The sequence below is a fragment of the Gossypium hirsutum genome, chromosome D11, assembly GCF_007990345.1.
Source record: "Gossypium hirsutum isolate 1008001.06 chromosome D11, Gossypium_hirsutum_v2.1, whole genome shotgun sequence".
In the NCBI taxonomy this organism is placed as follows: Eukaryota; Viridiplantae; Streptophyta; class Magnoliopsida; order Malvales; family Malvaceae; genus Gossypium; species Gossypium hirsutum.
Window position 1 is genome coordinate 8,900,953 of NC_053447.1, and position 71,358 is coordinate 8,972,310.

Genomic DNA, 71,358 nt, shown 5'->3' on the forward strand with positions numbered 1-71,358 from the left:
TCAAATATATTATGCTAATAAATGCTAAATATATTATACTTATAAATACTAAATCTTCTAGAAAGAAGATATATTTTGTTTAACTTGACTTGCAAGTAATCTATTAGAATTTGAGTCACATAACTCTAAGAGTTTTATATTCTACCCCATAAGACCTTTATAATAGAATATCATATACTCAAAATGGGAGATTTTCGGTTAAAAGTGCACATCAAATGATCAAAGAAACTACGTGGAACACACGAGACATTGGGTAGAAAGGCGTTTGGGAGTATCAAGGACCGCGTCGTGTTCGGCTTTTTCTTTGGCTCGTTTATAAACAACGTTTATTCACTAACCTTGAACGTGTACGAAGAAGTCTTGGTCAAAATATGGCAAGCCCAGTCTGCCATCACGAAACATAAGATATTCTACATGTCCTAGGGAATTGTCCAAACGCTAAAGAAATCTAGAGTTATTTTTTTTCCAAGAAATAGCCGACATCAGTTCTTTTCTGGAAATCTGTTAAATTGGGTTAAGGCAAATCTAGAGAATAACGAGTGGTGATTGCAGATAGAAGTGCCTTGGTCAACTATTTTTGGATTGATTGCATGGCGCTTTAGGAAGAATAGAAACTTTTTTATTTTCCAAGGATCATCTTGGAGCTGGATGGAAATTATTAAGGTATCAATCAGTTGGGCAAAACAGTATAAAGATGTATATAGTTAGGACCCGTTTAGCAACCAAAATTTAATTTCTAAACTTTCTTTAGGAAACCAATTAAGATGGTAGGATTTTTTTACTGTTAGTTGTTCTTGCTTTTTCACTTTAATTCTTAATTTTTTTACTCCAACCATTACTTTAAAAAATATATTTTTTTGGATGACAAAAATGAAAGTAATCTAAAAGTTGAGTGACCAAAATGAGAATGAGAATATGATGTGGCGTATATAGTTAACCGGCATTAGAGATTTAACGGTTAAGTGATTAAAATAAAAACACCTTAAAAATTGAGACAAAACTGTAAAGATTAAGCCTACTAAAAATGAATAAATTAAAATATATTATGTATAATTTAAAAATGAATTAATGTAACTCTAAACTAAACCCTTGGATAGAATGGTGTAATTGATTGGTATTTCAGAGAATTAGCAGAGAAAAGATAGGCCACCATTAAGAAGTCACAAAATCAAAGTTACTGCAATCATTATCAAAGGATAATGATTGGAGAGCTAAAACCCATAATTTCCTTTAAGAAGATATCTCACATTTGTTCACAATCATTTCCTTACTTGTTAGGTAATCTAACACTCTCGAAGGTGAAATTTAGTTGTTTATAAATACAGTATTTGTATTACATTAAAGATATAATTTTTGTATCCCACAACCCATTTTGTTTTTAATCGTACTTGCATCAAGTATTAATTCAAGTGATGTGTTTATTCGTGATTAGTAAAAGGATAATGATAGCGATGAGATTAAATTTTATAATAACAATATAACATGAGACAAAAGAAAAATTAAACGCACCAAATTAAAAGTAATGAAACTGTTGGAAAATAATGTTAACCAATGAAATTGATTTAAATACTTCAGTGAAGCCAACTCTAAGTCCAACAAAAAAATCCTATACGGCCTAAATTTGGGGTTTTTGTTCAATTAGTCCAGATAAAGCTAAACTTCACTGTTATAGATGATCGTAAAAGGCCCAGGCTGTTGGCCTATTTGGTGAAGTGTTGGGTTTTCCTTTTATGGATAAAAGGCCCAGTCGTTTCTCGGTACTCAGTATTACCCCCTTACACCTGCTGTTAATAACAGAAATAATCGCATTGTATTTTTCTAACTGGTATAATGGCACATTTAGTCCTATCTATTTGATCCTCAAGCACATATTAATCATAAATAAAAATTATGAATATTAAAAATATATCATATTTGAATAGGAATTATAAATGTTTTAATGTTAAAGTAGCAAATGGTAATAAAGCAAGGTGCAACGCAATATTTATTAATTCGATCCTACTCTCGAAGCTTTGCTTAGAGATTGATTTTATTCAACAATTCATTTGAATAGCTATTGGCTGAAGCAAAAATTACGTTTACATCAACTAATATTTGCAATCCAATATTGAAACCAAATTGTTCCAAATTAATCTCCCAAAATAATCCTCACTTATATAATCAATTAAACTCTTGAAAAAAAAAATCTAAAAACGTATCACTAATAACCAAAAAAATAGAAAAATATAAATGCTAAAGGCACTAAAAAACTGTGGCCACCAAGATCGCTATCAAATTGCCAATATATAGGCTTGGTCATCACATTTTGCAACACCAAGATAATACCTTATACTGGTTTTTTTCACCAGAAATTATCAACAAACAAACTAATTTGAAGAATAATCTAAAGAAAACATGAGCCAACCATTCATAGCAACAAGAAAACAAGCTTTCCCCACATTAAAGAAAATTATGACTTTTTATTGTCAATAAAGTCAACCTAAAAGAACTTTGACCGTATTAGGCATTCATTTTAACATAAATTTTATCCGTTCATGAAATAATTGAAGATAATTAAGTTTCAAAGCTTGTTTGAACACATCATGGAACAATTAAAGGTTCCAACAATTTGTTTAAAAATGTTTCAGTTACAAAAAAATCAGTTATGATATCTTTAATACAACAATAATATTTCGATACGAAACCTATTATATAACAATAAGATATTAATTGTAAAATAAAATTTGTAAGAATATAAATTTAGATGTTAAATTCAATGTTTTTCTTTATTTGTTCAAAGAAAATGCCTCTATTTGAACATCTAAAAAAAGTTACATGCAGGAAAAATTAATTAAATATTAATAAAAAAATTATAAAAACTATGGTGTTCATCCTGTACCCGTGCTACAAGACAATGTTGCAGGAATTTATGTATCGAAATAAGGATCATAGTGTATGCGTGTGGCGTAGTGATTTGCTTCATAGTGTATAAGTTGTATCAAAATAAATAAATAAATATTTAAGAGATAATTGCATCAAACATTCCTAAATTATGATCCTTATTTTAACTTGATCTTTAAATTTTAAAATATTCTAGTTACATCCTCAAACTATCGATGTTATATTAATAATGTCATTTCCTTATTAAAATTGTTAATTTAAGTGTTAAAAGATATGTCAAATCTTATGTGTCTTTTTGTTTTACTTCATTTTTAGTTTTAAAACTTACGCAGCAACATTTAACATTTCTTTAAAATTTTCATTTTAAAATATATCATATAAGATTTTAGGTGTCATTCAATGGTTAAATTAACGGTTTCAATAATTAAAAGACCTGATTGATATAACATTGATAGTTTGAAGATGTAGTAGAACATTTTGTGGTTTGGGAACTAATTTAAAATAAGGGTCAGGTGCCTACAAGGCATCCTCCCCTCTTATTAACATATTACATTTTCCCCATATTTGTTCTTATTCATTGAAGATAATACCACGGAGAGCTCTGCATTGGATGGAGAGTAAGGTGTGCGTGACTGGTGCTGCCGGTTACCTAGGTTCTTCACTTGTCAAGAGGCTCCTGGAAAAGGGACACATCGTTCACGCAACTACGAGGAATTTGGGTTAGTTTTTCTTCTCTCTCTGCTGTCTTTTGTTCATCTGTCTGTTCTTGGTATCTAAGTTGTATGGTGCGAATTGCAGGAGATGCTTATAATGTAGGGCTTCTTAAAAGCCTCCCAAATGCAGAAACCAGGTTAAGATTGTATGAAGCTGATATTTACAATCCCAGTGAGTTTCAAGCAGCAATTGAAGGTTGTCAATTTGTAGTTCATATGGCCACCCCATTACAGCACCTGCCCCAGATTTCTCAGGTTTCACTTTCAACTCTATTAATATTATATTATTATATGTTTATAACAGATCTTAACTGGCGTTTATGGATCCACAATCCACATGATACTATGTCCATTTTCTCATATTTAATGCATCATTTTATCACATTAATTCATTTATCTATTTAACTAATTATATTTTTTATTTAAATAGTACCTTATAAAAGGATAAAAGATGAGAAGATTTGAGTAAAAATATAGGTTTGAAAAAATGTCCTTAGGCAAAAAAGAAGGCTTTTTTAGAAAACGGGTCAAACCTCAAATAAGGTTTTTTGGCCCGAGCTTAGCCCGAATTTGCAAAAAAAAAACTGTTGTTTTCCTATTATTTTGCTATTATTTCACTATTATGTGACTACTATTTTATTGTTATTGTTTGGATATTGTATAACTCTTGCTTTATTGTTAATTTTGCTACTATTTTAGAGGTATTTGCTTGTTAAATTGTACCTATCTTAATGTTATTTAAGTATAAATATTTTTTAATTTATTTTCAATTTGTTGAGAAATATTTATTTTAATATTTTTAGTGTTTTTGATGTATTATATTTTTAAATTTTTTATGTAAAAAAATAAAATAAAAAATTTTACTACGAGCGGGTTGGGCTCGGATTTTAGCATCTTATCCAAGTCGGGCTCAGGCAAAAATTTATGCTCATTTTCAAGCCCAACCCGAGCCTATCAATCAGGCCTAGAATTTGGTTAGGGCCCAACCTGACCCATGGACAACTCTACATGGAGGTCTTAGATTGCATTCTATCCCTCTACTAAAAAATAGACAAGTTAGTCCCTGTACGTTAATCAAAGAACAAACTGATCCTATTAAAAATTTTATCCATTTTTGTTGTTAACAATTGGTTCATCACATATCATTTTCTGGTTATTTCATCAACCACACCACTTTTTAACAATATAAATGGATGGAATTTTTAACAAAAAGATCAATTTGCCCTTTAATCTAATGTACTAGGACTAGCTTACTCATTTTTCGAATAAATAAAATAAAAAAAATACAATCTAACTCTTAATACATGAATCTCCATATTACTTTTACTAATATTACCTTAATCCATATGCATATTTATATATCCACGTAAATAAAGCCATATTTGATATTACTAAATATTTTAATCCTGTCACCAAGGAAAAAAATTAAAAAATAATTAATTTAATGCATTTAAGAATTATTTCATTATCGTCAATAATTTTTTTAATTCGGTGACAAAAATATTATGTTGTAGTGATAGAAAGTTTAAATTCGATTCTAGACAATGCTATAATGAGAATGTAATATTTAAACAATTTTACACATAAAACATTTACGCTTCCATTTTTACACTAAATTATCGCATTTACCCATAAAAAGTATTCATACATTAAATATTCATGTGTGATATAAATATAGTACCACTCGTCGGCATAAGTTTATTTCTATTTTTCTTTAAAAGTAATGGTAAACTATCAAAATAATTACTTTTGTTTCTGTCAAGTTACATTTTAGTCACTTATGTTTGAAATGTTACATTTTAGTTACTTACGTTATCGTGTCACTGAGTCGTTAATTGCCATTAACAGTATAACAATAAGCTGACGTAGCATGTTAAATCATCATTTTAAACGAAAATTTTAGGTTAAATTATACAATTGATCTTTATATTTTTTTCGTTTTGAGCAATTTAATCTTTTCTATTATTTTTTAAAAAAATTTTTCCTTATTTTTCATTCTTTTTTGTTTCTCCTTCTATTTTCCTTCCTTTTTCATTTTTTTAACATAGTTTTTCTATGTTTTTCATTTGTTAAAATTAGTCCCTATACTTTTATTTTTTTGAAAAATTTAATTTTTTTTCATTTTATTTTTATTCACAGTTGTCTATAATAAGCAAAAAAAGATTAAAAATTTTTTTGTTATGGATTTTCATTGAAGATCAATATAAAAAAAATTTAACTTTCTTTTTATTATTATTTATTTTTCATTTCTTTTAATTATTATTTATTTTTCATTCTCTTATGTTTTTCTCTCTGTTTTCCTCCCTCCTCCGTTTCTTTTAACATGATTTTTCTGTGTTTTCCGTTTGTTAAAACTAGTCTCTATACTTTTATTTTTGTATTGGGTTTTCTTGTACATTTGTTTAGTCTTTCTTTTGATTAGTTTTTAATATGTTTTTAACTTAGGGTAACAATTTTGTATTGATCTTCAATGAAAACCTAGAATAAGTGTTTTTTTAATCTTTTTTTTACTTATTGTAGACAATTGTGAATTGGGGTTTATGATATTTTACATTTATTGCTAATGCTATACATAAAATCTAAAAATGAATTATTGTGGTGATTTTATAGAATTGAATTATTGTGGTGATTTTATAGAATTGCTTGAACCTGATATTTCAATAAAGATTCTCATGATACTGGTTAACCTTTCAGATTCAAAAACAATATTGTGTATATATATATTAGATTAGTTGAATTTGTTGTCATTAGTCAAATAGCAGAGACTAGCTCGTAAAAGTACAACAAAACAAAATAAAATTATCAATTTAAATAAGAATAATCGTGTGTTCTAGCATTTTTTTTATTAAGAAAAAAACTAATCACTTAAAAATTTACGCATCTTGAACAAATTGGTCTTATCTCCTGTCACTTAATAATATGACATTCAGTTCAAAGATACAACAGAGGCAGCAGTTGCAGGGGTGGAGAGTATTGTGGAGTGTTGCATTACATCAGGGACTGTGAAGCGACTCATTTACACTGCTTCTGTGGTAGCCTCATGACCTTTAAAAGAAGATGGCGAAGGCTTCAAAGACCAGTTGGACGAATCTTGTTGGACTTCCCATGGATTTGCTTTCGCCTACAGCACCGACCATTTAATGGTAAAATCCTTGTATATCATGACCATCCACGGAGATAAACAGTATGCACTTAATCTTTACGGTTTGGTATAAAACTGGCAGGCATATGCAAGCTCGAAAACAGCTTCGGAGAAAGAACTGCTGAGGTACAACGGTAAGATAGAAATAGTGAGCCTGGCTCTTGGACTTGTGGGTGGAGGAACGCTTCTCTCCACCATGCCTGGAAGCGTGAACGTGCTGGTTTCTCAAGTCACAAATAACAAAGCAGTATACAACACCCTAAGGTTTTTGGAGGAACTGTTGGGGAAAGTTCCCATTTTGCACGTTGAAGATGTCTGCGACGCTCATATTTTTTGCCTCGAGAAGCCATCTATCAATGGCAGATTCCTTTGCGCTACCGCATATTTGAGCTCTGCTGAGATTGCGAGTCACTACCGAATGATATTTCCTGACATCCAGATACCTGATGAGTAAGTCATTAATGACCTATCATACTGAATTGTTTTACGTGTAAAGCAGTCCTAATTTACAAATCCTGCATGCTTTGCTTGGTTTCAGGTTTGTGGAGAAGCTGGATAGAAAAATAGTGTGGGGTTCAACTAAGCTGAAAGATGCTGGATTTGAGTTCAAATGTGATGTCAAAACAATCCTTGAAGATAGTATCAACTTGGGTCTCAAGTTAGGGGAACTTGAACTTCCAAATTTATGTATTGAACAATTCAATGAAATGCTGTAATCACTAAAACTGTTGTTTAGTTAGGCTACTTCACATATTTGAGTTACAGACAGAATTCGAAAAGGTCAAATCTTTGATGATTCCATTATACATGGTTGAATTGCGAAAACTTCTGGATAGGTATCCTACATCTGAACTGAATTCTTACTGGTTAAAGAATCTGACTACTTCACATATTTATGAACAAAAACATCGCTATCACATGTAAATTGAAGATTTAAGAAAATTTTACACGGATGGAAGGTTACAAATTACAACTTTCTTTTTTCTCGTTATATAAGAAACACCCTCAAGCCAATTTAGAAAGGCTTCAACCTGAGACAGATAAATTGCTGTCTATTGTCTCGTCACACTCATCAATGTCTTCTCTAATGCTGGCTGAGCTTTACCCTAACAAATTAGTGCACTACTTATGTGTGTCTCTTTTCTCCTTAGATCAATAGAAGAATTCAGGGTTGTCAAATGGGAAGCTTGGATCAAATTCCAATTTATCAAGTGATGAGATATCCAGGTCTCCGATTGGCGAATTAGTAACCGAAGTTGGTGCGGAGATTATATCCGTAAGATCAGATTCGAAGCTGCCCATGTGACACGGTGACATCGAAAAATAGTTAGATTCAGATGTTGCCGGCGATATAAACGCGGGAGAAAGATTTCCCATGATATCGTTTTCCATTAGGGCCTCAACGAACGAGCCATTTTTAACTTGTTCTGATTCAACAGGGAATGGAAATGAAGGGAAAATGTCCTCCCTATTGTCCAAGTCCTCTGTTTTAACCTTAATCCCCGATCCGAAACTCGAAAAGGCTTGTTGTGCTTGCTTTTGTTTCACTTCAAGCTGGTGCTGTCTTTTCGGAGAGTAGTTCCCTTCGTTTTCTGACTCTGTTGACACTGATACATAGGTAGCAGCAAAGTGAGAGGTTTGATTGCAAGTATGCCTTCCTTTATATTTCACCTCAAAGATGGTAGGGTCGTCGTTTGATTTTTGAACTTGCTTAATGGCTAAACAGCCCTGTGAGTGGCGATGAGTGCATCGATAATATCCCCTGAAAATTGTACGTGCAAAATTGAATGTTAGAAGCTATATAAAATACAAAACAAGAGATTATTCGTGCACTACACCAAGCTCCAAGCAGATAAAAAACAGGGTAATGCGTCTTTATCGACACATTACAGACATTTCAATAATGTCAGCCAAGAAAATTGGTATTCTAAGTGTTAAATATGACGATGTAACATTTGGACTAAGATAAAACAAAATTTGAAGTCCTTTTTTACTACCATGTACTCGGGTTTTACGTTTCTATTCGATGAAAAAAAGGACTAAGATATAATCCCCATTTCCCACCCAGCCAATCTCTCTCTAAAGCTGCCTCTTAGTTTAAAGTATGTTATCTTTTTTTTCTTTTTTCTTTTATCCCTTTGTTGTTGGCAATTCAATGCCTTTATACGCCCCTCCCCCTCCTACATGTGATGGCGTGACTAATGGTGTCCTTTGGATAAGCCATGAAATGTGATTCTTGTAATTTTAAAGCAACAGTCTTTATTTAAAAAAACAAAAAGAAAGGGTTATACATGAAATACTAAAACTTTGGTCACCTGGGAAAATTTGATCCAAGAATAGCTTTCTGCCCATACTTTCGCCAGCAAAATCCATCATCAACAGGATTGTCTAATGGGGTGCCAGAGCGAACCCTAAGTTGCTCGGTCCACCCGGACGACGTTTTCCTGAAAAAGGATCAAATGTTTCAAACATACATCAATTTCCTTCTCTTCACTTTTAAACAAAGCCGTAAAAAAGAAATGGCGGTGTAAGTCTTTTTTATTTATTTATATTTACCTCTTTTTAAACACATCTCTTTTATCAGGGCTGCTATGGTCAATGGAAGGAAGGGATTCCATCGTGCTAAGTGAGGGCTTAGTTTCAACCACAAGACCATTGCAGTTCAGAATTGAAAGTGCGTTCTCATAGGAACCGAGTATTTTCTCAATCAAGACTAGGCCTGTTTGGTGAGACGAAGGAAGATGAAGATGAAGATGCTTCATAAGCAAATTCGTCACCTCCCTCCCCTCTTTCAGCTCATTCAAAAGAGCCTCTTGCTCCATTAAAACAAATGTACCCAAATATGTGGTAAACTATAGGCGGCTCTCAACTCCCAACGGTGATAGTTTTACCTGGTTTGAGGTTTTACAACTACAAAAGGAAACAAAAAATGGAGCAACACTAGATCATGGAAGGGGTAATTGTAGTTTTGCACAAAGACGAAGAACCAAAAACTAACAACATAAAACAAGTTAAAAGTCCCAAATTACACTCAGAAACAAAAACTCCCTAATAGATATAAACAAGCAATGGAGAAATGGTGGGGAGAGAGAGATATAAATGAAGAAAAGGTGAAGAGAAAGAGGATCTGTAAGGCCGGAAGGGAAGAGGATATTGGAAAGAAATGAGGTGGAAAGAGGGGGGAATTTGAGTGAGAGGCGAAATTTGTATAGTCACAATGAGGGTGGGGAGACGTAGTAGTATTATAGTGTCGAGAAAAAGGAGTAAGAATAGAAAAGGTGAGTTGCTGACCAATTCAAACCCCACCAAACAACGTACCAATTACAATAAAAATTGAAGGGTTTAATTTGAAATCTCACCCCTTTTTTATTTTTTGAAAACATAGACTTCAATTTTGTTAGATTTTAATTTAATTCAATTCAATTTTTGATAATTTTGCTAATCCATTGCACATGAATTGTTTAATATTTTTAACGAGGAGGTTTAATAGTACCTAAATTTTAACAAATTAAAATGGAAGGACTAGATTCCTACTTTTTTATATAATTGAGGGATGAAATTTAGAATTAAACCCAAATTGGAGTGAGAAAGAAAAACTGTAGAGAAAGTCAAGATATATATTATGAGAAAAGAATCTTCAAAGTTCCTTCCGCGTTGTTGCTCAGTGTATTACCAGAGGAAGAATACAAGGTTTTAATCCCTTAGTTACGATGATGTTGATGGAGTGATCCACCCATGTGAGCCACTTACACCACACATTATTTTCGGGATTTGTTCTAATTTATCTCCAAAATAACAAGTAATGAAAGACTAATTAAGCGCGCTGGCCTTTTCTTTCACAAACATGAAAATGGCGTGTCTGCCATTCCATCAAAATGGGTCAGATTTTCAACATGAAAGAGAAAAAGAAAATCAATTGCGTAGATAAATTAAGTTAAATAGTGCGGGATCAAAATGATGAATGGATCATGGGGTTTGACAGATATTTAGGAAGTTGTACAGTGGCTGAGGTTCAATTTTGGAGCATTATGGGCAGTCTAAAACTTATTGTAGATAGAATATTTGAAGTGATCTTAATCCAAACTGATATTTTTAAGGTTGCTAATGTCATTCAGGAAAATATCTTTAGAATCTCGAGCTCAACTCTTCTTAAAAGAATCCATCAGATCCTATCTAACATATTCCTCGAGAGGAAAACACAATGACAGATAGTATTGTTAAGATGATTCACGATGGTATTGTTAGATAGTATTATTATTTATGGTAAGGTTACAAACCTTGATGTTTTAATAGAAAAAGAAATGGAACAGAAATGCGTTAGGTTTAAGGGACAAAAAGGGTTTAGGGTTTAAATAGTAAAGTAATCAAACATGGAGCCCCAAAGTCTAAAGCACGTGGTTACTCAATTAGGCTTTTTCTGATTTTTGAGTTGGAATAACAATTGCGTTCACACCTATTCAACATCTTTTTAATTTAGACAACGAATTTCCGAAAGCGTATTCTATAATTTCATGTTAAAATGTAATTTCATTAAATTTAGAATTTAATTTTTTTTAATTTTTTAATTTTAAATTTAATTGTTAATTTTGTTAAATTTATCAATACGACAATTTAAATTTACCAAAATAATTTTAATACTAATTAGCGATTAGAAATAGTTAATTTTGGTGGGATAAAAACAAGAAGTCCACCCAACAATCATCCAATCTATCATTGCTTTGCTCATTAAATAGAGCAGTGAATACAGGTTTTTCTGAATAAAGTTGGAACATAGTTTTATTGGGGAAGACAAATGATGATGATTAATGAAATTTTGAGAAAAAGCCAAAAGTCTCCAATTTCAAGCCCAACATGTTTACTACTTAAAAACTTCCAAGAAAATTCAAGGTAGCTGTGCAAGAAACTTTGCAGCTCATCTCTACTTATTGTTATTAATTATTAGAATGAACAAAAGCACTAAAGGGTAGGGACCAAGGTTTTGGTTTCTTTCCAAGTTTTCCTATTCTTTTCTCCTTATTGAATACTGATGGTAACCGTTTTCCTGTTCTTTCTAAGTGTTTTTTTTCATTTCCATCCTCGGCTGTTTGAATATTGATGGTACTGTTAGAATTTATGTCAGTTTTGCTGCAATCAGGGAATAGTGCGGGATCAAAATAGAGGGTGGATTTTCAACTACAACATATAGTTAGGAAGTTTAGATTATGAATTATGATAGTATGATAGTCTCAAGACAATTAAGGCTATTTAAGAAAGCGGCTTCAGTTCCGCTTGAATAGAAAAATTCATCAACTTTTGACAAAAGTAGGACATTGAAATTTATGACATATTTGTCGAAAGAATAATGATGGTGCTGACGGAAATGGTTCAAGAACTCCCCTTAAAAATGCCTGCCTAATCCAAAAGAAAAATAAGTAACTAAACGTGTGGAAGTAATATTTTGTATCAGTCTTATTTTTCCATCTCGTGTTTGCTATGGACTACGTCAAAGTACTCCAATTTTATATCATATTTTGTCATTATTCTATAGGCTAGATTTGCCTTTAATCAAATTCTTTGCACCATTATCTGATTTAATTTGCATCAGCTTTTTGGATAAAGTCTCGAAAGTTTAATTATTTATTTAATAAAAATATTTTATTTAGTTTTACATATATACATTATTATTATATAAAATATTAATTTTCTTACCCAACAGTGTATGGGCTATAAATTAATTTTAATCGATATAAAAATTTATAATTTGAGTTTAATCATAAATTTATGAAATAAATAAATTTAAATAAGGTAATTGCTGCATATAGTAGTATTGATTATAAATTATAATTATAAAATAATTTATTTACCTTTAATTAATAACGGTGTTGATTAGTATTATATATAGATATACAGGTTTATTGTATTTAAATTAAAAATACATTTAATTAACTTATATTTATATATAATATAAAATAATATTTGATACGCTGTCAGTGCAGGTTTTAGACTCTACAAGAAATGTTAGGGGTTGACAAGTGTCTTATGGATGTATGGTAAAATGTTAAAAGTTCAATGTTAAAAAACACATGACAATCTTTTAAGGTTGCTTGTAAAATAAAATAAAAAATATACGGTCACTGTACCAAACACTAACTCATAAAAAATTTACATATAATATAATTTAATGCATATATAAAGATTTAACTAATTCACATCTTCTATATATAAAATAATTCAGAACATATATAAAAGATTTACACCTAATATAATTTAGTGCACTGCAATAACATCGTTTTATTTTAAAACATTTGAAATAATTGACGTTTTGAAATAAACTTTTAATTTGTACTATATTGAAATCAAAACCATGAGCATAAGTGGATATGATAAAGGGTTACTGTAAGTTGTACTAACATTGAACTTAAAAAAAAAGATAATTTTCTACTAATAAGTGTTGGGGGTAATAGTAAGGCATATTGTATTCTCAAGAGGAGACATAGGTTCAAACTCTGGATATGACATTGTTACAAGGGGTAACCACGAATCCCGAACAATAATCGTAAAACAGACTTGAAGAATACAAAAAAAAGATGTTTTTTTAAAATAAATTGATAATTATACAACAAAAATATATGATAATGATATCTAATAATGATTATTATCCTCTTTTTTCTATTTGTAGAAAGGATATTTGACATCAAATCTTTAGGATATCTCAAATTTTATCGTCACTACTAAATAGGATAAAGGATTATTATAAGTTGCGCTAGCATTGAAATTAAAAGAAAGATAATTCTTTTAAATAAACTGATAATTATAAAATAATATTATATGATAATGATATCTAAAAATAATTATTATCCTCTTTTCCCATTATATAAAATTTCAAAATATCACGCTAATAAATTTAATAAAAAATTAATAAAATTTACAATTAAATTTGAATTTCCAAAAGGTGAAAAATAGAAAATGGTGCCTTGCCATTTAACTTGGCTTTGAATTCAAGGTAAGCTGGTGCTTGCAGTATAATGAAAGTAGGTGAAGTACAGCTTGGTTAACCCAAATCCATGAAAGCATAAGCCCAAGAGAGGCTTATAGGAAATAAAACAAATATTAAGCAAACATCATTCTTGGTGTTACAAAACCATGAGCATCAGCATATAGGAAATCAAAAATCACATTAGGTGGAGAGTAATAGACCAAACATTGCAACTGCTAACCCCCAAGCCACCGAAGCTAAGCCATCAGCAAGTTTATTATCTTCCTTGTAGACATGTTGTTTAATCACCTCTCATTCCTTTCTTCATGCAAGTACGAGCTTCCCGAACCATTTTATACTCCCCGATCTAAGCACTACTGGTCAACATACTAACAATGTCCATATTATCCACTCCACCAGGCAAGTCGAAGGCCTTCAACAACACCCTAAAGTTTCGCTTCCAATGTCGAACAGGAACCAACGAATCTAGAAGATTCAACAATCCATTTCGCATTCCAATCCTATATAACTCCCCCACAAGCAACCATACTCATAGTTGGTTTATACACACCATCAATGTTCAACTTGTACCATCCGAGAGAAGGGCTCCTCCAACTTATCAATTGCATACTTCTTGAACAAACACTTATAGTATTACCTTCAAGAGACTCCATCGCAAAAGTGTATTGTTGCTGCATTCTCAAACTTACCTCAAGAATAGATTCAAGCTCCACAAAATCTTCATAAAAAACTAACATGTTTCGGCACTTCCATAGGTTCCAACGCAGCAACCCAAAAAGAATGTCCCAATCAGCATTATCTCCAGCAAAATAACGGGGATTAGAGAGATTACAATGTACCCATTTAGGAAATTGCATGGTCACAAATTCAATGAACTTCTCCTTGCGTACCAGCCGTTTCCAGATTACAGGCGCTACAATACAACTTTGCAAAACATGATCCATATTTTCAACTTCTACCCCACACAAGCTAAATCGATCATCCATTGTCATGCGCCTTCTTTTTCTCTCATGGGTTGTTAAAAGTTTATCCGAGCACACTATCCATAGAAATACTCGAACACGTTGGGGTCCCCTAAAATTCCATATTGGCTTCCACCAATTCTGAGTTCTGACCATCTCCTCCCGTATTGTTAGAGGCCACCAAATAAACTGATCTGACCGAGAAGCGTCAATTAGTATCCCATCTCCAAGCCAATGAGTATGCAGTTTCATCTTTACTAGGCGGAAACGTTGCTGCAAACTTAAAAAGGATATTATGCGGTAAAAGATCCTCAAACAACCGTCAATCCCAACACCCATTTGGTGTAACCATCGAAGCCACCAACGTTTATTCCCACATGTCACCAATTGGAAACCCAGCTTCTTAAGTATTATTTATTAATAATGGAGCCCACATATTATATTAATATGTTTTATATATATAAATAAGTATTTTCAAATTACAAATTAATTTATCAATATTAAAATTTTAAAACAAAAATCTATTATTATCAATTATTTATTATTCTAATTAAATTTTATTTTTTTAGTTTTCAGACATCGAGTACTGAAATTCAAGCCGAATCAATATTCTAAATTAGTATAATTTTTTAGTCCAAAATTATTTTCCTCTTTAAGTTTGGATAAATAACTAAATTCTTAGTAAATTCGCCCATAGCTATTGATATCCCAATTCTTAAGAAGCTACTTCCGGAATTGTGAATATAGTTAGTGATGATTGTGATACCTTGTTTGAGTACTAACCATCATATGCTAACTAAATCTCTACCATGGGGTCCATTAAAGATATTACCTTTGGCCCTAGAGGCCCCTGCGGCAATTAAAATGTTCCCATCTATTATTCAAAAAGTTGGTGTGAACACCATCACCATGCAAGTGGGGAGTTTGGCAGAGCAATGCAATATACGTTGAAGGCCAGCTTGGGGATTCTTTAATAATAGATAGGATGCATTTGATTCGTCAAATCTAAAATCTGTAATATTTTTCCTCAATCAACATATAAAAAAGAAATATTTGATTGGGTGATTTAAATGAAAACGACTTAGAAGTTAGGTGATCGAAATGAAAGAGTAAACATGATGTGGCATATATAATCAACTCTTATTAGAGATTTAATGTTTGAGTGATTAAAATAAAAACATCCTAAAAGTTAAAAGATATAATTGTAGAAATTTCATTTAATGCGACCAAAATAGAAATACCCAAAAAAATTAGGTGACCTAACTTGATAGTTTACCAACGATTAAATATAGCATTTGGAGAAGTATTATAAAAAATTGGGTTTGGGCAAATGAAATGGGTAAGAAAAAGCCCAACATAACATTATTCAGTGGAGTCCAAAAGTAGGCCTGAAAACAGCTAAAAGAATATCCCATCCATATAATTGGACCTACCAATATCTAGGCGTAGCCATTCTCCACCGTTCATCCACCAAACTTTCATCTTCATCTAACCACGATCTTTCTTTTCCCCTCATTTCTTTCATTTATCCTTAGGACAACGACAATATAAGCAACAAACCTTTTCTCTTCTGTTCATTGGATTTAGAGAGAAAAAACCCTTCAATTATGTTTTTAAGAAAACAAAGCTAATTATTATATTTATTGGTGTGGATAATTTAGTTACGAAAAAAAATAATATTCATTTTAGTTATTTATTTAATTTTTCATCTCTAAAATCCAATATGGAAATGTTAATGTTTGTTAATTTTGATGATGGGGCATCCAGGTGAATGCTACTTTAATAAGTAATTAACTTTTTAAAATTTTAAAAATATTTAAATTATTACTTTTTAATTTTTTTAACAAATTTTATATTTTTTTATTTTTAAAACAATTAATTAAATGCTAACGTGGCATCCACGTGTATGTGTCACAGGGCTAAACATTTTGTCTCGCAAACCGCGCGACCTTAGGCAATTTCTTCGAATCTGCCTAAGTCGATCGAACTCTCGCGAAAGTGATAATTCTTGCAGAAATTCTGTAAGGTACTGAAAATATAGCAGAAGCACACTTGAAACGAAAAAAGTAACAAATAATATAAAAAGCCAAGGAAAACAGTGCGCCAACTGTGTGAGTAAATGCTATCAAACATATTCAAACTATGAATGAAGTGATTACAAACGAAGGGTAAATCTCTATTTATAGTTGAGCTCCTCATAACCAACTATACAAATTGAGTTACATCAACGGTCAAGATTAGAACCTATTTATAGTTTCTAAATTATTGTTAGTAAAGAATTGTTTAACAGCCTAATTATCAGATTTTATGATAAAATTTTCAGGTGCTAAATATATAAGTAAAGTTTTTATTCCTTTTTAATAGCTAGAAGTCATTTTTCATATATAACATAATTAACCTCATTTGGTTTGAATTTTCCAAAACTATAACCACATTAATTCTTCATTATCAGTGGTTTTAGCTTTTAAAATACATCCCCAATGATTTTGTGATGCATTAGTTTTTAGAATTAATTTATCACATTGTTTAGGTAGATAAACTTTAGGATTCTGAGTTATTTCAGATTTTAAATTTTTTATTATTTCTGAGTCTTGTTTAGACCAACTAAAAGATGTGCCCTTTTTTAATTTTTCATATAACTCACCTATTTTTTCAGATAAATTACGAAAGAAATTTTTTCCATAATTAATTATTCCTAAAAATTGTTGAAGTTGTTTTTTATCTTCAATTTTTTCAGGAAATTCTTTTATTTTTACAATAATATGATCTTGGAGTTTAAGACCATCCGCAGATAATTTTAATCCTAAAAATTCTATCTCAGTTTTTTCTAGCTCTATCTTTTTAGGGCTTAATATAATTATATGTTTTAGGAATTCCTGAGAAATAATATTTAGATGTTTTTATGATTTTCTAGAGTTTTTGAAAAAGGCTCTAATAGTGATCATGATTATACCTAAATGTATATATCTGACCTGAGGATATATTTTTTTTAATCCTCTTGATTTTATCTTTAGTAAAAAGAGGGATTTTTGTTAATCCTTCTCTTGTACCTTTAGCGACTGTATTACCGCTAATTTTTTCTATATGTCTCTGAGTCCATATTTTAAACTTAGAGATCTTATATATTTCTTCTTTAGAAATATGATTTTTATTAATCTTTTCTATCATTTTATCGAAAAAGTCATTTTCTTCTCCAATTAGATTATCTAATTTAATATTCTGTTTTTCAGAATTAGGAATTTCTTCTAATTGATTATTAGAACTATTTCCTATATTAAACATAAATATATATTATTCGTTATTATCAGAGTCTGTTTCTGATATTAACTCATATAATATTTATTCAGGATTTATTTCCTTTTTAAATCATATTTCTAAATATTGTTCTTCAAGACTTTTAATTCATTTTTTAGTTTCTTTTCTTTTGTTAGAAAAGTTTTTGACTATATATCCTATCTTAACACTTAAAATATCTTTAAGTTTTCTAGAAGTTTTTCTTCTAAAAGACGGACTATAACTAGAAAATTTTTTAATACGTGGTTTCCATTTCTTTTTATGTAGATCTTTACTAATTGATTTTCTTGAATTTTCAAGATTTAACTTATCTATAAATAAGTTTTCTATTTTATTAGTCAAAATAGTAGTTGTATTTTGGATCATTTCAGAGTCTTTTAAAATAATACAACCAGTATTTTGATATTTATCTAAATCTTTAATGTTAATAAAGATTTGAAAATCCAATAAAAGCATTTATTGGATGTATTCAGTCTAATTTACATACAGGTGTAATAGGATTTAAAGTTAAACCAAATTACTTTATTTTCATTACAGACCCTCTAATAGAAGAGTGTCTTTACCTTAGGATTCAGACAAAAAATTCTAATATTAATGATTTTGCAGAAGATCTAGCAATCGGTTGGACTTCTATTAATGAATATACAAATAAGGCAAAAGTAGAAATAAAAGAGATTAATAACAAAATTATTGAACTCTTTGAACCAAACAGGTTTACTACTGAAATACAGCCGAAATTATTAGATTTAAGAGATCTATCAATACCAAGAGATTGGATGATAGAAAGAATTAATAGTTCTAGTACTTCTAAACCAGTAAGTACTATTGAATATATATGGTCTGATAATAAATTGTATTTTAAAAACAATTGTATAATAAATACAAATGAAAATTTGTTTGCTTAACAATTTCTTACTATATTTTGATTAGAAAGAGGGGTCACTTTCTTCTATTTGCGTAAAAAAAGATATTCAAAAAAATGTTCCATAAAATTTGAAGTGTTTTTAATTGAATTAAATTAGTGTATAATTTACTTGCCACTTTCACCCAAACCTAAATGGTAACATACGCGTACATGGACATCATTTATTCCCCCCAATCCTCACTCACCTACTCAACACTCGAAACCACGAAGAAGAGTGAGTCAGCTGAAAAAGACCCTCAACCTACTTCAGTTGTAATTATCTTCTTCGATATTTATCCATTCCGAGTTTCAATTAGTTTAGTTAGGTTTAGAGTATAACATAGGAAATGCCTTTTTGTCTTGGACATGCATGAAGCCTCTCTCAATCCATTGACATGAAATAAGTGTGCCAACAAAAGCCAGGGAAGATACTTTTAATCGAATAAAACTGCAACTACCTTCTTCCATTTCCCATCTCGACAAAAAGACCTTGTGCCATACATCAACAAACGGCATGCACTGCAATTTGCAACCCTTACAGGGAAGGAAACAGAGCACCAAACAAAGACACAGATCATAAACAACACGAGACCCAAAAAAACATAACATTGTTCCATCCCTAATATAAAAGAAATGAATGCCGTTATTTTCAAGAAGAACCGTGTCTCTTCTTCAGCTCCCTTCGCCTCTTTGCAAATACTTCTCCATGTCTCATGATCCAAAACCTTTCTATTTCTTCAGCTTTCCGACCCGGTATCCTACCTGCAATTAACCCCCACCTGCATATATACTGCTTCTTAATCATTGCACCCTTTTGATTCTGTGCACCATGAACAGGTATGATGAAATAATGGACCGACTAAATCCAGGGAACATATAAATTAGGTGAATAGGGTTCTACCATATATGTGTGGTAGTAATGTCTGATTTGTTATAGCGATGTTTTTGAAAATGATTAAGAGAGATGGGAATTTTTTTCTATTTCATGGTACCTTTACCTGTCCCCAACCAGTTTATACATTCTATAAATGAGATCTTCTTCTTGTTCAGACATATTTATGAACTCCCACTCAATGCTGCTCACCTCTGTCATAATACATTAACACCACCAAACACAGAGCTAACTTTAAAACCAAACCAGGAAGCATAAAAACGGAAACTGGGAAAACAAGACGAAACATCCAAAGCAATCAAAGAGGAAACAAAAAGGGATCCAGGACTTAACATACCTTCAAAACAGCAACTACCAGTCTCGGCTTGCTTCCGGTGACGTTTGTCCATTTCTTTTAGGCCCTGGTCGGGAAAAAAAAATTTGGCAGAGGGTTTAAAGAAAATGAGAGAAACCCAATACTCAAAAGTGGAAATTGTTAACAATAGAGAATCAGGGAAATTAATAGTTTCCTACTCAAAGAGGCAAAGGCAATTTATATAATTTGTAGGGGATATGAATAATATATATAAAAATGGGTCCCCCCTCCTTCACTTGGGAACAAAAGCAAACGAACGACAATGCGGAAAAAAAAAAAGCAACGAACGACAGGTCCTACCAAACAATTTAATTTAAACTGGTTGACTTGTAGTTGTCCCTGTTGAAAGACATAAGCCACCAGATCCAGGTCAGATTTTTCGTAGCACTAAGCAACACAAATGGCTGCACCGCCGCCCCCTTTTTCTTAATCTTCCCTAAACATAAAATTGGAATTCATAATCTACGTCAATCAACTAGTACTAACAGGGATAAATATTGGAGTTATGATATGAGGATGTTATTGAGGAGTTGGTTCCTTTAGTAATTGAAGCATAATTAAAATGTAAATTATTGATGGGCATGCACAAAACAGCACCTGTAGCAGTAGGTGCTGGGAACTTGTAATTGGGTTAATTAGAAATATGGGAGTGGGGACAATTCAAGCTTAAACTAATACTCCTAATTGTCTGATTCCATACTGGGAAAAGTGAGATTGACATCGATACGATGTGACAATTAAATCACGACAAACTAAACCTACCGAATCTAGCTCAAACCAAATATACACTCGTAATTATTTTTATTCATATTATATGCAAGTTATAGTTATCTTAATTTATATATATTTTAGGAATAATGATTTATTTGACGTTTCAATTTTTTAAAAATTCAAAAAAATATAAAAATTATTTTTAAAAATTAAAATCATTAATGACTATAAAATTTGTTTTTGAATATTTTTAAAATTTTAAAAATTAATATAATATTGATATGTCATCCGCGTGGCAATCCACATATATGTCACGTTAGTAAAGTTAAACAACGTTAATTATTTTTCATCAATTTTAAAGTGATCTGATAAAAAATACAAATTGAAAAAAAAATAAATGAATTATTAAAAAAATTATAAAGATGAAGTGTCAAAATATTTATTATTTCCAATCATTTGATAAAACAAAGTGCAAACATATATTTGGTAAAGAATAATTATGAAAAGAGTTTCCTTTTTGTTTCAGAAAAGAGCAAAGTCCATATATTGGTACAACACCTAAAAGATAATTAAGTTTTGTTGTTTTCTTTCTCATTATTAAGAAAGGGCAGATTAGCTAAGCTTATTTAATTAATTTCTCATTATCTATTACATATTAGTGCTGAGTAATTGAAGGGATGAATGTTTGGTAGAGTGTGAACAAGAAAATGGTCAAAATTTAAATATTTTTTTTAAATATTATTTAATACTTATCCATAGTACAACCAAGAGAAGCAGTTAGTAAAAAAAATTTATTTAAAATTTTTAAAATTTTAAATTAATAAAGATAATATTGTACTTTGGCTCTTCTAAAAATAATAAAAATTTAATTTAATCCTTTAAAAGTTATGAGGATATAGATTATTAAAATAATAAAATTATATAATTTTTTATTATTGTAAAAATCACAATTTAATTTTGAACCCTGTAGATCAGGTGCGAAACCAAGGGGATGGATGGCAAGGGGTCTCGGCCCCCTAAAATAAAAAATTTTCAATTTAGGCCTTTTAAAATTTTAAATTAATAAAGATAAAATTATACTTTCACCCCTAAAAATAATAAAATATTAATTTAATCTTTTAAAAATTTATAAATATATAAGATATTAAAATAATAAAAATTATAATTTAATTTCAAATTCCTAAAAGAAATTTCTGACTCCATCGTTATGGTATATATTTTAAATGTTTTGAGTTGAGATGAAGAAGCAGCGTGAGGCGAGGAGGTGTTTTTACTTTTTATTGAGTGAGTTTTGGGGGGCAGCTTTTGCGAATATCCATAGTGCCTTTTTCTTATTATTTGAAAGATCTACTTTTTGAGATTTTGAGCATTACTTCAACATTCTCATGTGTATATATATATGCAGCAAGTCTTTGAAAGTTCATCAACTGCCACACATATCCAACCTTAGCTAACTGATACTACCCATATGTTACTAGTATTTCAACATTACTCCATAATTAGTAACTAACATCCATTACTTTTGTCTTGTTAAGATTAATCGAGTTCTCTTGACTTGGTACAACGAAAATTTAAATTTTAATTAATCTTAAAAAAGTAAATATTCGATTAATAAATCTTCATTTCAAATTTAAGCTCGAAGATATAATCAGAATTGGATAGTTGTATGTTGGCATTAAATAGATGTTGGGATCTTGTGTTACATGTTCCACTCCACTCAAATTAGTGAAGAAAAATGTAATTTGATATTTGGAGGCTCTAGCACATGTGAATTAATAAGAAGAAAGACCTTGAAAATTCCAGAGAAGAAGCCCAACTAACAGCACTCTTGGGTGCCAAACAAGGTGAAATATTTGATGATGAGATTCGGACTGATGCATCTGAAAATTGTTCAACACTGACCAAACTATTTCAACCAGCGCTTGCAGAATGCAGCAGAGCCATGGTGCTGAGAGAAAAATAAATTGTTGGTAATTTCTAAGAGGTGCATTGCTTCTCCTTTAACATTAACTAATATAGTAATATGCACACACAGAGTACTGGGTCTGGCTGTCAGAATCTTTAGTGACCTAAATAGTAGCAAATAAATAATTAATGAAAACACGTGCATTGCCCAAAACATCTTCACAGCAACTGAATGTTGGTTGAATTTTGTTAGGCAAATATACCTCTAAATGCAGGATCAGTTGGAACTCAATCAAGTAAGAATTGAAGGTAACTTTACGCCAATACTCTAATCTAGATTATTCCGCGTTAAAACTTTTCCGTTCTAAATCAACTGATTCACTTCTATTTACTAACATAAAGTTTCTGTAATTAGATTAAAGAGTAAATTAATTCTTTTTATTAAAAATTTCATTTATTTATACTATTAAAAACTAGCATAGTTGACGTACAGAAACCAATTTTTAACAGGATAAATAGGTGAATTTTTTAACCGAAAAACTAATTTACTCTTTAATCTAATGCATAAATACTAATTTACTCATTTTCTTAGTAGAGGGGTAATGTAACAGCCTAATTTTCAGTCGTGTTGGAAACAGTGATTCGAGATCACTAAATCTGACCAGTGAGTTTTAAAATTTAATAAACTAATAATTATGGGTCAAGTGTGAATTTAGAAGAATTTTTGAATTAGTGAATTTTGTGATTTATTAAATTTTGTGATTTAAAAAGAATTTAATAGGTAAATTGGGTCTAAAATGAGGTATCGAGACCTCGAGTTCATAAACCGAGCCATAAATATTTTTATAAATATTTATGGAGTGTCATTGAGTTAGTATAAAAGTTTCGTTAGAAAATTTTAACGTTTCGATAGTCAATTAATTAAAAAAGACTAAATTAAAAATAGTACAAAATTTATTAAATTATGATTAAATAGCTTAAGTGATAAATAAGGAGGGATTTAAGGCATAAATATGCCAATAAGGGATAGTTGAGACGGCATTAGAAAAGAAAAATCTGGAAAAGTGATGTAATAAGGGCAAAATTAGAAATTTTGTAAAAGTTAACAAATAAAAATCTTAATTAAAAGAGTTTCTAGGCAATTCTGCATATTTCTCAGCCAAAAACACCATTGAAGAATCCCTCCAAGCTGGTTGTTCATATATTTGAACCTTTTAAGTTTAATTCTTGATTATTTCTTGTAAATTTTGTGATTTTGATACTTTTACAATTACGTCCAACTAATTATTTCATTAGTTATTGATTTCATGGCTGATTTTGAAAGTTACTATTGATGAGTGCTGGATTTTTATGATGAATGAATATGGAATTAAAGCTTTAATTTTATTATATGATGATTTTATTAAGTAATTTTGATAGAAATTGATTGAGTAGGGACCAAATTATAAAAATTGTAAATTTTAGGGGTAAAAGTGTAAATTCATAAATTGAAAGGCGTAAATTGTGAAGTAAATTAGTATTGAATAAGATGCTAATGAATGGAAAAATTTATACTATAGATCGGGAATCCGAAGATAAACGCGGAAAAGAGAAAGTATCGAACTAGTTTCTAAACTTTTACAACTCCTACAAATTGGCCCAGGTAAGTTCATACAGCTGAACTTTTATGAGTAATTGTTAATGTGGGAATGATATATTGTATCAATTCGTATATTGTTGTTGAATTATGATTATGGTAAAAATGAGAAAAAAAATGAGATTGTTAATTCAAATTAAGGGATACGCAGGATTGAGTACATACGTTCGGTAATCAGTGAGGAATTGACGAATAAGTTCATGGTGAATCCATGGCAAATTGTGAAAAGTAGGTATGGTGTTTTAGTGAAGAAAACCATATTGAGTTGTGAAAAGTAGGTATGGTGTTTCAGTGAAGAAAACCATACTGAGTTATAGCATTGTAAAATATTCAAGCAAATCGTGGCACCGGGCAAACGATGTACTCAAATCCGTAAGACGATCCTTATTTTGGACAAGTATTTAAAAATGTAATTGAAGCTAAATGTTGGAATATAAGTTGACATCTGATATTGAGCTCGATTGAATAAATTCATTGTTTGAAATTGTGGTTGGCAGGAAATGTTGAATTTTTATTTGTTTATTAATATTGTTAGTGAAATTTTGGTAAGATTTTATTATAAGCCTATGAACTTACTAAGCTTTCTGCAAGCTTACTTGTGTGTGTTTATTGTTTCGTGTAGATTGATATATATATTAGGAGGATCAGATCTACATCAACGATAACACTATCCAGATTTATTCCGGTGGATTTTGTTAAACAACTTTTTGCTTTATATGGCATATATTGGGACTTGGTCGTTTTGTGTGTATTCTTATAATATGGCTAAGGAGTAGCAAGTAAATTTTCGATAATGAATTAACTATTGAATTGGTTATATAAGAACGTGATTTGGTGTTGTGTATGCTTAAATGATAGTTAATACAAATAAATTATAAAAGAGTAAAAATTTGCAATGGGACAGTTTTTGAACAGCAGCATTGACGTGAATTTGAAAAATCACCAAGAATGGTGGAAATTGAATTAGAGAGTGAATAAGATATAGAATTAAACCTGAATGAGCCTATTTACATATGAAAGAAATAGAGTAAGTAAAAGAGTTGTATATTTTTAGATATTTGAATTTTAGTGAGACAGGATCAGAATAGCTTTTGAAATCCTCTATTCTGAATTTAGAAAATCATTAAAAATTGTACAAAGATAATTTGAAGTTATAATTTATATGTTTAGATTCCTTAGTGAGTCTATTTTCAATAAAAATAAATGAGAATCTTATCCAAATTCTGTACATTGAGATAATTAATTTTTAGTGAAGAGGGGTCAGAGCTGTCGAACAGTGAAACAGGGGAAACTTTAAAGAATAAATTGTACTAATTGGCTAAACCAAAAATTCTGAAAATTTTATGGTAAGAAGATATATGAGTCTAGTTTCGTGAAAAATTTACAGATCTAAATTTTGAGTTTTGTAACTCGAGTTATAATTAAATTAGTGATTGTTACGCAGGTGAACAGTTTTATTGTGAATAGTAAAATAAATTGTTTTAATTTGATTAAGTATTCGGAAAATTTTTAATGTTTCCGGTTTGGACCCGAACCGTTTTTATAGCATGATTTAGGGTCTTGAGATTCCTTTTTAGGGAGATATTGAATGAAAGTGAGTGAATTAATTTTAAAAGCAAATTTTTATACTCCGAACTAGTAAGTTAAGTCAGGTAATGTAATATCCCGAAAATTACTACTGTAATACCCGAAAATTACTACAATAAGAAAGTAGGTATCCTTGATAGTAAAATAAGGAAATAAAGTGACAAAAAGGGAAATTTTGAGTTATGGCAACATTGAGAATTATATTATGACATTAATTCATGAAAGGATTAAATCGCAAAAGTGAGAAAAGTTTTGTTGCCCAAGAGTAAATACTCAAAATTTGAGGGGTTAAAGTGTAAATATGAAAAACTTAAAGGGCCAATAGTGTAAATCTTTTAAGGGTTGCATAATCTAGAAACTAAGGAAAATGGATGAATTAGGGCCAAATTGAAAAGGTGAAGAATTTTGAGAGACTAAATCACAATTTTACCAAATTAAGTGATGACTCAATGGTGGAATTTTTAAAGATTATGAAGGGCAAAATGGTCAATTAAAAGAGAGAGAAATCTAGAAGGCAATGATGATGCTGGTGATATTTTAGATTAATTAATTAAATAAATATTAGTTTATTAATATTTTAATTTAATTTTTAAATGATATTTTATTATTTTATTATTATTCTATTTAGTATATATATGGAATGAAAGATGAAGAATCTTCATATTCTTCGATGCAACCAACGTGAGAAGAGAGGAAAAGAAAGAAAATTTTGCTTTCTTTACAATTTGGCCCTTCCACCAAAAATTTACCATTTTCACTAAGAAATCAAAAGAATTTCCATAGCTTCCAAGAGAGAAAAATAACAAGGAGACAATGGGGAGCTAGAATATCAAGTTAGATTCAAGAAATAGAAGCTGGAGGAGAGAAAAAATCTAGTTAAAGATTGAAATCAATAGCACAAGGTAAGAACATCAAGATTTCAATATATTTTTAAGTTTGATATTATTGAAAAAACATGGAAATAATGTTATAGTGGAGTTTTCTTATATAATTTCTTATGTTCTTGATATATTAGTGAAGAAAAATAGGTGAAAGTGATGGGAAATATTATAGAGAAAGGGAATAAGGGAGTTATACACCTAGTAATCAACATTTTCCACTAAAACAGTTTTGGACAGCAGGAGTAGTCTAAATTTGAAAAATCACCATAAATCATGAAAATTTAATTAGAGGATGAAAAAAATATGGAATTAAATCTTATTGAGTCTAGTTTCTTATAGAATAAACGGTGTAAGCAATGGAACTGTAAATCATGAGTTATAATAAATATTGTGAGATAAGGTCAGAATGATTTCGGGTTCCCCTGTTCTGACTTTGAAAAATCATAAAAAATTGGAGAAAAATGATTAGGGGCTAAAATTTATATGTTTAAAATATTTAATGAGTCTATTTTCAATATAAATAGACGGAAACATTATCCGAATCTTGTACAAGGAGATAATTAATTTTTATTGAAGAAAGGTCAAAACTGTCAGACAGCAGAATAGGGATGAATTTAAAGAATAAACTGTACTTATTGGCTAAACCAAAAATTCTGAAAATTTTACGGTAAGAAGATATGTGAGTCTAGTTTCAGATAAAATTTTCGGATCTTAGTTCAGAGTTCTGTAGCTCAAGATATAAATAATTTTGTGACAATGACTCAAGTGGACAGCTTTGAATGAACAAATAAATAAATAGTGAAATTATAGATAATGTTACATATAAGCATGTTATATACTTTAAGGATATGGAATGGAGAGGAGGAGGAAGAAAATATATGATTATTCAACTAGCATGAGTTTTCATTAAAAATGACTAATTTGCATGTTTTAGGCTCAGGGACTAAATTGAATAAAAGTAATATTTAAGGGTAAATTTATAAAAGTGTCAAAAAGTGACCAAATTGCATGAAATGAATTGTTTTATTATTTAAATTAATAAATTGAATGAAATATTAATTTATATCAAGATTGAGTGGAAATTCGAGAAAAATAGAAAATTACCAAAATGTCCCTAAATTTTGGTATTTCTGCAATTTAGCCTGGTAAGTTCGTGTAACTTGAATTATATTCTTATATGATTGAAATATATATATTAGATTGAGAAATTGATTTGAATTGTGAATTTAATGAAATGAAAATGAAGCTTTGAATTACAAGTGTAAATATCGGGTCTCGTAGGCCCTATTTGTCATGAATATAATATTTCGAGGATATGTTGTAAAGAATTATAAAATAACATTAATAATTTAAAAGTTTTAATTCGGATGAAACTTTGTAACTCGGTTCAATACATATGCAAATGTATGTCTTCTAGTAATGCCTCGTACCCCATTCCGGCGTCGAATACGGGTAAGTGGTGTTACAATGTGACATCGCCAGATTCGGTCATAACATTTAGACTGGGTTTGGGGTGTTACAGGTAGTGCCTTGTGCTCGACTTCGGCAACGGTCTCAGGTAAGGGGTGTTACAGGTAAACCGTGATTTGACTCCTGATATAGGAGCCTTTGTAGTATTTTAAGCACCCATCGGCAACTTTTTATAATTTGCACATCAAACGTGCAAATTAAAGATATATGGAAATTAAAGCTAAAGATGCCTCCTTTTACAAATTCAACCATTAATTGTTACAATTGTACACAGCATTGGCGTTCAGTATATATATGTATCGCATTGGAGACAATAAACAAGTTTGGGTCCTAGACATTACCAGATATCTAAACAAAAATGCTTTAGGTTCCTTTTTAACCTTCTTCCTCTACTTCAATGTACATACGATATACCACTGTGAATGGCCGGCAAGAGCTCATGAAAAACATCATGGATGCTTGAAGCTTATCTGCAAGCTTTGATGTGTATGCCTACTTCATATATGCAAGGGGCATCGTTTCCTGTTTAGAAATTTATCCTAATTTACAGTTTATTTCATTCAAGCTTAGCTCAAAGAAATAATGATTTACATGCAAGATGCAGTTTGAATAAAAGATTCCATGTGCTAATTAACATTTGGGGATGCTTGTCAATTCCCATATCTGCCATGCCATGTCAATTCATGTTACTTGAACTTACGTCCTCTTGATTGTTGTGAGAACAACAGTACCACTAAAATAAGGACACTTCTCTTTTGATAATGATAATAATAATAATTTGAGATTCAATATAATTCATATGCAAAACTGATTCAAACCGAAACCCCTCGACATTTTTCACCCGAATGCGACATGACTTCTATGACCATACTCAATTTACCCCAAAACAGTAGAGGTCTATGTAATGGCCCAAATTTAAGGTTATCGAAACAGTGATTTCGGGACTAGAGGTGTTCATGGGCTAGGAGGTCCGGCCCGACCCGACAGCCCGCCCAAAATATGGGAGGGTTTGGGTAAAAATATAGGCCCGAAATATGAGCTTGGGCAAAAAAATGATGCCCGTTTAGAAAACGGGCCGGGCCTCGGGCACCACTTTTTTGGCCCGAGCCGGGCCGGCCCATGAACACCTCTATTCAGGACCACAAATCCGATGAGAAAAAGTTATTTTTATTATATTTCTATGGCCTACAATTTCACGGGAATATTTCGTGAAAATTTCATTCAAAAATTTTGACGTTTGGGCACTCAATTTAGTTAAAAGGACTAAATTGTAAAAAGTGCAAAAGTTGAGTTCTATATGTTAGAGGTGTCCAATTTTTATGAAATTTTAAATTGGAGGTCTTTATATAGTAATTAGACCATTGGTTAAGTTGGTGGACAAAAATGGATATGGTTAGGCATGTTTCCAAAGTTTTTCAATAATGGCATTTTAGTCATTTAGTTATTAAAATGAATTAAAAATAAAATTAAAAGCCAATTTTTGATCATCTTCTTCATTAGGCCAAATTTAGCAAGGGGAGAAGCCATAGTTAGGGTTTTCAAGCTTCCAAGCTCCATAATCAAGAAGAACGAAACTCGAGGTTAGACAAAGGAAAGAATAAAGTTGAAGGCTAAGTTGGTGAATTTGGCTATATTTTGTACCGAGTATTGTAAAGCTACTTTCGGGAACTTAAAGACGTCGGAGATCGTCCACACTATCAACGACAACAACTTGGTATTTTATGATGAACCATATTTGGGTTATGGCATGTATAGGGACTTAGTTATTTTGAATGTTTGTATTTATGATTTTGCTAAAGAATGATATGTAAGTATTTGATGATGAATGGTTGTTAAAATGGCTAAGTATGAAGATGTTTGTTGTTACAAATGTTTAGGTGATAAATCATGCATGGAAATCATGAAAGAGTAAAATTTGCAAAGAAACAAATTTCAAGCAGCAACAGTAATGTGAATTTGAAAAATCACCTAGGATATTATAAAACGAATTAGAAGGTGAATGATATATAGAATTAAAATTTATTGAGTCTACTTTCATAGAAAAATAATTGTGTAGCAAAATTAATTTTATATTTTAAGATATATGAATTTTAGTGAGACAGGGTCAGAACTATTTTTGGAGTCCTCTGTTCTGAGTTTAGAAATCATTAAAAATTGTACAAAAATGGTTATGAGTTTTAGTTTATATTTCTAGATTCCTTATTGAGTTTATTTTCTGTAGAAACAAGTGAGAACACCATATGAAAATCCTACAATAAGAAATCTTATTTTTAGTGACAAGAGGTCAGGATAGTCGAGTGGTAAAACAAGGGAGACTTTAACTAATAAACTGTACTAATTGGCTGAACCAAAAATTATGAAAAAATTATGCTAAGAATACATATAAATCTAGTTTTAGGGAAAATTTGCGGATTTAAATTTTGAATTTCGTAGCTTAAGTTATAACAAAATTAGTAACTGTTGCGCAGGTGGACAGCTTTGTTGTGAATAGTGAAATTAATTTCAAAAGTAAAATTTTATGCCCCTAATTTTTAAGTTAAGCAATGCCTCGAGCTCGACTCTGGCAATGGTCTTGGGTAAGGGGTGTTACAGTCTATCCCTTTTCCATTAAACCAAAGAGATACACGTCTTTAGCATAAAAATGGTTTCATTATGAGGTTTCAAGAGGATTTGACCATAGAACACTGACCTCCTGGTATTGCCTCGTAATAGGGGTCAAAAGTGGGGCAAATCTGGAGGTATGGTAATCGGTTTCAGTGACCGTTGCTGTGGTCGTGAAATAATTGTTGGTTACAAAGGGACCTTTGTGATAGCCCGAAATAGGGCCTAATTGGAATAGTAGTTTCGTAACCACAAATCTGAAGTGAAATAGTTTAATTTTATAAATTTTTATTAATTACCGATTTATTGAAATATTGTGTGAAAATATGGATAGAAAATTTTATAAATTTCTACCATTTAATTTAAATAAAATTAAAGTTTAAAAATTGGCTCATTCATGATATAATTGTAAATTGATTAGTGAGGTTAGATAATGAATGTTTGAAGTGTTAATTACAAGTTTTACTAGATGAATTTCGATGAAAATGTTGAAAAAAGACTAAATTGTGAAAGATGGTAAAGTGTGCATAAAGTTGTGATTTTGTGAAATTGAGGGCTGTTATGAGCATGAAATATGATTTAGTGAAGTTTGAAATTTAAGAATTTAGTGAATTTTATTTTTACGAGGTTTGGGACAAAAGCGGAATTTTTGAAAAGTTATGGGAAAAAAATGTAAGTTTGCCAAAATATTGTGTATGAATTGTATTTGAATGGAATATTGATAAAATGCATTAAATTGTGTTAATATAGATGAAGAAAGAAGAAATAGTGGAAGTGGTCGGGGAAAAGCGAAACTTATCGACTAAATTACAAAAATAGTCGTTTTGCATCCGAGGTAAGTTATGTGTAAATAATAGCAATATATTTTTATAAATTGTGAATTTTATTTGATATGTGAATCAATATTGAATGTGGAAGGAAAATTGTTCATGAATTATTCAAGTGATAAAGTGTTAAAAATAAAGTGTTAAGTGTAAATTCCCGGTTGAACTTAGGAATAGAAGTGGATACAAGTGACATGTCACTAGAGATCAGTGTTACAATGTTACAGTGAGTCCCGGGTGCTGGGTGATCTAGCATGTGTTGCAGACACCTGATAGATTGTGTGAGCAGGCCCGTGGACATTTCAGTGTTCTTGATCAGTGGTAGCTTCGGCTACATATCAGTGTGGCATTTATGTGCTAAATCTCTACGTATCTGTGTATATTCCGAGTGTTCAATGGGATTAATAATGAGTTAAAGTGAATATGAAATGAAGTGTGCATGGAGGTACGTTTAAAAGAATGAGCATATGTGATAAATGTCAAGTGTATAAGTGCATGTGCAAGTGCAAGTGAAATGGGTAAGATTATGCATGTGTAAGTGATTAAAATTGCTAAGAAATGTTTGATTAGTTATAGGAGAGAAATGTCAATTATTAAATGAGTACTTATTGTTTACATGTAACTTACTAAGCTATTTGTAGCTTACACATTTTCTCATTTCCTTTGTTTTATAGTGATTTGAGCTTGTTCGAATTGGGGATCGTCGGAGCTCGTATCACACTATCATAACCATCTCAGTATTATGTTTTTTTCGATGTGTTTAAAACTATGGCATGTATAGAATCTTAATCATTTTGAGTATGTTCATATGATTGGCTAAGATTAGCTATTGAAATGGTTAGTAAAGATTATGTTTTGGTGTTTTGTATGTGTAAATGGTAGCTAATACAAAAAAGCAGTTTCTTTGACAGCAGCAGTGACGTGAATGTGAAAAATCACCATAAATAATATAAATGGAATTAGAGAGTTAATAATATATAGAATTAAATCTTGTCAAGTCTACTTTTACATGAAAGAAACGGTGTAGGCAAAGGAATTTTATATTTTGAGATATTTGAATTTTAGTGAGACAGGGTCAGAATGGTTTTTGAAGTCCCTTATTTTGACTTTAGAAAATTATTATAAATTGTACAGAAATAATTATGGGTCATAATTTATATTTCTAGATTCCTTAGTGAGTCTATTTTCAAAAGAAACAAACGATAACCTTATATGAATTCTGTATAATAAGATAATTTATTTTTAGTGCCAAGAGGTCAGAACTGTCTAGTAGTGAAACAGGGGAGAATTTAATGAATAAACTGTACTAATTGGATAAACCAAAAATTCTAAAAATTTTATGGTAAGAAGGTATATGAGTCTAGTTTCAGGAAAAATTTACGGATTTAAATTTAGAGTTTCGTAACTTGAGATATAATTAAATTAGTGACAATCGCGCAGGTGGACAGTTTTGTTGTGAACAGTGAATTTAATTTTAAAAGTAATTTTTTATGCTCCGAATTGGTAAGTTAAATTGGATGACATCTCGTACTAGATTCCGGCGATGGTCTCAGGTAAGGGGTGTTACAGCCTTAATGGCTTTCAGTATCTACTACTCCGAACCATCTTGCAACAACATCCTGCATATTGTCCTGCTGAAAGCAGATGAAACATAACAACCTGGAAGCTCATTGTTTTTGTTTAGCGATGGCTGTATGAACATGTAGGACAATTTGAATCGACAGTCGTCACCAATAATCTACAAAGCAATGCTACCTTGAGAATAATACAAGTTGCACAACCAAGTGCAAGATTTATAAATCACTTTCACCCTCAGTTTAAAAGCATTTTCATGGAAGCATTATAGTGTTGCTATTACAGCATCAAAATTTGAAGTCTACAACCTGAGGATAAGAAATCAAATATTAGGGTGTGAAGCATTCAGCCTAAAATTTAACTGATGTGAAGATAATATCAGTTTGTCGTGTAGTGGAGAATGCCAATTTCATTCCTGGTAGTACAAACAAGTGAGGGTTTGACACACATGAAGTAGAGTGTGGGGATAATTCATAGTTCTTATCCAAATGAACTAAAAGTGTATTCCAGGCTGACCCAGTTAATTTAGTAATAAACCAATTGAGAGGAACCAGGTTTGCAGTAGTTCAATTCAACAATAGGGACAACAGAGGGAAAGAGCTAATCACGAGTTCTCTTAGAGGAGTACGTGTCGGAAGTTCACGTCAGCAAAGATGAGTGATTGGTTAGTCCAGTGGAACTGTCCAGCGTGGTAGGTCTAAACTCAAGAAAAATCGTCACAAAGATCTTTGAGTTAGCGTACTGGTTTCTGCTCCTTTATATGACTCAGAAGAAAAAAAAACAAAAAAAAAATTTGGTGCAGTTGTTGCTTAGTGTACCCGCACTTTCTGCACTCAAATTCAGAGGCTGAGAACTCAACAACTATCAAACACAAAAATCCCTACAACAAACTATAAACAACACACACCCCCCAATATGTACAAAACAAAGAAGAAAAGAGTAAGCTGTTGCTTAAAAGGGTTCTCCAAATCCATCTACCAGGCTGTATCTACGAAAGCCTCCATTTTTTCTTATCTTACATAAATATTTACAAATATGACCATAATAACGTACATTACCACCACTGGACAAAACCCAGATTGCCATAAACATTAACAGTAAAATAGAGAAATGAACCCCATCTTCTTAGACTTATAGGGAATCAGCCTCCGAACCGCATTATACAAAACAGAAAAACTTGGAGGCTTATATTAAGAATTTGAAACCTCACAGATTATACTTTAACTACAGAGGCATTAAACAAGGAAAAGCTAAGAAAGGAAGGGGGTGGAAAAAGTGTTGCATATCTCTCTGTCCATTCAAGCAAAGTGGTCACCAAAATTCCACCTTATCAATTAGTACCCGTTGATAGGTTGTGTTTGGTCCAGCACAGCCATCCTCTCTGAAACATCGGCTAATGACTTGAGATTACATCGGATAAGAGCCTCCACAAAGTAACAAGTTTCATCCTTGGTGTTCCCTTCTGGCACGTCCACAGCGAATGATTCGATCACCATTGTTCCTGGCCTTCCTTCAATAACCTCTGGATGGACCGTTATGATTGACGAATAATTCTGCCATACATACAAGTTAACAAGATTCCTACTTTTTCTTCTTCTTTTAGAATATAAAAAAAAATAAAAGTAAAAAGGGAGAAAGAAAAATTGTTGTTTATACCCTGAGACGGTGGTCGCCTCCGACGATTTTCATGCCGAGAATGTGCTCTTCGTCATCGAGAAGCTCTAATCGTTCGGTGCTGGTGGTGGCCGGAAGGCCAGATTTAACGTTGACTTCTCTGACGCTACCGATTCCGAGGTCCCCTTTCATGATGCACCGGCTTACGAACGGCTTGTACTTCTGCGGCTGATCAAACCGCCTTACCAATGACCATACCTTTCATAATTTAATCAAAACCATAACCACTATTATTAGTTGCAATAAAATTAATTAAAATTTCAAAAAAAAATAATATACCAACTATTTGGACATGAACTTTTACTTCTAATTTTGAAAAAAAGTACTAAAATAGTTGGCTTTTAACAGTAAAACATGGACATAAATTTGAATTTTTCTCTTTTTTTAATAATTAAATCTAAAAAAAAAAGAGATGAAGATTTAGTAGATGAAGAGGAAGATTTGGGAAGAGAGAGAGGTGAATCAGAGGTAGAGAGACAAACTTACGAGGTTAACAGGAGCTTTGACATGTTTGACAAGAGCAGAGGAGCACTGGTCGTCTCTGATGTCGTGCCTGTGGTGTCTCCGAATGTATTGCGCCTCCATCATACCGTAAGCATCACCACCGTTCATTTGTTTTCTGATTGATATATCTAATCAATGAGCAATCACCTCTGTATAAATAAGAAGGTGAAAATTACAGGAGAGTTCCGCAGAGATAAGCTCTCTTTGGTTTGGCTTGGGTTATTGCAGGAGACTTGGCTTGGATTTACAAAAAGGAAAAAGGGACTTCAAACTTAGGACTTAGCTTTTAGTTTAAGAATTTAGGTTGAAGGCTTTGGTTTGCTCTTAACTTGGCTTCCCAGTCTATCAAAAATGAAAAATCTATAAATCCACCGACAAGTTCTTTTGTTGATAAAAGCAAAAAAAAAAAATGCTCATAGCCCTCCTTTTAGCTTTCCCTACTGGACCCACTCTCTCTTCAATTTGCCCTTATCTTCATACCATCTCCACTCCCTCTTCCAATTGGAGTGGTTTTCCATTTCATTGGATGGTTTTTTCCTTTTTCTTTTTTAACTTTACTCTTACAAATAAAATACAATAAATATATATTTCCGAGTAATATACACATAAAATTATGTATTTTTAATATTTATTCCATGATTATAATAGTTTAATTCATGCCAAAAATATTAACTTGCAATTTTAAGAAGATGTTTTGCAAAAATTAAAATAAATATTTCGTGGCAAATTTTAAATCAAATAAAATTGGATCAAATTTTAGTATAAGAAGTATATATTAATAAACTGATTGAGCCGATCTAATTCAGTCGGAGGTCAGTTAATGATTTTTTGGAAGTTTGGTTATCAGTTAATTCAATTCAAAATCGAATAATAATTAACGAATTAATTGAACTTAATAATTCATAATACAAATTATATGTAGTTTTAATTCAGTTAATTCGGTCAAATGAACACTATCAAATTTTTTTATATTTTTTATACTAGTTTTAACTAAAAAAGCAAAAATATATAAATTTCGGTTAATTTTATTTGAAAAATTTTGGTTCGGTTAAAGGATTAAAAAATTTAGTTAATTCAGTTAATACTAGTTCGATTCGATTAACCGAAGGGTTAACCATTTGAGCACCCCTAATTAAAACCAAGTAAAATATTCATCATTTAATGTAAATATTTATTAAACTGAAAAGATAAAAATATTTTTTGTAAGATTAAATTATTGTTTTGTTTATTTTATGTAAAAAATAATTGACAACATAAAAATTTTTATGTAAATGTATATTTATTTTATTATAATAAAAAAAACAGAATGATGGGTTGAATGAAATGGTAAAATTAAAGTTTAAAAACAATGATGAACTATGTTCAAAGAAATTGTTTTAAAGTTACTTTTTGTTTAAATTGATTTAAATATATTTGTATAAAAAAATAAAAATAAAAACACCTTAAATAATATTTGTTACTTTAAAAAATTTAGTTAATTAAATCGATATTCAATTGATTTATAGTATCAATTTAATAAATAGATTTAGATATATAATTAATCCTATGCTAGACCTAGTGGGTGAGATGCTTTTGAGAAAAAACTTTACATGTAAAATTAATTATTTAAGAAAGTAAGTTTTTTTTAAATAATAGTAATTTTAAAAGAGTGGAATGATTTTTATAATTTAGAGTTTTATAGTCGTAGATTCGTCGTCTCAGGTGTACACGTTACGCCCCCTCAGCAATATTTTGGTTCAGTCTGTCGAACTTCGTAACTTGTGTAACAGCCCGATTTTCAGTGGTGTCGAAAATAATGGTTCGATGTCACTAAATTCGACGAGTAAGTTCGTTAATATTATTATTTAATATTTACGAGTCAAATGTGATTTTTTTAAATGCATTCCCGGGACTCTATTCCGGTAAATCGGATTCGTAAATATTTTTGATAAATATTTACGAAGCTAGTTGTGTAGTTAATTAGGTTTTGATTAGGTGAGTTTGACTTAATTAAGGTTAATTAGATAAAATGACTAAATTAAATTGATTGTGAAAGTTTAATTATGAAATAGAAAAAAATTAAAAAGATCAAAGAAGCAATTATGCCATTACTTAAAGTTGAGGCCCATAAGTAGATATTTATTTTAAAATCTAAAGTTAAAATATATTATAATATAATAATATTATTACTTAAAAGTTAAGTATATATATATTATATATATTATATTATATAATAAAAACAAACAAATAGAAAAGAAGGAAGAAACAGAATTGAAAAACGAAAAAGGGAAGGGAAGAAGGAAAGAAAGAAAAGGGAAAATTGGGGTTTTGAAGTTACAAGCTTAATTTGGTAAGTTAAATTAGTCCATTTTTTTATAATTTTGATGTTTTTGGAATCCTAGAACAAAATACTGCTTGATTTAAATTGAAATTTTGAAAGTTAGTAAATTTTTAGATGTTGTTCATGTTGAATTAATTGATGAATTAGGGGTTAAATTGGTTGAATTTCAAGTTAGGAGTTAGTGAAGGGTTGATTTGTAAAAAAAACATAAGTTTTGAATAGTAGGGACTAAATTGAGAGAATTTAAAAATTAGGGATTTATGGTGAAATTAGAGAGTTAAATTAGTTTAAAGTGGGAATGGAATGAAAATATGAAATTAGTTTTGAGAATAAAAGTTAGTCTCGGTTTAGGGGCTAAATTGGAATTTAGGCAAATATTGAGTAAAATTTGAAATATTTAATGTGAGATTGAATGGTGTTGTATTGATGATTTTTAATTGTTTTAATTCCGTAGCTAGCGTTGTACCGGAATCCTCAACTAAAAAGGAGAAAAATATAGTTGACGAGGAATAGCTCGAAATTCCTGGTTTGTATTTCTATAATCCGAATCTAATTATTAATTGTTGTATTTTGATTAAATGTTACAATTGAAATGGATTGTCTTGATATGTGATGAAATTATATTGGTTGAATTGAATTGGAATATATATTATGAATATATATATATATGTGTAAATGTGAAATTGTGCAAATATGATAATTGAATTATTTTTTATATGTATAAAATTCAGTTTTAATGCCTAAGTAGACGGAATTTAGAACTACTGGGATATTAGTGGCATTCCATTAAGGAACTTTAGCGCGCTCTCTGATTATTAGCACGTTGGTGCTCTCTGATTACTAGCACGGCAGTGCTATCTATTTAGCACATGTGTGCTCTCTGTTTAGCACTTTAGTGCTCTCTGTTCATTAGCACATAATAATGCACTTCTGTATTTATTTCGTATATCCGGTGTGTTTTATAAAATCTACTTTGGGCTAAGAATATGAGATAGCAAACTGAAAATAGAATGTGAAATATGTTGTAAATACATGGAATACACGAGTTATATATTCATAAATTGATTGTGGAATGGATAGTGTCATTGTTTAAATGATACGTGAATAAATTATGGAAAGGTATTATATATAGCAAGTGATGACAATTGAGTATTGTGTGATTTTAAATGTTCAATTGTGCTTAACATCTTATTATACATATTTTATTGTTTTATTTTTTTCTTTAAATTCGGATTATAGAAGCACTACTGAGTTTTTACTCAGCGTACGATTTTGTTTTCCGTGCGCAGGTTAAGTACTTAAGTTTGATTGCTGATTCAGCATCCAACAACGATCCCGAACTCAAATATGGTGATGTTTATTTCTTTGTGTCGGCATGTACCTAGAGTGTCTAAATATTAGTTATTTTGTGGTTTGATTGTAAATGAAGTTACAAGATCTATTTTGGAGAGTTTATAATTTGGATTAAAATGATGCTTTGATGACTTGTTTTGATGATATAAAATGTTTGAGATTTCTGTCAGTTTGATTTGTAATCTCCGGTAATGCTCCATAACCCGGTTCCGGCGAGGGATACAGGTTAGGGGTGTTACAATTTGTAACAATATGTCTTCACGCGAGTGACACATTGAATGCATACAATTCGCTTATGTTGTAGCCTTCTTAATTTTTTCAGTACGTCTTCACTCCAAACGTGGCCGCCCTTCATTTGTCCAACATATTTTTCTACTCGTTTTGGAAAAAAATCAGCCTAGGTATTGAAATAGTGGCGAATACATACTTATGTTGATCAATTGTGCGTGCTAACCTGCAGAATCGTGTTGTCCGTGGTAGTTCGCTACAACATGTCTTAGACAATACCTATGGTGTATGCAGTCCCAAAGGCTTCCCTGTCGTTCAATTGCAGCCAATATTTTAGGTCCATTGTCGGAGATTATGCATATATCGAGTTGGGGGAAAACATTCCTCCTCGACCTAGACATGAAGAAATCTCAATCGCCTCTTGACTCTCCCGGCATTATACATACTTATGTTGATCAATTATTTGATAATCTGATTATTTAAACCCGTCCTACGTGGAGCTTTTTTCCCTCTATCACTTTTAACTCCACACTTTTCCCCCTCAACCATCAGATATCCCGGCATTTCCAAGATATATTTTTTGAAGAGATTTGAAAGTTTGAAAATAATGCATTGAAAAATCTGATCGACCTCAACCTCCTGTGAAAAAAAAATTATCAAAACTCAGTTGCATTCAAAAAAATAAAAAAAAATTACAAACTATGATTTAATCAAATCGAGTAGTTCGAGTTTTGATAAATTCAATTCGAATAATTCGAATATACGATTAGCATAAATAAAATGCTTTTAAATATCAAATTAAATAATTATTAACTTTACATATAAAAAAAACTAAAGAGTACATAAAAAAACCCAAAACTCTACACAACCCTAAATCTTAAAATCCACCTAGCTCTAACCCTACTTTAAAAGGAATAAGAAAAAAAATTTAAGTTAAAAACATTTCTAAAAGAACATTTCTAACTAAAAGTATTTTTTTACCGAAATGATGAAAACGCTTTCAACTGAAAGCGTTTTCATTATTTCAGTCCAATCTTATAATATTTTTTTAAAAATAACATAAATCCAATAACTATCGTAAAAAACCGTGATTTTTAATTGTACTTCAATTTTTTCTTTACAAGAGAAAAAGAACATTTGAATTTTGAACACCCGTCAACCCCAAAATGGAAATTTCTTAATATAAGCTGGGCGCAGTTTGCGCAAAACAGGTAAATCCAAATTTGCTTTTCCTTTCTGGTCAATGTTTATTTTCATATTTTTCCTTTTATGATATAAAGTGTTCATGGAATATTCCTTTTTTTTTATTTAAATTCCTTTTAAATACTGTGCAATGACCCTTTTAACTTGCAGTTATGAGTCGTAATCGTTATCGAGCATTATTCTTGCTTATTCCTCCGATAAAATTAATAATATATATTTTTTTATATTCAAGGTATCTTCCATTCCCGTTTTATGATGTATAAAAATTAATTACTAATAAAATTATTTCTAAGATTCCAACCTAAATTTTATTAATAAGAGTACAATACATCAATAACACGAGAAATGTTGTTTTTACATTGGTGAATAATATTAACATCATACCTAATATTTAGTGTTGGAGGGTTTTTTTGTTTGTAGTGTTAAAAGAAAGGAAAGAAAGAGGACGTCGTTGTCGAGGTTTTGGCAGTATAGAGAGAGTAAAGATGAGGTTAGGTCAAGTAGTGGGTAGCAGGGAAATAAAAAAGGGGAGGCCAGAGAGGAACCAATAGGGTTGGGACAAGTGAGGGTTTTAGTTTTTTTATGGTTGCCGCACACTTCCGAAGATAATTCAGGAACCACTTTTTGTTTTTGCGCTATGTTCAATGTTTCTGCTGCTCTTATTCCATCTTCAAAATTCCTTAACTTTGAGTTGGAGATAAATCCCCCCCCCCCCACTTGCATTTTTTAAAATTAAAGCGAAATGACCCCACTCCCACTGCTCCCACCTCCACCTTTTATTCACTACGCAGTTATTTTTTTTATTTAACACTTCCAGATCTCACTTCGATTCCAATTCCAATGCCATTAACAATTTATTTATTCATATTTCCTGCATTTACACCCTTTTTTTTAATCTCCATCTTTTCCCATCATAGATTCTCTTACCTGATTATTCATCTTTGCTCGGAGATTTCTGTGGGTTAGATTCGAAAAATAAAAAGATTTGAATAAAGATATAAATTTGTGTAAAAAAATAATATTTGTTTGAAAAGCGGGTCGAATCTTGGGTAAGATTCTTTTAGTTCGACTTTAACTTGATTCGACTCAAATTTTTAATTAAAAATACTATTATTTTTGTTGTTATTTTTTTCACTTTTTACCACTATTTTACTATCATTTCATGATTATGTTTAAATATTGTAAAATAATTATTTTATTATTAATTTTATTATTATTTTAGACGCATTTATTTATTAAATTATATTTTTATTAATGTTATTTAAATATAATTTTTTTAAATTTATTTTCAATTTATTAGGATATATTTATTTTAATATTTATAGTATATTTGATGTATTATGTTTTTTAAATTTTTACATAAAAAATAATACGAATCAAATTCAAATTTTAATATTTTTATTTGAACCGAAATATTTTTAAGTGTGGTATAGGATATAGCTTGGAGTTTTCATAAAAATACATTATAAACTTATCATTTGTATTAAGTAGAAGTGAAAAATTAAAGGCATAAAAAAATAATTAGGTAGGATGTGTGGTTCATCATCCTGCTTTTCATTTTCCATCAAACGCTTGATGTCCTTGGCTTCTCCACTTCCAAGTTCTAACCATCATCAGATCTGTTCCTAAATCCTAAGCCACTTTTAGTACATTTCAATTTCCTGAAATAAATATTTTCTTCTTGGGTTTTTCATTTTCTTGTCTCCAAGTGTTTGGAAAACTAAAGTATCTCATAAATTTCTCAAGTTTTTGGGACGAAAACTTCGACGAGTTAATTTTATTTATTGCTTACTGGTGTTTCAAGGTAAATAAATTTTACTTTTGATGGAAGGAAGCTATATGTGAATGAAGAGAAAAAGACAAAAATATTAATCTGAAACCAAGGGGAAATTTTTACTCAAAAGAGAAGACAAAAATTGTAGGGTAATTGAGGGGGTGGTAGAAAATGTACGAGTGACTGGAACTGGGAGGGTGCTCAAGTGGTCCAATGGAAAGCAACCTTTGGACAAGGTTTAAGTAATAGATTTGGACTTATCAATCACTGCATGCATTGTGCAAACGCCAAATTTTTTATTTTTTTATTACCCACAATTGGAATTGAGAATAAAAGGTTATGAATATTATTGACAAATGAGGTTGTGGCGTTTCCTGCTAAATGCTAATAATGAGATTGTATGTGGCCAGGTTCTGTAACGTAAAAGACTAAGTTAGGTTTTCCATTTTTGAAGTGATTATTTTACTTTCTTTTTCAAAGGGTCGTAATTTTCAACGTTTCAACTATTGGTTTATTGGGCTTTAAATAGAATGAAATCTTAAATTTATGATCACATTACTTATCAAATATAACAAATCAATGTTCTTTTTTTAATGTTTAATTTTATTTTGGTGATAACTTCATGACCTTAAGTTTAACTCTTGTTCTAATTTAATTTTTAGTCAGGATAGGTTATGTTTTTAATCATTTTTTTATTGTTAGAATCATAAAAAAATTTAATAAATCATCACAAATTATCATGATCATGAATAAAATTGTATATTGAAGCGTACATGAATCCATCAATTCCTTAAAATTTTTTGGATATTATGATTTTTTATCTTCCAAATTAGTACTCAAGAAATTCAAATAAAATTTACTTTTTCTTTTCTAAAGATGGAATATTAGAAAATTTATCGTTATGTGTAAATTGGAGACTATAATTCTAATATATAACTTTTATACATTAACCTTAATTTTTAACCAGTCCATTACCAATTTGAAATTAGTTACTAGAGTATCTACACATATTTAACTCATACTTTATCTAATGCTTAAATTCCAATAAACCTTAATCGAATTAGATCACTTTTAATTTAGGTTTAACCTATTATGATAGTAAATAATAACATTTAATTACTCTTATTATATACATGATGTTCATTTTTGCAACATTTATCTCTCTTCAAATTAATTTTTTAATCAATTCTCAATGCAAATATCTAATCTAATCCATCAATTCGATTTTGAAATCATTAAATTTGGAGTTTTCTAGATTTAATTCTTGAGTCCCGAGTTTGACTCATTTCTTATTCACATTTGTATTTTTTGTAATGACCCAAAATTCACAGGCATCGGAAAAGTATAATATCGGGCCTCCGTCTTAGTAAATTGAGTTTGAAAATAATTATTAGAAATATTTACTAGACTAGTTGTGTGTTTAAATAGGTTTTAGATAGGTGAATTTAGTCTGATTAAGAATAATTAAGGAAATTGATCAAATTGAATAAAGAGTGAAAGTTTAATCATAGATTGAAAGAAAGTAAAAGGGGCTAAATGGCAATTAAGCCATTTAAAATGGTTGAGGCGGCATAAAGGAATAAAATTTAAGATTTTATTTGTTTAATTATATAATTAATGATATTTAAATATAATTTATATTATATGAATTTATGATAATTAAATTATAATGATATTATATTATTAAATAAATCAAAATATGCCAAATGTATGGTAGTGATAATAAACATGTGTAAAATACATAAAATTTCATTTCTAAACTATTTGTATATTTCTTAAATAATAAGCAAAAGATATTTAATAGTTATAATTATATTATAAAATAAAAGAAGACAAGTGTATGGTGATGGTTTAATACAAGTGTACTAATAAAATACATACATTTGTAATACTTATAATTAATTATTATAATATAAAGTAAATGAAATAAAAAGGAAATAAAAACAAAGCAAAAGAAAGGAAAGAAACAGAATAGAAGAGACGAAACAGGGGAAAACAGAACAGAGAAATAAGAAAAAGAAAGAAAAAGGAAAAATAGGGTTTTTGAAGCTTGAAGTTTAATTGGTAAGTTAAATCAAGTCATTTTCTCATAAATTTGATGTTTTTGGAATCCTAGAGTGAAACACTCTTGGATTTAAGTTGAAATTTTGAAAGTTAATAGATTTTTTAGTAGGGTTTATGTTGAATAAATGATGGAATTGAGGGTTTATTTGATAGAAATTTTAATTAGAATTGAATAAAGGATTGAATTGTAAACTAAACCTTAAGTTTTATATTTTAGGGACTAAAATTAGAGAAATTTGAAATTAGGAAAATATGTTGAAATAGAATGAAATCTTAAATTTATGATCATATTACTTATCAAATATAACAAATCAATGTTTTTTTTTAATGTCTAATTTTATTTTCGTGATAACTTCAGGACCTTAAGTTTAACTCTTGTTGTTTTCATATCTAATTTAATTTTTAGTCAGGATAGGTTATGTTTTTAATCATTTTTTTATTGTTAGAATCATAAAAAAATTTAATAAATCATCACGAATTATCATGATCATGAATAAAATTATATATTGAAGCGTCCATGAATCCATCAATTCCTTAAAATTTTTTAGATATTACGATTTTTTATCTTCTAAATTAGTACTCAAGAAATTCAAATAAAATTTGCTTTTTCTTTTCTAAAGATGGAATATTAGAAAATTTATCGTTATGTGTAAATTGGAGACTATAATTCTAATATATAACTTTTATACATTAACCTTAATTTTTAACCAGTCCATCACCAATTTGAAATTAGTTACTAGAGTATCTATACATATTTGACTCATACTTTATCTAATACTTAAAATTCCAATAAACCTTAATCGAATTAGATCACTTTTAATTTAGGTTTAACCTATTATAATAGTAAATAATAACATTTAATTACTCTTATTATATACATGATGTTCATTTTTTCAACATTTATCTCTCTTCAAATTAAATTTTTAATCAATTCTCAATGCAAATATCTAATCTAATCCATCATTTTGATTTTGAAATCATTAAATTTGGAGTTTTCTAGATTTAATTCTTGAGTCCCGGGTTTGACTCATTTCTTATTCACATTTGTATTTTTTTATTTCATGTTTTTTCCAACTTTTTTTCTATTTTTAATTAATTTTTTTAATACATCAACTTATTTGGTTAAATGATTAAATAATAGTGATTTCATCATTAAATTCCAAGCTTAATTCCTCTCTTAAGCACTTTTGTATTTTTTTTATTTCATGTTATTTCAATTTTTTTATATTTTTAATTAATCTTTTTAATTAATAAATATATTGTTTTTAATTTTTTAATTAATAATTTTTTTATTTATAAAATTAAATAATAAATATGTAATTATATAATAAAAAATATATTATATATATCATTATGTTAAAAATATTTAAAATTAATAATTCATTTATATATAATATAAACATCAACTAAATTTTTGATATATTTTTCTTTATATATAATATTTATATGTCAGATATTTATCTTCTCCGCCTATATTGTGGGTATGGTGATTTCTAATATTATAAAATGAAATAATTATTTCAAATATTATTATGTTTATATGTGAAATATTTCAAATACATATACAAAAATATATAATACTAAAATTTACTACACTCATTATATGAATTGAAAAATAAATATTACACATACAAAAAATATATTTACTAAAAATACTGATATTAGCAATAATTATTTAATTTTATAAATAAAAGAGTTATTAATTAAAAATAAAAAAAAAACTTAAAACAACTTTTCATGAAAAAAAATGCAAATATATTTAGAATATAAATTAAACTTGAGACTTAAGAATGAAATCACATGTGTTAAAAACATTAATTAAAAGTAAAGAAAAAAGCTTAAAATAACATGAAATAAAAAAAATACGTAAGAAAGAAATCAAACCCAAAACTCAAGAACAAAATAACTAACATTTAACGATGTGTTAAAAAAGTCAAAAAGTGTATCTTATAAGACATGTTTTCAATTGAGGTGACAGAAGCTAAAAACACATATTTTTAATTTCTCTTACCAAATTCGATATATTTCCTTAAATATCCTAAAAAGTAACCTATGTCTCTATTTTTTTTTTGGCATATTCGTTAAATTTAACCTATAGAACTTCATAAATTTCTCTCTCCTTGAATTACTTCAATTTTATTGGATAGCTAACAAGGAACATACAGCATCCTAGGGTGACACGTTTCAAAGCAATTAAAAAAAGTTTCTCTTTTCCTTGTGAACCATTGATGCTATGTTTAATTTGCCATCCACTTTGTTACTTTCGTTTCTCGTACTCTACTTTAAAAAAGTCATATCGATTTTTCCTCCAATTTTATAAAAAGAAATTATTTAGTTTTTTATTCGTCTATTCTTTTTTTAATTTATATTATCAGCCAAATCACTTAAAATTGAATAAAAAATTAACATTTGTTAATTTTATTGATATTATAGACATATGGATTATCATATGAATGCTACATTAGCAATTAATTAATTTAAAAAAATATTTTTTTTAACTTTTAAAAAATTTATATAATTACTATAATAACATACACATGACAATTCATATGTATAATTAAACAGAAAAGATGAAAAATAAATAGAAAATTAAAATAATTTTTTATAAAAAAATTCATTATGCTTTTTAAAAATTGAGGAATGAGTTTGAGGCCAGCATTGAACTTTCATTTCATTTTCAGCAAAACATAATGTTGATATGAATTTGACGAGAATAATTTATAAAATAAAAATGAAATGATAATTTAAAAGATTTTAAACATGCTTGCATACATAATACATTTAATTACTTTTTTTGAAAATTCTAATTACTCTTTTATATTGTATATTGATATTAAAGTTATATAATTTCTTTTGCACCAATAAAAACTAAGATAAAAGCTTGAAATTCAATTTTCTTTTTTACTTTAGCATTAAAATTAAGGGTTTTTATGAGTAAATATCATAAGTTATGATTTATTTAACTACACAAATAATATTAAGACTTCTTTAAATAAAGAGTAATACTTTAAGGACTTTTTTAGTACTATCTTCACACCTATGAATGTTGAGTCATATTGTGCCGCTAAGTTCTTTCATTGTCACTCCATCGAAATCAAGATAAGTATTCTGGAATGATTAAATAATTTCGATAGTAACAAATGTCAAATTATAAATGGATGACATCGAGTTCCTCTTTAATTGATATTTTAATCATTTAGAAAACATGACCCTAGCAAATGTGCACTATGGAGCATGAATTGCTCCATGCAATTTCTTTTAACTTCAAGTATAAACTGCCACAAAAACTTATCCATGTGAGGGTTTATGCAATGTGTGAGTGTCCATGATGGACGTCTACACTAACATAATCAATATGCCTAGCATTATTCAAAATCTAGTACTCCATATTTGCTAACAACTCCAAATGTAACATCCTTGTATTTTTAATACCCAAACGCTATCGTCTCAACATTTTCATTATCATCGATTTTCACTCCAATGTATATACATTCTCTTTCGTTAAAACTAAAAAATCCACACAGTATATTGGATATTCACTTAGCAGTTAGCACTTCCCACCTAAAAATTAAACAAGATTAATAATTTAATAAATTTTGTTATATTAAAAAATTAAAATTTAATAACTCTAAATCATAAACCCTAAATTATTTTAATTTAACGATATCTTAGTATAAAAACAAGTTCACAAGTTACTTTGCATCTCAACAATAAAAGATAGATAAGAATAGGTATTATCCCTTCACGATTGGTTTCTTTCCTTTATCAGATGAATTTTTTTTTCCCAATTTGCATTTTTTTACAAAACTTAAATATCGAACAACGTCTTCAAACACAAAATTTGATGCCCTTAGGCTCACATTTAGTATACAGCATTAACTTTCAGATTCATTTTTAATCCGAATTAACGTATAGAATTTATATTTTAACAAATATTAACTCTAAATCCTAAATTAGAATGAATACTCGAAAAGTGATTCAAATAAAAAAAAAGAGAGAGAGACCATGATTGTGTAAATTGAAAGCAATTTACAACCACGAATGATAAACATAAAAAGGTGATAAAGAGGGAAAGAAAATAGGAAACTTTGGACCTTTGCTTTGCTTAGTAGCATGAGTTTATCTACAAGCTGACTTTATTTTGATTGGATGTTTAGAGCGTTATTATCCAAAACTTTGGCCTTTCAAACAAAGAAGCCGAGTATTCCACAATTGCAATAACTTCCAATTTTGTGTTCAACTGTGTAAAGCAATGAATGTTTGAAAGCAAAGACCCTCATTTACTCTATTTTTCACCAACTTTTCTTTCCAACCAAACGTAAGTAAAGTTGAATCCTTAATATCCACCACAACTTTATATCCTTAATGCATTCATTTGCCATGCACATATTCCTAAGAGTGAAGCTAAATTATTTATTTTTGAGATCTAAATAAAATTATAAAATTTTAATAGAGATTAAATCGAATTATTGTTTTTTTAAATAATTATTCATTTAGTAAAAAAATTTCTGCCATTTGATCAAAAAACCAAGACGCATACCTGGCGTATTCTCCGCCATTGCATCCCAAAAAAAAAAAAAAATCCCTTCAAAGCATTTAGGTTGTGCAACGAAATTTTGGACCACCGGGGCATAAATGCTATCAAAATCTTAAGCAAACATCAATAAATGAAATAGCCCCAAGCTTCGATTTAACCTGAAATTGATTGCGAAATTATATATGTATATATAAAATACATCCTCCAACTTAAAATTAAATTAATTATAATTAAAATATCCACTTTTGATGCTTTAAAATCACTTTAGATAGGGTTTGGTATGAACCAATTGATAACTTTCCAAAAGTTTAATACTTATAAGTTGAAGTCAAAGTGTTGATTAAGTGATTCAATGCAGGACGCACCGTCCAAAAAGCATTTGAAATTTGGACTTCTTTTAAGATATTTATTTCAAAATCAATTACATAACAACATAATTATGATTTAAAATTCCAAAAGAATGCACCTGTCGTTATCTTTATTTCAACTGCCTATAGAAATGATTGTGTAGTTTATCAATAAGTACGTTCTACTTCCAAAAAAAAAACTATGTTTGAACTTCAGGATTGACATAATTAAGGAAAGTATGGGAGAAAAAAATAGCCATAAAAATTAAAATGATTAATTTCAATGAATTAGATATAAAAAAGATCTTAATTATAAAAAAAATATGTGTGGGTTTAAATAGAAGTGTTAGTGGACACGTCAGGTTGTGTCGGGTTCAGGTTGGACTTAAGTATGATATTAAAATATTTTATGCTTGTCCAAATTTGGTCCGATTTGAAATTTGGGCTTAAAATTTTATCCAAATCCGTCCATATTTGTAAAAGACTAACCCAAATCCATTTTAGGCCCGTCCATGTTATTTTTTTTTAAAATATTTATATTATATTACTTTAATATTTAATAATTTTATACATTTTTATTTATTGAAAATTTTTATAGTCATTTTAATATTATTTTAATGTTTACATTAGAGTAGTATTATATATTTAGTATATATTTTAGAATTAAATAATATATAAAAATAACATAATATAAAGTATTATAAATTTAAAACGGATTGGAAAATTTTTTTGTTCAAACCCATTTTTATGACTTAATGTAATTACCTAAATTCTTCTAAATTTCGGGTGAACTTTCGGGCCTAGACAGGTAACCCGTACTATGAAGAGTTGTAGTTTTAAAGATGCAGGCATCCAAGATTGGAGTTTGAACAATCAGGAACGATCACTAATAAAGATGGGACTGCATGTCTGCTGGCGGTATACAAGTAGAGAACCCGTTGTTTTACACCAGGCCCGGTCCAATATCCAACCCACTGTATTTCTTGGACCACTGGGTGAAACATGTCCAAGAAATGTCCGAACTTTATGTGAACGAATCTTGATGTTCTATTTTCTGAGAAATTAGGACAAGGAAAATGAGTTTGGAATTATATAATACTGATAACTGGAAAGTTATATAATATTTTGTTAAGCATTCATATATATGAGTTTGATGTAAAATTATATATTTGTACAGATTAAATCACATAAAAAATTATCAACTAATAATTGGTGCACTATTATAGAATAACGTTGTTACCAAATTTTCTTCTTCTCTTAATATCTTAGTTCAAATCCCTCCTCTGTGATTTTTTTTTTCTAAAAAAGAAACAATAATTGAAGAACAAATGATAATGAACATGAAAAACACGAGATACAAATGCTGAGATGACTCGTGGCGGTTCTACAATCTTGGTGCAGGGAGAAGAATCTTTGTCTGGAGAGCTACGTGGCAATTACCGAGGCTAGCAATGAGGATGGCTCTATTCAAAGCACTCAAAATTCTCTTTTTTGAAGAAACAAAGCATGCTTCCTCCCGCTGTAAGGGGCGGTTGTAAAGGGGGGTGGAAAAAAAGAGGTAATGAGCAGAAAGAAGAAACAACCAACTAGAGGGAGGAAATGTGGAAGCTACTGCCAATGGTTGCTTCATGCAACCGCACATTTGGCCTTCCCACCGCTCTGCTGCCATTCACGTTTCTACCCACCACCGAAAGCATCAACCTTCTCTCACCTCCATTTAATATTCATTAAGCTACCCTTTTTAAATAAATTAATCAATTTCGAAGAGTAATTTATAATTTTTTATGACAAAAATTAATTTTTGATTCATCGATTGGGACTCTTTGATTCATCGATCGCCTCTTTTCCATATATATTATAACATTACACAGTCAATAGCAGCAGCAAAACCAGATCTGGCTCTCCCGACAAGAAATAGTTTATTTTTTCCAAACCATATATAATATAACATCAATCTTTCAGAACAAAATCCGCTGTAAAATGTTCCCATATTTCAGTTTCAAGTTTCTTGCCCGAGTTCAGCTGCCAACACATATGGACCTCCATTTTTGAATGCATTCTAAAAAGCTTTAAAGTTTTTGCTTTTCTCTTTTACCTCTTGCATCGGTCCGATTTCTCCACAATCATTGTGGTTTGTGGCCTCGTCTCCTCATTCGATAGATACGTGGTTTCCGTTGAAGGTGAACAAAGGTACATTCTTATGAGTTCGAATTTTTATTTCTGCTGTTGGTTTAGCGCCGAATGCTAGCTCAGCTCACCCGCACGCAAAATCGAAAATAATTTCATTTATTTTTACTCTATATTTTTATTTATTTATTTATTTTATTCTTAATAATTTAATTTAAGTATTCCACGTCCATGAACGGGATCTAAATAAAATAAGAAGAAATGAAGTAATTGATGACAAATATTTTAGATGTTTGAGTAGTCGAACACATGAATTTTTTGTAATATATAAAAAATAATTTGTTTATTATATTATTACTAATTTAATATTAAAATCAATTTAATAATATATTAATAATTATTACGTGATAAAGGAATATTAATTAACTATTAATTAAGAAGATAGAATATTAATTAACTATTATGTGATAGGTCAATTTCGATTTAGAAGTTTGACTTCGATATGATATTTTCATAGTCTGAGTCTGATTCGACTATATTATAACTTAAAAATTAGGTCGAGCTGAGTTTGAAATTTAAATATTTGAATTCAAAATTGATTCATATTTTAAACGATTTTTTTTGTTTAAGACTAACATTCAAACCCTTTAAAATTTTGAAGGAATTTTGGAGTTTGGGTGTATAGATTGATCAACACACCTTGGGTTTTTGAAGATATATTAAATTAGATTATTTATATGGTTCTAATCTTTGTGTATCACGATATTGAGTAATTAAAATAATAGTAGAAGCATAGGTATTCCCGATTTTAATTTAGAGTTTTAGAAGCTTTTTGTATTATTGGGAAAAAAGTAATAATATTCATGTACTCCATTAAACAAATGAGAGCTTAACATTGCATTAAAGGGTAGTATTTTATTAGCGTGCGAGGATTTTCCATTGGAACTGCGGCAACGATGTTACGAGTGAGGACGGGGATTTCCAAGAGCGGAGGATACTTCTTTTTCATCAAAATTTCCATTATTTTTGTTTCACAACCTAAACTTTTCCTACATGGTCATGGCATATCCCCTCTTAATGGAGCAAGCTAAAGAATTGGTCAATGGAGTCAAGTATTTGAATTTGACTTTCAGAACTATTTTTAAAAAGTTAAAAAGCTAAAGAAATGTGTTTTTTTTTGTCCTATTTGAGATGTTGGGAGATTCAAACTAATTAGTACACATTAGGTTTCATCGATGCATTTGTCTTACGGTAGGTGGTTCCCAAAAAACAAGATTAACCGTGTTCAATTGTTGGGGGGTAAAGTTAAAAAGAGCATGGTGTGTTAAATGGACCAACATCTGCCTCGAAACACAATCTCGTACATAACTAGGCATATTGTTAAAGACCCAAAAACACCTTTCATCACCCATTTTCGTAAAGTCCAATTACAAAGTTGAGTTTGGTAATTTGGCTACTGATGCATCCTAGAATCTTGTTGTCAATAGCTCATTGCCTTTATAATGTTGTTTACCATGTTCTAATTTCTTTCAAAGAAATCCACCAACACCCCTGGTTTTTAGCTCACAATCTTCTGATGGCATAGATTTCTTCTCTAATAACGCTTCGTTATTGTTTCAGGCCACTATAAAGTTACAGTTTACCGGCATTAGTTGTGCATCAAACATCTCCTACCAAGTTATGGCCTGCACATCAATGGTTGTCCCTACCTCTCACGCTACTGCAGTGGCCAAAAAAGATGGATGTAAAGAAGAGATTGATGGGCTCCGTCGATCCCATTCGAGCGTTAATCTTCATAAACGAGTTGGCATTCAAAGGTCTTATTCGGATAACCACCTTTGTTACTCTACCAATAAGATAGTTGCTGCATCAACAAAATCAACCCTCAAGACTAGCCGTTCTTTCGGAATTCTCCCGCCGTTACCATTTCGAATATCTGGTTCCATGATCCCAAACTCCGTTAGATCATTTTTGTTCGATCCGGAGACGAGTAAGGATTTGAGTAGGGTGGGAAAGGATGTGAATGTTATTGATGGGAACTTGAGGGGAAACGATAATGAAAAGAAGGAAATAAAGAGAGCGAATTGGTTGAATAGGTTACTGGAGATTCAAAGTAGCTTTAAACATAAACAAGTAGAAGAGGGTGTGGAAGGAGCTGAAATATATGATAAGAATGAAAATGGAGATGATGATGGCAGTGAAGTGAACTACGATTCTGAAGATGAAGGCAGTGAAGTGAAATATGACCGTGATTCTTTCTTTAAATTATTGGTTCAAGTGCCATGGTCTGATACCAAGGTGATTTCTCAGCTGGCCTTCTTGTGCAACATGGCTTATGTGATACCGTCAATTAAGGTATGCTTTAAACATGGCAATTATGTCCATCAGTAAATTGATGTTACAAATTAAATGAGTTCATATTCTTAAGGATTAGTTAATCTCATTCTAGTAAAATACATGCAGGAAAAGGATTTAAGAAAATATTATGGTCTACGGTTCGTAACATCGTCCCTCGAAAAGAAAGCAAAAGCAGCTAAAATCAAAGCAAAATTAGACCATGATTCTACTTGTGTACCTTTCACGGAAACTTCTGAATCCGAGTCAAAGAAAGTTGAGGGTAAAGAATGGAAGTGCCCAATCCGCATATCTGTTGTGTATGAGATTGCTGCTTCAGCTGCATGCTATGTTCAGTCACAGGCAAAGGGCCTTTTGTCCCCTAGCTCTAAGTCACAGGAGGAGGAGGAGGATGGCATGAATTCGTGTAGAATTTTAGAGCAGCCAGAAATGGAGGGAGAGAATTCACCTCCTCGAGTATATAACTCAGAGGTGGCTGCTCTCATGGCGGTAGAAGCAATGACCATTGTGGTTAGAGCCGGGGAAAAGAAAAAGCAAGAGACAACAAAGGATCTACAGTCATTACACTCATCGCCTTGTGAATGGTTTGTTTGTGACGACTTAAACACATACACCCGCTGTTTTGTAATTCAGGTAAATAGTTCAATTTTTTCGTCATTCATTTCATTTTCTGTTGATAGGTTATGCCACTATATTTCAGGGTAGTCATTTTGTTAAGACATAAAGTCGCATGAGGAAAGACCAGATTAGTGAATCTTGACATCATGTAGATTATTGGTTTATATTTGCATCCATAGGATCTAACTGAACTTGAATTGCAGGGGTCAGACTCTCTAGCGTCATGGCAGGCAAACCTTTTATTTGAGCCTACTAAATTTGAGGTGAGCTTAGTATGATTGTATCAATTATAAACAGGAGATTTAGCAGAGTTAACTATAAATCTAATACTATTGTTCTCTCATAGGGAATTGGTGTGCTAGTTCATAGAGGAATTTATGAAGCTGCAAAGGAGATATATGAACAATTCATGCCAAAAATTATGGACCATCTGAAGAGGCATGGACGTCGTGCGAAGCTTCAATTTACGGGTCACTCTCTTGGGGGTAGTCTTTCTCTTTTAGTTAACTTGATGTTGTTCGCTAGGAACGTTGTAAAGCCATCTGCTCTTCGACCTGTTGTCACTTTCGATTCACCGTTTGTGTTTTGTGGGGGCCAAAGGATTCTAGATGAACTGGGCTGGATGACAACCATGTTCATTGTGTAATGATGCACCGAGACATTGTCCCTAGAGCCTTCTCCTGCAAGTATCCGAACCATGTGGCGGTTGTCCTCAAGCATTTGCCTGGTTCCCTCCGGTCTCACACCTGTTTGCTTAGAAATGTAAGCACTTGTTTATCGAATAACAATCAGCTGAAGTTGCAACCTAACTCATGCATTGATTTGTTTGTTTTGTTTTTAATGCAGAAACTTTTGCATTCTCCACTTGGCAAACTATTCATTCTCCAACCAAGTGAAAAGTCATCTCCTCCACACCCTCTAATCCCACCGGGAAATGCTCTTTATGCTTTGGACAAAACACATTCCGAATACTCCATGCAGGCGCTTAAGGCCTTCCTTAATTGTCCACATCCACTGGACACCCTCAGTGATCTTACGGCATATGGCTCGGAAGGTACTATTTTAAGAGACCATGACTCCAGCAACTACTTGAAAATAGTTAATGGGGTCCTAAGGCTACAAAAGATGGCCAATCGGTGTTCGAGAATGGATACAAGCTTATTATGGCCACTGCTTAATTCACCATCTCCTCACTCATGGAGTCATGATAAAAGTTTAGAGAATATCCTTTTATCAAATAAAAAGATAATGAGCGGGGTGTGAAAACTCTCAACCCTTATCTCTATGGTTTGACTTTTTCTTCTTCTTCTTTTGTTTTCACCATAATGTTATGGCAACACACATAATATTGAAGAAAAAAGGAAGGAGAAACAAAACAACCCTTGTACATTCACTGAACTTGGTGACTTTTGCTGGGTCTGATGTCATATAATGGGCTAATAGCCTAATACTATTTAATATTAATAGATTGTTAATGTTTTAGCTTTCAACACAAAACTCTCATTTCTTTATACGTATTCTAAACTTCTAATGCCAAGATTTTTTCGCCACTAACAACACAACAGGGCAGCCTGACCATACACAAAATAACATCCCAATGCCGCTATGCTTTTCTCGCTTTATGCAATGTATATAAACTAGATTCGGGTACATAAATATCCTAATCTCATACAACCTGGTTTTAAAGTTTAGAAAAAATGGTTAATTTACCAAATCTCCTCAAACTATCACCTTTGTTCTAAATTGGTCTTTAAATTTTATAAAATTTTAATTAAATCCTTAAAGTATAATTATTGTATCAATTATATCATTCCATCAACTTAGCCCTCAATTTAGATTTTTTTAAACATTAATCTCATTATAGCTTCTTATCATATCTGCTCTTCTTTGATAACATCTCTAAAACTACCCATAGTCCCTCCTCAACCCTTAAATAGGGGGATAATACGTTTCAGCACACTCGAACCCACATCGTTTGCACAGGCAACAATGTCGATGCCAATCGAGTTAAGACTCAATCGACAATTTTATGTTAACTGTTAGTTAAAACATTATGCGGAATATTTCTAAAACACATAAATCAAATTGTAAAGACATATGTACCTACTACATGGACATCTTGAATTAAAGAAACACAAACAGAGTCATTATAATTTATTTATATATTTTTTTAATATGTCAAATCCAAAGTTTTGATAGATACACACTTATTTTTAATTTGATCATTGTGTTTTTAATTAATATATTGGCAATAAAGCCTAATTGATTTTTTGAATAAAATGAACTAACTAATATGATAAATTTTCATTGTAGTTTTAAAACAACCAATACAGTTACACTTTACAAAAATAATAATAATCTACTAATTGAGTCTTAGCTTAATTAGTAAGGATATTGTTGTCAATACAGAAAGATATGAATTTAACTGCACTAAGGCGCATTATTCTCCTATTTATAAGTGTAGAAAAAATTATAAATAATTTTAAACATTGTATCAATCATTAAATAGAAAAGAAAAAGTACAATCAAATTCGCATTACAGATTTCCTTGCTAGCTGAGCCCATTATTTACCTAAGGAGGCCTTACCCATCAAAATTAAAAGGCCGAATTATTTCTTAAAAGGCCTGTCTAACTAAAGGAAAAAAATACTAAAATAACAAATTTTTTTTAAATTTCTATTTTCCTTTTTATTTTATTTTATTTTATTTTATTTTGCTTCTTCTTCTTTATTTTCTGCTTCCCTTTTTTCTCTCTGGCAGAGATTCTATCGTCTTCTTCCTCTCAATTAAATTTCCATTAAAACAAACCCTCAAATGCACTCCTTCCCTATCTCTATCACGCCTCCGCATATTCTTGTAACCAAATGCTCCCCTTCTGTTTCATTTCTCTGGCACTTTACCACAGTAGCCTAAAGAAGTTTTTTTTTTGATCCTATATACCCCTTATCTCATTTTTTCCCCAACTATTTCGAAACTCCCCTCCCAAACTATTTCTTTTTCCATTTGCATTTCTTCTATTTCTTCCTTGTTCACCTTTCTTTCTTTTTTATTTGCCCGCACTTCCCAATTTCCAGGATTGGTGCAGTTTCTATTTGGGGTTTTTGATCATCCCACCGCCACCATTGTTTTTCTTTTGTTACTCTCTAGGGTTTCCTTCCCCCCTTTTTCCTTTTCCTGTTTCAATTTTTTTGGTTTCCAGGGCCTTTTATCCAGGTTTTGTAGATGTTCTTAATCGAGTAGAAAGAAAGAAAGCAAAATAGTTACATCTTGTTGTCGTTTTACCTTGAAATTTCATTGGAATATCCCTTTCTTTTTGGCAGTATTTGCTGAAGTTTTCATTTTCTTACTTCAGAAATCTTAATACAATCTAGTATAGTCACTTGATTAATTAAAAGAACAAAGAAACTTAAAGTAACTTCGAAGTTTCTACCTTTTCATTTTAAAATCAGAGATTCTCCAGGACTATTGAAACACAATCCACTTCTTTCCCCAGACGGAATTGTTTTCTTTTTTTAAAGAATATAAAAAAAATTGTTTTTAGATTGGTTGCATTGTGGCGTGGCGTGGCGTTTGGGAGGGTTTAGAAAGTTGCTAGGGAAGAAAAGTGGTTTAGGATTGCATGGGAGAGCATGAAGGGTGGGCGGCGCTGCAACCACCAAACGGTCTATTGCCAAACGGTTTGTTACCGAACGAAGCAGCCTCCGTGATTCAGATGCTTGACCCGGAACGATGGATGAAGGCTGAGGAAAGAACCGCCGACCTCATTGCCTGCATTCAGCCCGATGCACCCTCTGAAGGTCGCCGTAATGATGTTGCTGATTACGTACAGCGCCTCATCGCCAAATGCTTCCCTTGTCAGGTCAAATGCCATTCCATCTATAATGTCTACTTCTTTCTTCTTCTTTTTTTGGTTTCTATGTATTTTATTGAAAATGTCAAAAATGGATAAGTGACATTCATATGCAGGATAAAGAAGCTATAAACTTTACATTTCATGTTCGGGTGGTTGAGTGGAGGGGCGAATGTAACTTATGTTATATGTAGTTTTTAACTGTTCATGTCTAGTTCAGTGAGTTTATAGATCAATTTTAATGACCAGTTGGATGCTTGTTGTTGACAGGTGTTTACTTTTGGGTCTGTGCCCCTTAAGACCTATTTGCCTGATGGGGATATTGACTTAATGGCGTTCAGTAAGAATCAAAATTTGAAGGATATGTGGGCTCATCAGGTTCGTGATATGCTGGAAAATGAAGAAAAGAATGAGAATGCTGAATTCCGAGTAAAAGAAGTTCAGTACATTCAGGCCGAGGTAATGTTATAATGAAATGCCTGTTCTTCACAGTTCCTATATTATCTTGCATTCTTGTCTTTTCTTCTTAGAATCTATTCTTTACCATTCTATGTTTTGGTACCTTTTCTTGCCTGATTTCTTCGAGTAAAAGTTGCACATTTCTAAGAATTGCTTACTTTCTGGGAAGTTGATTGTTGCTTTTCTTTTTCACATTTTTTCCTGAAAGTTCTTGCATAAAACTATCTTAGAATTCTTCCACGCATTTGCTTAATGGTGTTATCTTAATACAATAATTCATTTTGATATTTTCTTTTCATTCTCATACACTTTCAGGTGAAGATAATTAAGTGTCTTGTAGAAAATATTGTGGTAGATATTTCATTTAATCAGCTTGGTGGATTATGTACCCTTTGTTTCCTTGAAGAGGTTAGTATTGCAAAGTCTGACGCTTCAAGCTTGCATATTCATCTTTGGAATGATAGACTATTTAGGAATTTGTGTAAGCTTTAATCTAACCTAATGTCCGTGTATATAGGTTGATATTTTGATAAATCAGAACCATTTGTTCAAGCGTAGCATCATACTGATAAAAGCTTGGTGTTATTATGAGAGTCGTATTTTGGGTGCTCATCATGGACTCATCTCTACTTATGCCTTGGAAACCTTGGTTCTTTACATATTCCATGTTTTCAATGAGTCCTTTTCTGGACCTCTTGAGGTGGCTATGTTTACCTTTCTTTTCTTTTTTTTTTTGCCTTTTTCCTTTGTAAATCTGTCTGATTTCCTTTTTTCATACGTAGGTCCTGTATCGTTTTCTTGAGTTCTTTAGCAAGTTTGATTGGGAAAATTTCTGCGTTAGCCTCTGGGGTCCGGTTCCAATCAGCTCACTTCCAGAAATAACAGGTATTACATTTCTTGGACATCTAATGCTAAGCTTTGAAGTTACCCTCTACATGCAAAATTTTTCTAGTGTTTGCTTTAATTACATTGTTCAAAATACTTTTTGCAGCAGAACCTCCTCGAAAGGATGGTGGAGAGTTGTTACTCAGCAAATATTTTCTCGATAGTTGTAGTTCAAGATATGCTGTTTGCCAAGAAAATCAGGGCCAACCATTTGTTTCTAAACATTTCAATGTGATCGATCCTTTGCGTATAAATAACAACCTTGGACGTAGTGTTAGTAAAGGTAGTTATATCTATTTCTGTTTAGTGGTTATTCCTTGTACCTTTTTGTGGTTTCTCTCTATTTTGTGACTTATTTTTCTCCCTTGTTCCAAACTTCTGCTTCAAGTACTATGCTGCTTGCTTGTGTTGGTCATAGGTTTCTATCCTGCGCATAACTATTTGATGTATTAATATGTCCTTTTTTCTTGTCTTGTTCCTCTGTGAACCTACGGAAAGTCCTTTGATAGATTGCAAATGCTAAGAACTTTTGAAAATATTGAATTTAAGGTGGTAGAAAGCAAGGCGAAGAGATTGTTATTGGAGGAAAGAAATGTGGCAGTAAACGGTTGGAATATTAGTTTTGTTTACCTCTGCACAGTTTTGGCAGTTACTGGAAACTTATATGATTAAGAGAGCCACATGCTAAGCACTTTTGAAATTTTGAATAAAAATTGGTAGAAAGCAAGGTAAAGAGACTATTATTGGCAGGAAGACAAGTGATATTGAACACTTCGAATCTTAGTTTTGCTTGCTTCCTTTTTTGTAGTTTTGAAGCTTTTGGAATGGTTTAGTTGACAACTTTCTGGTTGGCTGCATGCATTGCTAATAGGAGGTTTTTTTTGTGCATAAAAATAATATACTATTCCCCAGGCAATTTCTTTAGGATACGCAGTGCATTTTCCTTTGGGGCTAAAAAGTTGGCAAGATTACTTGATTGTCCCAAAGAGGACCTCTTTCAAGAAGTAAATCAATTCTTTATGAATACATGGGAAAGGCATGGCAGCGGCCAACGCCCTGACGCACCAAGGAATGATCTCTGGTGCTTGAGATTATCAAAGGCTGACCAAACTCAAGAATCTAAGAATGTCTGGAACAATTCAATCAGCAAAGTAAATGATATTTCCTCAAGGCTTCAAACTCAAGGATCATGTAGTTTTTCCTCACAGCATGTTATTCATCCATCTGAAAGCACAACTAAGGTAAATGAAATATCTACTGTGTCTTGTGCTCAGAGCCAAAAGGGTTATGGTAGCATTTGCAACTCAAAGACCTCTGATCAGGTTAGATGGGTTTCTAATTCCAATCAGAATGTCCATAGTAGTACAGGTCAGAATATTTCTAAAGCAGAGACATCAGTGACTGATGTTCGAGGAAGATATCTTTTTGCAAGGACAAGATCTAGTCCTGAGCTTACTGAAACATGTGGGGAGTTTACTTCTCAAGGAAGACAGAACGGAGTGCCAGAGAGTGGGAAAACCCAGATTGCTTCCGTGAGGACAGATAAGGATCGGAGGAAGAATATGGATTCTGATATGGTGGCAAGCTATAACATTAAATCATCAGGTGATACTTCTTCATCTGTTAGGTGCACTTCAACCTGTCAAAGCATTGATACTGCTGCTGAGCCAAACAGTCTTCTAAATGGTTGCCAAGATGATTCAGGCTTGGGAAGCACTGGTCAGGACTTCTCTTCAATTCTGGGGGCACAAGGAATGCATCAAGAAAAGCAAGATCTGGTGAACATGATGCCATCTTCTGCAGTTCATGGCTTTAATGGTCAGGTTCCTTTTCCATTAAATTTAGCTGCAGGTGACTTACCTTTTCCTATCCATTCTCTATCAATGGGATATGATCAGAGAAATTTGGGCAGATTTGTTCCTACAAATATAGAAATGTTTCCCCAACGATTGATCTCTTGTCCTTTTGCCAATTATTTTTCTGGCATTGGATTACCCTCAAATTCTAAGGATCCACCTGGGGAAGTAGAACATAAGTTATGGCATGAACAAGACAGGGGCCCCAATGGTGGTTTTGATCTTGATAATGGAAGTTTTGAAATACTTCAGTCAGATGATAAGCAACTTTCTACTTCACCTAGAGTAGGCAGCTCAGATAATTCTACTAAAGTACAACACAAGTTTTCTGAAGATATTCAAGGATCAACTAGGGAAGATCATATAGATGTTTGCCAATATCAAGATAATAGAGGGGGAGATGTTTACTTTGAAGAAAAAATTGTAAGTTCTAGACACTTAGCTGTTTCACATGCTAGTTCATACAGAAGTAAAACCTCATCAGAAAGCTCTTTGGAAGGGTTATCAGCTAAGATCCCTAAGCCATCTAAGGAGAAACGGGGTAGGAAAACAGCTGCTTCTGTGCTTCCTTCTGCTGCTGGTAGGAAAGGTAAGATTGTATCTGAGCATTCCTCTCAGGCAGATGATGGCAGAGACTGGAATTCACCATCAATACCTGGAACTGAAATGGCTGAAAGAACTACTGGACCTCAGCTGGTTGGTTCTTTACCCGTTACAAAGCATCAAATTTCTGGATATGAGACAGCTCAGACAAATGGCTCAGATCCACTGATACCTGTTGCTCCGTTCCCCTTAGGTCCAGGTTCAGGGAAAAGAACTACAGATAATTCTGGACTGTCCACCTTAGCCTTCACAATAACAGGGCCACCGGTTCCATTTTTGTTTTGCCCTTTTCACAACATTCCAGCAGACACAGGAACTCCAGATGCATCTACAAGCCATGTTAGTTGGGATGAAGGTTCTGAGAACACTGATTCTGGTCTAAATTTTGAATCATCTGAGAGACTTGATCAGTCTGAGGTGTTAAGTACTTCTAGTTCTATGAGAAAGGTCATGTCTCTTGAGCCAGCGGAGCATAAATCTGACATTCTTAATGGTGACATTGCTAGCCATTGGCAAAACTTGCAGTATGGACGGTTTTGCCAAAGTTCACGATTTTCTCCACCTATGATTTATCCTTCACCTGTTGTGGTGCCACCCATTTATTTACAAGGTCATTTCCCATTAGATGGTCCTGGGAGACCTCTTCCATCTAATCTGAGTCTTTCTCAACTTATGAATTATGGACCTCGTATTTTCCCTGTTGCTCCTCTCCAATCTGTCTCAAGTAGACCTGCGAGTCTATACCAACGGTATGTTGATGAGATGCCAAGATATCGTAGTGGTACTGGGACATACCTGCCAAATCTCGTAAGTGACATTGAAAATCTGTAATTAGCTTTATTACCTTAAACTTTTTTGCCCTTGAAAATTGCGTTTATTGGAGAATAATGTTGGTCTCATTGTCCTATTTCTTTTGGTTCTCCATTAAGTGGTTATGTGCTCTCAGAGTGGAATCATCGGAAATGCAAATCTTATATTGGTTATAAGATGCCAACGTCATTATTTATTTTCATCAGATATTTGAAGTGGTCTTAATGTTTCTTGGCTCACATTTCTGTGACTTTTAACCTTAAGAACTACACCCTTCAATAAATATTTTATGCAATTTTTTTTCTTCTTCAGAAAGCTTCAGTGAGAGAACGTCATTCTGCAAATTCAAGGAGGGAAAAACATAATTATGACAGAAATGGCCAGCAGGGTGATAGAGAAGGGAACTGGAATGGCAATTCAAAGTACCGAGCTGCTGGGCGTAGCCAAAGTCGCAATCAGAATGAAAAATCAAAGTTCTCATTTGACCAATTGGCAGATGTTGGTGGTGAAAGCAGAACTGAGAGGCCTTGTGGCTCACGTAGACATGATTCATTTACATCATACCAGTCTCACAATGGATCAGTCCACTCAAACTCTTCACCAAGTAGTTCTGCTAACCTGCCATATGGCATGTGCCCGCTGCCAGCTATGAACCTCAATGGGGTGTCATCTAATGGACCTCCCATTCCATCTGTTGTGATGCTGTATCCTTATGATCATAATTCTGCTTGTGGTTCCCCTGCTGAACCGCTAGACAATGGCTCTCTTGGAACGATGGGTTTCTCAGGTGTGAATGAAGTATCACAGCTAAGCAATGGAAGGAGCTCTGGTGGAGTATTTGACAAGCAAATATTTCATGGTACCTCTGCTCAACGATTTTAACCAGACCAGCCTTCTTCTCCCCACCTCCAAAGGTAAATTGTCTTCTGGTTTGTCTAAGGTAGTTTATTATTGAAAGCTTCCAGTACCCTGCACCTATACTGTTGTCCTACTGCCTTTGCAGGTCTAGCTATAGATTTTTTGGTGTAGTAATTTCTATGGCCAACTCAATGAGCTGTGTGGTTGTCTCTCGGTCTAGGACTTGACATATATTGCAGGACTGAATTGAATTCAAATTGGATAATAATTGATTACCCACCCCTTCAAGTCTATACATTTTATATTCTGATTTTATTTTGAATATGATTTATTTATCTTAGCAGGGGATTTGGTTCTATTGCCAGATCAGCGGCCCAGAAGATGGGGATTCCCCCCACCCGCTTGCTTTTAACATTTGCGGGAAGAATTTGATGATGGTGGAACCCTATGAAGAGGGAACCCCTCCTTAACACGCTTTTTTGTGTTCTCAATCTCACTCATGAAAGCAACAAGTGGTTTTTCTGATTCATTGATTCCTAATGGTTTTCTCGGAAAATGGGTCGCCCATGTTTCTTGGCTTGTGCCCTTCTATACATATACTATGAACGATGGAAAATCTGTTGCTGAAGGTGCTCTATATTTTTTTATGAAGACATAACAGAGTAATGATGAGAGACTTATATGCAGGACTCGTAGGATAGTTAAAATTTAGGTTTCGATACATTGCAACTCAAATAGGTGCTCCTCAGAATTCAGTCATTTTTATAAATTGCAATTACTAGGATTTCCCTTCCTCACAAATGTAATAGGATTCGATCATTTTTTGATTTCGTAACTTCATTACTAGCTTTCATTGAACCAGTATGTCTTCATGGTAAGAAAAAAGCAATATAGAAATAACCAATATTTCAGAAAATAAATAAAGACCCTTCATTGTACGTTGCGTTCAATGTTCAAAGTCTCTCTTTTGAGGTATTCAGTTAACTTGATGATACTCCTAGATAAGCTGTGATGTGATGCCGAGGTGAAGAATACCAAGATGATTGGTTTTTCCAGAGCATTGCTATGTATTAATAAACAACGTCCATGTCGGTGCTGCAATGCCACTTCATCCATTTCGGGAGGATGAAAGATGACAACAATTACTTAAATATCTGATGATATGCAAAAATAAAATAAAAAATTTGAATATTTAAAATATTCAAGGGGTATGTTGATAATTGGAGATGCCTGAATCACTGGTTCAGCTCCAGGAGTCTTTATCTGACACGCAGTCCAGGGATATTCCTTAGGCCCATCTTTGAAAGTACGAGCTTGGGAATTGCAGGAGGGTTGTCAAGACCCATGCTTCTGCTGAACTCATTTGCGAGCTCCACCAGTCTGTATTTATCCCTGCCTATGTTCTTATCAGAATTGTAATAACCAAGCCATGCCTGATAAGCTGATTCTTTGCTCTTCATCTCTACATTGGAAAGTGCCCGTCCCACCTGTTCAACCATATTTTAACACCATTAAATTGAATACTACCCAATTTGTAAAAAAAAAAAGATCAAGAGTTCTTCCTCGTAGTTATGCAAGAATGAGGAATAAAATGCCCAAGGCACATTCTACTAAGCTTACCTTTTTCTTTGTTTCTGGGTCCAAAGAAGGCAATGGAGCCTTTGTTATTGGCAAATCCTTGACGCAAGACAGAAATTTTTCCTCCCATGGTGCTAGTAAGAGTATTCCTTGCCCTTCTTTACCCTTACGCCCGGTTCTACCTAGCCGATGTATATACTGTTCTCTATCAGATGGCATGCCCACCTGTGATGGTTTGAAAGAAAAATATGTAAAATATAATATCAACAGCAAATGAAAATTTTGCAAAGTATACATTGAAGAAAAGTTTGAGATGAGGAAGAAATTTATTCTTCTTCAGAAATTTGAACAGAATATAGGAAGCTCATGGTAATTTAAAAAAAGCCATGCACTTGGATACAGAGTAAGATTTCTCAGTACAGGTTTGAATCGTATCAGTATTTTAATAGAACCATGAAATAAAAAGGTGGGACCTAAATTCTAATTAGAAAAATAATGCTTACCTGGAGGACAAGTGTAACATCAGGATAATCAACCCCTCGAGCAGATACATCTGATGTTACAAGAATAAGTCCTTTTGACTTCCGGAATTCATCAGATACCCTTGTTCTGTAACTCTGTGATTTTCTTGAATGGATCTCTCTAACATTCAGGTTCAGTTCACGAAGAACATCTGCTACCAACTTCGTTACCATAGCAGTAGTGCAGAATACGAGAACCTGCAGAGTTAGATTGCTAGATTACATGGTTTGTTTAAGGATCAAGAAAATGATGAGCATAAGCAACATTTTGGAGAAAAACACATCAGCTTTGAAGTTCCAGTACTAAACACTTGAGGATTCGGGCCAACAACACTTTTATAGTAGCAAAGGCTTTGGAGACTAACAAAAACAATTTTTTTCTAACCATAGCTAATAAGCTTAAGTAAAGGACCGTCAGTAAAATTACACCTTATAGTCAACATCATCTGCAATATGTTCTTTCAGAAGAACATACAGTAGGGAAAACTGCATATCTAGTGGAGCAACCATGTGCACTTGTCGGACCTGAAATATCCAAAATTTAACAATTAAAAAGAAATTCCATTTTACACAAAAAAGAACATATCAGACTGCAAAATCTACCAGTGAATGTGTATCCTCAGTGCCTTCTTGAACCGTATTGATGAATTCATGATCTCTTCTAAGTGCAATGTGGCAGATTTGATGGACCTTCACACCAATAGCAATTTAGAATTTTTTTTCAAATTTGTGAAACATCAATAGGCAATACACACTGAGGTTAAAGAAAGAAACCTCCTCAGGAACTGTTGCAGAAAATAGAAGTGTCTGTCTTTGTTTTGGAACAGCAGCAATTATCCTTTCTATGTCTTTACGAAAACCCATGGCTAGTAAACGATCTGCTTCATCAAGTACAAGGACCTTCACACCCATCAGCTTTGTTGCAAACCCAGCAGTATTCTCAAGATGGTCTCTGAGCCTTCCAGGTGTAGCAACAAGAATCTGCAAGTTAAAAAGGAAGTAAAATGTAACATCATCCTACCATAACATGGCCTTGACAGTAATGTAGTATTAACCACAGTGAAGACCCAGAGACTAGTTGACAGAGAAGTGATGCTCCGTCTATTTGATTGATTAATACAATCTAAAGTTTTATCCATGTCAATTCCCCCAGTCTAATTCCAGTCCATGACACTTCAACAGTTTAACAATGTAAATAAGGATCAAGACATACATCTCCGATCATGATAACAAACTAACCTGGCAAGGGTTTGCTTGCAGGTTTTTTTGCTCTAGAGCAAGTCTTGTACCTCCAATCACAACCTGAACACCGATAGATGGGTGATACTTCAGCAACTTCTTAGCTTCTGAAGCAGCTTGAATCGCAAGCTCTCGAGTTGGGCATATTACAAGTACATGAATTGGTGGCCGCTTAACATCACGATCAACAGGAGGCAGTTTTGAAACAATTTCAATTGATGGAAGCTGAAAATAAAGAACAGAGAATAAGGAAAGCGAACAAATGCAACACATTCACAATTGCAATTGCTGCTCATAATAATTAGAAACTAGAAGGACTTTACAGAATATCATGATGCCTATAAGTAAGCTCTCTCCCTAAAATAGAAAACAAAGTTAAGAACAGGAGATTGCAAGAAAAAGAACTTGTTTTCCTGGGTATATTTTTACTTCTCTTTTTCCTCACTGAAAAAGAAAATGGTAATTTAAGTCTTATGAAAAGAAACTCAAAACCTTTTATAGTTTCGATGGTGCAAAACATGTAGAGGTCATGAGAGAAAAAAGGGTCATATGGCAGATATTAACCCCCAACTAACGGATGAGGTGAACTCAAACCTACAAAAGCAGCAGCTTACCAAGAATGCTACCGTCTTTCCAGTGCCTGTTTTGGCCTTGGCTAGTACATCCTTGCCTGAATTATAAAAAAAAAAATTGTGATTAGCTGTAGGGATCCAAAAATATGCATAACTGGAAAACAATATCCAAAGAACAAAATTACAGGCAATATCATTTCAGAACATCAACTGATTAGCAGCCTAAAGGTACAGCTCAAGCCAGCATTGTAGTTAGGCTAATATCAAGCTGAAGAAATGTAAACCACACAGATAACCATTTGAGGCTCAGGCTACCTTTTAACCATTCTATAGGTAATTCTTTAGAAGATACTTAAACAAAGGAAATTCTAAAACTGCCATACAGTTGCATTCATACTTACAGTACTTTTGACTTCCTTACCATAAACAATGAAAGCGTTCCACAGTAAAAAAACAAGGCATAGTTTGTTGAAAGATCCCAAACGAACCTTTGAGTATTACTGGAAGAGTTGCCTCCTGTACAACGGTCATCTTCTCATAACCAGCATCCTTAATTCCCTTCAACGATAGGGGAGATATTGAAATTTGATCAAATCTACAAGCAAAACAAAAGATCAGACATTTACAAAATCCTAAGACACATGAACCATTTCTCATAAAATTTGATAAATTTAGACCTTGTTTCACTCAGATATGACTCAGATTTCCCTTGTGAACTTCTAGGAGTCACTGTTTGGTCAGCATCCTTCTCTAATCCGAGTGCATAACTCGCTTTCTTCCTTAAAATTATATAATCATCCTCAGCAGCGGCATTAATATCACTATCTTCCCCACTAAGAAAATTCTCCAATCCTTTCATTTCCCGACCTTTTTCCTCTTCACTAGCATCGGTATCTTCCTCTTCATGAAAGTTTGATTTTCTTCCCAAATCCATTCTTCTTCCACTCCCCGCATTTCCTGAACCCAAGCCCCTCTCATTTCTCTTTCCTCTCCGTGAATCCATTTTTGTATTCTCTCTTTTCACGCCGCGAGATTTTCTACTCGAATACGATTCGTCATCCTCCTCGCCATCGTCATCACTGTCTTTATCTTCTAATTCACCACCAAACCGTTTACTGAACCGGGACTTCCTCGAAATAGAATCGCCGAAGTTGCCCCGTGTTTCCCTCTTGCTCGACTCACGAAAATTGTCGAGCTCACTCTCTCTTCTCCACTTCACAGAAACGCCGTTTCTCTTTCTATCACTACTCCTAACTCTATTGCGTTGTCTATCTGCGTCTAATTCCTCATCTTCGCTAGTGAGTCGGCCACGGAACGAATCGGTTCTCAACTCGCCGACCCAGTCACTGAGTTCGGCCTCGTCCTCGATCAGACTCTTCGAGGCACGAACATCTCCTCTGATTTTAGGAGTGAACTCGGAGCTTGCCCTCGACCTAGGTCGAGACGGCCTGGTGGAAAGGCTCCGCGTAATGAGTTTCCCATTAAAGCGAGGCGATAAGCCAAGGAACTTGAGTTTAAAAGGGAAAACACGATTTAAAACAGGTATGGACCCATTAAAGCAAATGGTTCGCGCAGGTTTCATGCTGGGAAAAACAGTTACCGGCAGAGAAGGGCTGAGAACACGAAGATGAGGAATAAACTTTATAACCATTTGCTTGCCCAAAATTCAGGGCTGAGAAGAGTGGCGTGGTAGTCGTTTTTTGAGGGTTTAAAAGTTTTGAATGGAACGGGGATAGGGTTTTAGCCTTACGCGAACGAAGAAAAAAGAGTGCATTAAACGATGTCGTTTCTTAATTTTCTGACTGAACCTGGACCGTAGACCCAATATCTGACTTATCCGGTCTGAAGAAAAAGAATCCAACAACTAAGTTTTGCCCATTGCTATAAAATCCTTTTGCGGCCCAACATTAATAATCAATTATGTGTAGTAGTGTCCTTTACCTTCATGATATTAGATTTATTTAATATACATAATTATTAATTTAATTTAACTAGCATATATATACATATTAATCTCACTCAATATTTATAAACATGTTTTATATACATATATTAATTTTTTTAAAGTAACGATAAATCTACACTGAAATTGATCGGTATCAATACGTACCAATACCAATAAAAAGATTGTATATCCATCGATACAGTATTGAATACCTTAGCTTTGAATAGAGTTAATCTAAGGGTGTGTTTGTTTGGTGGAAATTGTTTTCCAAAAAAAGTTCTCATTCATTTTCAGTGTTTGTTTTGTGGAAAATGAAAACATTTTACAAACATGGATAAAATCCAAAGCAACATTTTGGAAATTGTCTTACCGATTTCTAATCCGTATGACATTTTCCCTTTCTCCTTTCTCTTCTAAGTAAATTTTCTTCCACATCCTCTGCCTCCTCATCTTCGTTCGTCACCTCACCTCACCATCTCCGTCCGTCATCTCCATCGACCGTCGGCCTTACTTGTATTTTGAAGAAACCCTAAAAAATTAGCAGCCACAGTCAAGAAAAGAAGACCCAGAAGCAATGGTTCTCTCTCTGTCATCAACAGGTATTTTTTCTGTTTAATTCTTTTAAAAATCCAAATTGTTTGTTGAAGCTTCCATTGTTGAAGATTCCAGAAAACATTTTTTCTATTTAATTTTCACTGATTTGATTGGTGGATCAAGTCTGGTTCCAGAAAATAAATTCTTAGCCTAGTAACAACCCATGATCGATGACAGTTTTTGTCCCTGCATCTAGAGAAACCAAAAGGAGGATCAGACAGCTAGGTAAATTTGTTTACTCAAAGTTTGAAATTTGTGGCATCTTTGGCTTTTTTAAAACTGAGAAAAAGCTAAGTGTATCTTTGTCCGTATGTTAGTAGGAATAATTTGAACTGTTAATTCCAATAAGTTCAGGTTAGGAGTGTGAGATATAAGTGAGAGATATATAAATAATGGGAAGTTAATTCAGGTTGTAGGGCGTAGAAAATTTGAAGGTTGAAATAGTTTTAGTACTTTTGGGATGATAGAGAACTGCAAATTTGGTATAAATTCTTGTTGTGACCGTGACACACCTTTGTTTTTACTTATCTATTCATGGAAACTGTTAATTTTTTTGTTGGTAAGCGGTTCTAGTTCAACACTTTGTTAGTTTACCGTTAAATGATATATATATTTGGAGAGTTGTTCATATTGTCGTAATGGATTTGAGATTTATAATTGGCCTTCTGGAGTAAGGCTTCTTCTTTTATTTTGGACTAAATTTGTAATTTTGTATGATGAGCCTAGGATGGGAATGAAGTTTTCTTTAGGATCAAAAGAAACACTCAACTGAAGAAGCTCATGAATGCATATTGTGATCGACAATCTGTGGATTTCAACTCGATTGCCTTCTTGTTCGATGGTCACCGCCTGCGAGGCGAACAAACTTCTAATGAGGTATCATTCCATTTTCTCTGTTAGATGAATGACCACTTGTGCTAATGTGCACATTGCGGAGGGGGAATGTGTTCTAATGCATATTTTCTATTTTGTTTCAGCTGGAAATGGAGGATGGTGATGAGATCGATGTTATGCTTCACCAAACTGGTGACACAAGCGCTTGATGTTGTCAACTGTGTGAAGGTAAGTTCTAGCTTACTGTTTTTAGCAGTTGAAAGTAGACTTACTGTTTGATTGTGTAGATGTTATTATATACAGACTTATTGCTATGGAATATTTATTTACCTATTTGGTTCT

At 31.9% G+C, this 71,358-nt stretch overlaps 7 protein-coding genes and 1 pseudogene across 11 annotated transcripts in view; 4 read left to right on the forward strand and 4 right to left on the reverse strand.

The window, feature by feature from the left end:
* Positions 1 to 3,411: 3,411 nt before the first annotated feature.
* Positions 3,412 to 7,539, forward strand: LOC107922842 (dihydroflavonol 4-reductase). 2 transcript variants are annotated; one of them, XM_041105931.1, is made up of 5 exons: positions 3,412 to 3,599; positions 3,679 to 3,848; positions 6,524 to 6,736; positions 6,818 to 7,185; positions 7,274 to 7,539. In XM_041105931.1, the coding sequence occupies exons 1-3, from the start codon at positions 3,491 to 3,493 to the stop codon at positions 6,635 to 6,637; spliced, it is 393 nt and encodes a 130-aa protein (XP_040961865.1). In that variant the 5' UTR covers positions 3,412 to 3,490; the 3' UTR covers positions 6,638 to 6,736; positions 6,818 to 7,185; positions 7,274 to 7,539. The 2 variants fall into 2 exon arrangements, with proteins under 2 accessions (XP_040961865.1, XP_040961864.1); XM_041105930.1 differs by lacking the exons at positions 3,412 to 3,599; positions 3,679 to 3,848 and having other exon boundaries at positions 6,660 to 7,185.
* A 257-nt stretch (positions 7,540 to 7,796) lies between these two features.
* Positions 7,797 to 9,564, reverse strand: LOC107922843 (probable WRKY transcription factor 46). Its single transcript, NM_001327211.1, is given in 3 exon segments — positions 7,797 to 8,497; positions 9,051 to 9,179; positions 9,292 to 9,564. Coding segments are annotated over 3 exon segments (1,005 nt in total). The 5' UTR covers positions 9,558 to 9,564; the 3' UTR covers positions 7,797 to 7,887.
* A 9,750-nt stretch (positions 9,565 to 19,314) lies between these two features.
* LOC107923100 (transcription factor CPC) lies at positions 19,315 to 20,305 on the reverse strand. The gene is made up of 3 exons (XM_016853309.2): positions 20,101 to 20,305; positions 19,870 to 19,957; positions 19,315 to 19,650 (listed from the first exon to the last, which is right to left on the reverse strand). The coding sequence occupies exons 1-3, from the start codon at positions 20,150 to 20,152 to the stop codon at positions 19,521 to 19,523; spliced, it is 270 nt and encodes an 89-aa protein (XP_016708798.1). The 5' UTR covers positions 20,153 to 20,305; the 3' UTR covers positions 19,315 to 19,520.
* Positions 20,306 to 34,295: 13,990 nt separating this feature from the next.
* LOC107924725 (abscisic acid receptor PYL9) lies at positions 34,296 to 36,026 on the reverse strand. Its single transcript, XM_016855298.2, has 3 exons — positions 35,469 to 36,026; positions 34,965 to 35,180; positions 34,296 to 34,861 (listed from the first exon to the last, which is right to left on the reverse strand). The coding sequence occupies exons 1-3, from the start codon at positions 35,592 to 35,594 to the stop codon at positions 34,643 to 34,645; spliced, it is 561 nt and encodes a 186-aa protein (XP_016710787.1). The 5' UTR covers positions 35,595 to 36,026; the 3' UTR covers positions 34,296 to 34,642.
* A 15,175-nt stretch (positions 36,027 to 51,201) lies between these two features.
* On the forward strand, positions 51,202 to 55,902 carry LOC107923278 (phospholipase A1 PLIP1, chloroplastic-like; annotated as a pseudogene).
* A 1,227-nt stretch (positions 55,903 to 57,129) lies between these two features.
* On the forward strand, positions 57,130 to 64,683 carry LOC107923894 (uncharacterized). 4 transcript variants are annotated; one of them, XM_016854069.2, is made up of 9 exons: positions 57,130 to 58,271; positions 58,533 to 58,721; positions 59,037 to 59,129; positions 59,239 to 59,421; positions 59,504 to 59,606; positions 59,713 to 59,889; positions 60,519 to 62,872; positions 63,188 to 63,789; positions 63,879 to 64,683. In XM_016854069.2, the coding sequence occupies exons 1-8, from the start codon at positions 58,032 to 58,034 to the stop codon at positions 63,755 to 63,757; spliced, it is 3,909 nt and encodes a 1,302-aa protein (XP_016709558.2). In that variant the 5' UTR covers positions 57,130 to 58,031; the 3' UTR covers positions 63,758 to 63,789; positions 63,879 to 64,683. The 4 variants fall into 4 exon arrangements, with proteins under 4 accessions (XP_016709558.2, XP_016709560.2, XP_016709557.2 ...); XM_016854071.2 differs by having other exon boundaries at positions 64,075 to 64,683; XM_016854068.2 differs by having other exon boundaries at positions 64,078 to 64,683.
* A 75-nt stretch (positions 64,684 to 64,758) lies between these two features.
* LOC107923895 (DEAD-box ATP-dependent RNA helicase 31) lies at positions 64,759 to 69,480 on the reverse strand. The gene is made up of 10 exons (XM_016854073.2): positions 68,321 to 69,480; positions 68,132 to 68,238; positions 67,686 to 67,741; positions 67,072 to 67,296; positions 66,607 to 66,813; positions 66,436 to 66,522; positions 66,262 to 66,357; positions 65,815 to 66,030; positions 65,354 to 65,536; positions 64,759 to 65,220 (listed from the first exon to the last, which is right to left on the reverse strand). The coding sequence occupies exons 1-10, from the start codon at positions 69,292 to 69,294 to the stop codon at positions 64,993 to 64,995; spliced, it is 2,379 nt and encodes a 792-aa protein (XP_016709562.1). The 5' UTR covers positions 69,295 to 69,480; the 3' UTR covers positions 64,759 to 64,992.
* A 315-nt stretch (positions 69,481 to 69,795) lies between these two features.
* The window catches only part of LOC107923896 (arginine--tRNA ligase, chloroplastic/mitochondrial), a 2,800-nt gene continuing 1,237 nt past the window's right edge, over positions 69,796 to 71,358 (forward strand). Inside the window, exons 1-4 of the mRNA XM_016854075.2 lie at positions 69,796 to 70,187; positions 70,317 to 70,407; positions 70,909 to 71,058; positions 71,160 to 71,244. Of these exons, the coding sequence (XP_016709564.1) occupies positions 70,967 to 71,058; positions 71,160 to 71,244 (177 nt within the window). The 5' untranslated portion in view covers positions 69,796 to 70,187; positions 70,317 to 70,407; positions 70,909 to 70,966. The remainder of the gene's footprint in view (positions 70,188 to 70,316; positions 70,408 to 70,908; positions 71,059 to 71,159; positions 71,245 to 71,358) is intronic.

Coding starts and splice junctions, on each gene's coding strand:
- LOC107923100 (XM_016853309.2), bottom strand. CDS start 20,152: ATGGACAAACGTCACCGGAAGCAAGCCGAGACTGGTAGTTGCTGTTTT. Junction 19,958..20,100: donor TGGTAGTTGCTGTTTTGAAG/GTATGTTAAGTC, acceptor GTATTATGACAG/AGGTGAGCAGCATTGAGTGG. Junction 19,651..19,869: donor TATAAACTGGTTGGGGACAG/GTAAAGGTACCA, acceptor GTATATATGCAG/GTGGGGGTTAATTGCAGGTA.
- LOC107924725 (XM_016855298.2), bottom strand. CDS start 35,594: ATGAACGGTGGTGATGCTTACGGTATGATGGAGGCGCAATACATTCGG. Junction 35,181..35,468: donor TCAAAGCTCCTGTTAACCTC/GTAAGTTTGTCT, acceptor AAATTATGAAAG/GTATGGTCATTGGTAAGGCG. Junction 34,862..34,964: donor GAGGCGACCACCGTCTCAGG/GTATAAACAACA, acceptor TATGTATGGCAG/AATTATTCGTCAATCATAAC.
- LOC107923894 (XM_016854069.2), top strand. CDS start 58,032: ATGGGAGAGCATGAAGGGTGGGCGGCGCTGCAACCACCAAACGGTCTA. Junction 58,722..59,036: donor TTCAGTACATTCAGGCCGAG/GTAATGTTATAA, acceptor ATACACTTTCAG/GTGAAGATAATTAAGTGTCT. Junction 59,607..59,712: donor CTCACTTCCAGAAATAACAG/GTATTACATTTC, acceptor TACTTTTTGCAG/CAGAACCTCCTCGAAAGGAT.
- LOC107923895 (XM_016854073.2), bottom strand. CDS start 69,294: ATGGTTATAAAGTTTATTCCTCATCTTCGTGTTCTCAGCCCTTCTCTG. Junction 66,358..66,435: donor CTGAGGATACACATTCACTG/GTAGATTTTGCA, acceptor TGGATATTTCAG/GTCCGACAAGTGCACATGGT. Junction 65,221..65,353: donor ACCCAGAAACAAAGAAAAAG/GTAAGCTTAGTA, acceptor ATGGTTGAACAG/GTGGGACGGGCACTTTCCAA.
- LOC107922842 (XM_041105930.1), top strand. CDS start 6,932: ATGCCTGGAAGCGTGAACGTGCTGGTTTCTCAAGTCACAAATAACAAA. Junction 7,186..7,273: donor GACATCCAGATACCTGATGA/GTAAGTCATTAA, acceptor GCTTGGTTTCAG/GTTTGTGGAGAAGCTGGATA.